The sequence below is a fragment of the Lissotriton helveticus genome, unplaced genomic scaffold, assembly GCF_964261635.1.
Source record: "Lissotriton helveticus unplaced genomic scaffold, aLisHel1.1 SCAFFOLD_586, whole genome shotgun sequence".
Taxonomy (NCBI): Eukaryota; Metazoa; Chordata; class Amphibia; order Caudata; family Salamandridae; genus Lissotriton; species Lissotriton helveticus.
In genome coordinates, this window is record NW_027611895.1 from 268918 (window position 1) to 341006 (window position 72089).

At 46.3% G+C, this 72089-nt stretch overlaps 1 protein-coding gene across 1 annotated transcript; it reads left to right on the forward strand.

The window, feature by feature from the left end:
* Window positions 1-10351: 10351 nt before the first annotated feature.
* On the forward strand, window positions 10352-47210 carry LOC144807227 (uncharacterized). The gene is made up of 3 exons (XM_078673083.1): window positions 10352-12062; window positions 46160-46532; window positions 46593-47210. Exons 1-3 carry the CDS (start codon window positions 10376-10378, stop codon window positions 47197-47199), a joined length of 2667 nt encoding a protein of 888 aa, XP_078529209.1. The 5' UTR covers window positions 10352-10375; the 3' UTR covers window positions 47200-47210.
* The last annotated feature ends 24879 nt before the right edge of the window (window positions 47211-72089 follow it).

Sequence of the window (72089 nt, forward strand, 5' to 3'; positions counted from 1 at the left end):
AACTGATGGCTGATAGAAATCTTTAAAAAAGCGCTTTCACATCCTACTAAATCCACCACCCTCCATTCACATGGGTAGCAAGACTTTACGGCTACGGCGATGCCTCCACCCCTAGAAGCCCGATTGTGTGTAAAAATGGAATAATCAGGGGGAAGTGCAAGATTCACAGCTGCCGTATCAGCTTCTTGGAGCCATGTTTCCGTCATGAAGAAAACATCTGGTGAGTCATCACGTATGAGATCATAAAGTTCTGCGTAGTGCTTCGAAAGGTATCTAATATTAAGATTCCATACAGTAATGTCTCGAGGAGCCAAGGGTCTGCTACGAGGGGGCTTAACCGGGGTAAACTCCGTCAAAGCAGAGATCGGAGAGGGGGCAGCAAGAGACCAAACCCCACAGGCACAGCTATAGGGGCCACAGAGGGGCCTGACAGGCCCGTGTTTACAACATGGGATAAACTGCCTGTAACCGAGCAACTCATCCCGGTAATATGCGAGCACCGCCGACATTACCAGGATAGGACACCGACGTGCAGAGTACCGCCGCGCCTAATGCCGCCTTAGCGCTGACGGGCGCAGACGGGCAGGACTCTGGCTTGACTCAGGCGCGATGAGGGCGCTCCCGCTGCGCGATACCGCTGCGCGCAAGAGAACAGGTTTAAGAAGGTAGAGCGCGAGACTGCCACGCCACTAGACCGCTCCAAATGGCGCCCATAAACGTCACAACCCCTCCCAAGATGGCGGCCGATTCCCCCTGGTATCGGAAACCCCAGAACCGGACCCGCTAAAGCAGCGGTGAATCCACTATTAAAGTGCAGGTATGAGGAGATAGTGCACAAATTTAAAAGCAAGGGAAAATAAAATAAGTTCAACAAAAATACAAAAACGGGTAATTAAAAGCGTGGCGCACCTACAGCACAGCGCAGACAAATGCGAGTCCTCAGTATGCTCTGAGGAGCAAGGGTACCTTGTCCAGGCTGACCCCCTTGAAGAACCGCCTTAAGAAGGGAGAGCGCGAGACTGCCACGCCAGTAGACCGCTCCAAATGGCGCCCATAAACGTCACAACCCCTCCCAAGATGGCGGACGATTCCCCCTTGTATCGGAAACCCCAGAACCGGACCCGCTAAAGCAGCGGTGAATCCACTATTAAAGTGCAGGTATGAGGAGATAGTGCACGAATTTAAAAGCAAGGGAAAATAAAATAAGTTCAACAAAAATACAAAAACGGGTAATTAAATGCGCGGCGCACCTACAGCACAGCGCAGACAAATGCGAGTCCTCAGTACGCTCTGAGGAGCAAGGGTACCTTGTCCAGGCTGACCCCCTTGAAGAACCGCCTTAAGAAGGGAGAGCGCGAGACTGCCACGTCACTAGACCGCTTCGAATGGTGCCCATAAACGTCACAACCCCTCCCAAGATGGCGGCCGATTCCCCCTGGTATCGGAAACCCCACAACCGGACCCGCTAAAGCAGCGGTGAATCCACTATTAAAGTGCAGGTATGAGGAGATAGTGCACGAATTTAAAAGCAAGGGAAAATAAAATAAGTTCAACAAAAGTACAAAAACGGGTAATTAAAAGCGTGGCGCACCTACAGCACAGAGCAGACAAGTGCGGATGGAGGGAGGAGGGCAGAGGGAGGGAGGAGATGGCAGAGGGGGGATGAGGGCCCGGGTCAGTTCTACATGGCCCCTGTTTTATATGACTCCCTTCAGTTAGCCATGGGTCATTAACAGCACATTGCATTATGATATTTTAGAACCCATACTAACAGTGCTTAAACCTAAAATACATGTCCCAGAATGCTATGTTTCCTTGTGAAATGTAGGACTTTACGGTGCACTGTGCAATGGGGTCACTATGTGACCTTGTTATAGTACATCAAAGATTCAATCTGGTCTCAGTGTGTAGGTTTAAACTCCTTTATATTGGGAAAGGGTACAGAATGGGTCCATTTGGGGTTCTTACTCATTTTCACAAATACACCCTTGTTTTTTTTATTTGGTTAGATTAACACTCTAATGGATTAACAGTTGTGCTTGAAGGAAACAAAAGCGTATTTTTACAGAGAAATATTAGTTTAATCTTTTTAATACATTTTAAGCGCTTTTGCTCACAGTTCTATACATTGAACTCTTTGAATCCTAACTTTGTTCCGTAAAGTATTGTGAGGGTTTTATTAACTCCTTGGCTGCAGGGCTGATTCACCCTCTGTGCTGGGGGAGGGGGGGGCGCGCACAGCGCCCCGGTGCCCATGACGAGCTCTCGTCATGAGCCACGTTTCTCGTGTGTGACCACGCCCATTCCTTAGAATGCCCAGCACAGCAGGGGAATTATCCCCGTGTCTGTGCGTTCTAACGGTCATGATGAGCTCAGCTCGTCATGAGCACATGAGAACTGTGGCTCATGACGAGCTCAGCTCGTCATGAGCATGGGAGCGGTTAAAGCAGATTTATAAAGTCCAGCTAATTACCCACTAGGGTATCCAGCGACTGGTAGCCATGCTGCTTCGGTGAATCAGTTCAACAACCAGGTCTGGAGTCCCTCCCTGAATGGAGGGTGAGGCTGGAGGGGGAGTGGGAGGGTGTTCCAGGACTTCGCTGTGAGGTAGGAGAAGGAGCGTCCTCTATTGTTGCTTTGGCGGATGCAGAGCGGTGTGAAACAGGGAGGTGAAGTGCAGATGTTTGAAGGGTTGGTGGAACCTTAGGTGGTGGTTGAGGCATGCTGGTCCTTGGTTTTGCAGGGCTTTGTAGTTAGGGGTCAGCATCCTGAATTGACACCTTTTGTGGACGAGGAGCCAGTGGAGTTTCTTGAGGTGTGGGGTAATGTGTGTATGTCTGGGGAGGTCGACTCTGGCTGCTGAGTTCTGCATGGTCTGGAGTCTCTTCAGGGTCTGTGTGGTAATTCCTGCATAGGGTGTTGCTGTAGTCCAGGCGGCTAGTAACGAGGGCTTGAGTGATGGTGCTTCTGGTGCTGATTGTGAGACATTTGAAGATCTCTCGTAGCGTGCAAAGAGTGAAGTAGCAGGCGTAGGAAACTGCGTTGATGGGGTTTTTTTTCAGTGAGTTTGTCCAGGAGGATGTAGAGGTTCCGGGCATGGTCTGTAGGAGTAGGTGAGGGTCCTAGTTCAGCAAACCACCAAGAGTCGGTGTTCCCGAAGATCAGTTCTTCTGTTTTTTCTGTGTTGAGTTTGAGGCAGTCGTTTTGCATTCAGTTGGTGACGCTTGTTCAAACTAGCTTATAAAACTATAACTTACAGTTCATTGAGATATTAAGGGTTCGTAGAACCCCGAGCAACACATTTGGAGCTCCCTATTTGGAATACATTTGAATGTATTACCACTTTTAGGCTCAATTGAAGTCCCTGTGATGCCAAAAAAAGACTGAATCATGTTAAACCTTCAGAACCCGGGCCGGCAAAAGCATCTAAAGGTCCAAGCTGGCTATAGTTCACCAGCCAAGTACTATCAAAAGAAAATTGCAAAAAACATTGATAAAGATATTTATTTTAGAGTTTGGGTCTAGATCTTTTACTTGCAAAAACATTTTATGTGGATATCCAGCCAGCTTGTTATACCTATTTCCTAGAAACCTGCTACGTTTAGTGGACTAGTGCATAATATTACAAGAAAAAGACCTATACATATAGCACAGGAAATTGTAGCTTTAGTTGCTGAAAATTTGTTACCGTCAATATAGCCCCTTTCACCATTGGCATTCCTGCTATAGCAACGAAAAATCAAAGCACTGCTCTGAAGATTTTCACAGTCCCATCTAATAACTCCCCTTTATTTCTCTTCTCCTGCCTTGTCCGTCTTCACTTCTATATATGTATAAACCTCTCCAGCTAGGCAGTTACCTGTGACCCTGCTGAGTAAGATAATGGGACCGGCCAGGACACAGGAGATGTACAGAGACTTAAAGAGAACAGTAGAGCGAGAGACATTAAGTACAATTGGAGGCGAGAGACCGAAATAATGTAGAAAGATATGAGAGGCGGAGAGAGGAAAAGTATATAGAAAAATGTGAGGTAGCCAGATGGAAAGATGAAGAGTCGTAGATAGAGGAAGATGTGAAAGAGAGGTAGAGAAATAGGTAGAGTTTATGGAGAAGGTAATGTAGAGAGGCAGAAGAGGACAGTTTTCCAAGGGGGGAGGTGAAGAGAGAGAGGCAATGTAGATAAAAGGTGAATTAGAGGGAGGTAAAAGCAGCAAGAAGTGGACGATGCACGATAGAGAGTGCAAAATGGGAAGAGGTAGAGCACAACATTTCAGGTAACGAGAGTACAGAGAGGTGAAGTGTAGAAAGAGGAATCCGATGAAGAGCGAAACAAGGTATTTGAAAACCTATATGAACTAGAGAAAGAGCGGTGATTTTAATATGGAGATATCAAGTTGTGGGAAAATTAAAGAGGGAGAGACAGTTAGGTAGAGCGATCCGTACAGATAAAGTTTGAGAGAGATAGTTGAGATGGAGGGGGTGTGGTGAAGTGGAGAAGGAGTTCCAGAGAATGATGTGTGTTTGAGTGAAAGAGCGAGTGAGACAGAAAGAAAGAGAGAATAGTTAATGGTTGAGGTAGAGCAATAGAGGTAGCCAGAAAGTAGTAATATATTTAGAGAGGTGAAGGAAAGAGAACAGAGGTAGAGGGTGAGAAAGAGAGGTGGAGAGATTAGGCAGTAAACTAATAATGAGTTAAATCTAAAATGTATGTAGTGAGTGAGGGGTTGGTGGGGCAGAGAGAGGTGAGGCAGAGAGGAATTAGCTAGAAAGGAGAGGAGAATGGTGAGGCACAGAAAGGGAGGAGAGAGATGGTGAGAGAGGTTAGGTAGAAGTACGTGAAGAGAGGATGGAGGTGAGGTAAAGCTAGAGATGAGTTTGTGTGAGAAGTGAAATGGAAGGAGAGATACAGGGATGTAATAGAGAAACAAAATAAGTGTGGTACAGAGATAGGGATAGGGTAGAGAGAGTTGAGTACGAGAGCTGGGATTAAGAGTGATAGATAAAGGTGTAGGTACAGACACTGAAAGAGAGGCAAGGGCATGAGAGAGAGGTATAGAAAGGTGGAGCAGAGTAAGGTGTATTGGATGAGAGGTGAGGTAGACAAAGTTGAGGTAAAGATATCAGAGATAAAAGGGGGAACCTTAGCTTGCTGTAGCGACATGTTAAAGATTTGGGTTAGATCATTGGCAATTAGAGGCATGAGCTTTGTACAGGGTCGAGTGGGGAAAGGGTCTCCAGGGGATTTTTGTCAGGCCTTCTGATACTTCGGAAGTGGTTATGGATTCAAATTCCTTAAGCACAGGGACATTTATTGTTTCCGAAGGTATGGCCAACATGGATAAGTCCTTGACTGAATAATGAGAATCTGTATCGTCAAGGCGGAAAGAAGAATAGATGGTTTTAATTTTATTATTGAAGAAAAATGAAATGGAGTCTACCCACTCTTGGGAGGGCGAGAAGGAGGACTGTTCCACAGAAGGAGAGGTGAATTCTTGTAGTATTTTATAAAGTTCCTTGCTTGAGTGAGCAGCATTATTTATTCTTTGGGTTAGGTAGGACTTTTTTGCTAATTTAATATTTTTTATGTAGTTACAGTGAAAATGCCTGTAGGTCTTCCGATTTTCCTCAGTTTTAGTTGTTCTCCACTGGCGTTCAGCTGCTCTACTTAATTGCTTGTCAATTTTCAGTGCAGCCGTGAACCAGGGAGAGGCTTTACTTTTGACTCTTACTTTAGACAGTGGGACAGCTTTATTCAAAGCAGCCACAATGGCTGTTTCCAAAAGGGGGTGGTGATGGACGGAGCATCTGAACCAATCAAACACTCACACCCAGTCAACAGATCTGGGTTTAATCCATCACCGTTCTTTAGCCCACTCTGCCACCCCAGTTCAGACATGGCCATATGCAAATCAGTCTGACCCTGTGCCTCATGGGAACAGTCCAGCCCGAACTGCCAAGCCATGCCTTCCCTATGCTTGTTCGGGTTTAAATGGCAGGAGGGGGAGGGGCCAATGTAGTGATACTCTCTGCCCAGACCGAGTGAAAATTCCGGTCAGATGCTGGCAGATCGCCTTAAGTCCCTCCGCTCAACCGGCACTTGCCGTGGCAGACCGGGGACCAGCTGATCAAGGAAGTGCAGGTACGTGGAGCAAAATACGAAAGTTGACAAATAATGCCCAGAGTTTCAGGAAAAACACTTGGTTTCAAAAAAAAAAAAGACAGAATCACACATTCAAAATACAACACGCAAGGGTGCTAGCGAGAGCTGCAGGCAGTCACTACCGTAAGTGTGAAGCGTTTCGCTGCGTGCGTCCGTGCTAGGCTCGGGTTTAAATGGCAGGAGGGGCGGGGCCAATGTAGTGATACTCTCCGCCCAGACCGAGTGAAAATTCCAGTCAGATGCTGCTGGCAGATCGCCTTAAGTCCCTCCGCTCAACCGGCACTTGCCGTGGCGGACCGGTAAACACTTAAACACTCCACAGGTTGTGTTAGTGCTGTGAAGTGCAGTGCACATGCAATGTGTGGAGTTTGAAGAAGTTACACCGTTTCTCCGTGTTATCAACTACTTCAAAGGCTTTTTTGACATAAAAACAACATACCCTCAGTACTCTCACAATGCGATATTGAAGCCTTGCACATTTTCCCATATTTCCGCCTGTCGCTAATATATGAAGTATCGCGTGTCCGTGGTGGTGATAGAAAGGAGGAGTTTATTTCTTACAGAATGCTCCACCCACAGATCTGCTCCTCCTCAGATACTGACACCTTCCAACTCCCTCAACAGCATTCCACATTGGGCGTTGCCTCAGACTCTGGGATGTCACAGCTCTGTTGAAGAGACGGCAGGAACTTTGTGTGAAGAGTGAGCCGTGATTATTTGGGGAGTTACATGTGATTGTGCAGATCTGTGCCCGCCCTGTGTGTTGGTCTCTTGGAGTAGGTGATGGCTGTGAATGGCTTGGACGAAGCCTAACCATTCAATACAAAATGTATGGAAGTGATTTGTGTGTGCGAGACAGTGTGTATGGGCTAGTTTGTGATTGGGCCTCTCGGGTGTATTAAATCTATATGAGTGTGTAAGCGACTGATCCGTCTGATTACTTATTTCCAGTGTGTAGGTCTTTGTGCCTGGAGATGAATTGTGTTTCACTTGTGTGTGTGTGCACGGCAGAGCACAATGCCTGTGTACATGTGCAGCATTGAAAATGTGGTTAAGAGATATCTGGTTTGTTACATTAATCCATTCATAAATAAGGCTTGAGACTCTACAAGTGAGAGTTGGAGTTTGTGTCACGTCTGTAAGTCTATAAGTAAATTGAGTTTTTAAAGAGCAATGTGGTTTTGTGCGTATGTGCTGCAAACATTTTGCGTGTGTGTTGCAAGCATTTTGCCAAAGACAATATTTCTCATATTCAGCATAAGATCTATTGTCTTTCAGGTACACAGATTTTAGTATTTCCCCCATGCTTATCTCAACTTTAGAAGCAAATGGTGTGTATGCCAGCCACACATATAGAGTAATCTGGTACTCAACAGCCCTCACTTTAGACCAACAAACAATAAGACTCTTCTACATCCTTAGATTGAGCAGTCGTTAAAAGCGGCTTTACTAAACCCACTCACCCTAGGCAAAGATAAGGTGGAAATACTCCAATTATTAGAATCTCCTAAGCCGGATATCCTGTTCTTAACTGAAACCTGGTTGCCTGAGGAATCTACTCCAGATCTCCAGAAGCCATACCCAAAGATAACCAAAAGAGAACAAGCTCAGAGAAAGGAGTGAGATAGCAGCAATTATTCACCAGTGGATTCACACATCTCTGAAACGAATTACTCAAACTGAAGGGGTAGATCGACTTCTCTTTCTCAATTGTCGAATTGATGACTTTAACTCAGACCCTAAAGATAATGAATTTGCTGAGTTAATGGTGTTGAGTTTACACCAACGCATTACATGCTCAGCTCACATAAAACAAAATCCTTTAGATCTGGTCTTGGCGTATAATTCGAATTGACCTAATATAATGATCCATCCTTGCATATGGTCCAATCATTATTTGATCAATGTTTTTATTCCGGTAGATTTTTCTAACTTGATCCACAAGCAGGAAATTAAAACAATATGCACATAGCGACACATTAATACAGAGCCAGTGTTATCAACACTTTCAACCCCCCCTCTTCCCATCAATTGAAGACATTCTCTCAAAAGAAAAGTAATCCACTCTGTGGCTCAGACGTGCTAGTGGCCCACACCCCTCAAATCCAACAGCGTGTTATAAACCGCACCAGACCAGTGCCCTGGTACAAGCCAGAGTTAAAGGAGGCGAAACCTGCATTGCGTCGACATGGGCGGGAAAGGGATGATGAAGAGAGAAAAATCACATTTAAAAGTGAACTTGCAGAATGTGAAGGCAAAACCGCACATGCAAAGCCCTTTTAATAGACAAATATTAAAAATAGTTTTTTGATATCCTGAATGATTAGTCGCCCCCAGATGAAATAAAAACTTCCCTGACTCCTACCGAGACATTCTGTGACAATCTAAATACTTAACAAAAACATTCTTTAAAGATAGTATAAACAAATACAGCAGCAGTAGTTCTGAAGTCGAGTCTCCTTATCCTTGTTTGAGGAAATAAACAGGCTTCATGAATTTATGATCAAGGTCAAATCCGGGTCACCAACTGACCCTTGCCCTCCAGCAGCCATGGAATCTCTGACCTCATCAATCAATCAATCAGCATTTATAAAGTGAACCCCCAAGGATATCTGGGCGCTGAGGGTGCTGCATCTCTGTCGAAAAGTCAGGGCTTGAGCAGTCCCCTGCAGAGCATTTTCATCAATTCAGCAGCTCAAGCTGTTGCTCCAAGCGCGTTTCAAAATGCTGTAGAGCTTACGTTACTGAAAAACCAGGGAGAAGTCCCGGATATAACCAAGAATTATAGGGCAATACCTCTGCTCCCTTAACCTGCAAAAACTATTGGTCAGAGAACTATCTTCAAGAGGTTCCAGGCTTTATAAATACACCAGCTCTCAGATAATTCTTATTAATGGAATGTCCGCTTCACAACTCCAGATTTGAAATATGATGCAATTTAATGATCACTTGATGAGGTTGAATCAGCTAAAACTGAATACTGACAAAATTGAGATTGTAATTTGAAAGAATAAGACCAATCTTTGGAACCAACTTTACTCTCCAACAAAAAAGAGATTGTTACCGGAGCCCAAATCCACAGCTAAAAGCCTCTGAGTGATAATCAATAGCAATCTTAGCAAGAACCAGCTGCTGGAGCAGTAGGATCTAAATACAGATTTGTGCTGAAACGGCTTGAGAAAATAACCCCCCTTCTCCCGCTATAGACAAGAAAAGCAATAGTGGTAGCCGCAGTCCTATCTAGATCTCATCATGCCAACCGAGTATTTGTAAGAATGCCCAATAACACCATTCATAGCCTACAAGTAATTCACAGCGACACAGATTGTTTACTACATCATCTTCAGAGGTGGGCACGGCCCACACCTATATTGAAATAACAAATCAACTCCAAGACCCTCTGCCTCACCTCTAAAGGGTCGAGAGGTCTAGCCCCTCACTTCATTGCAAACCAGGTGGAAATGCATACACCCGTACAAAACCAGATATCGTCTCACTTGAATTTACTTTCTATTCCAAAATTACAGAGGATCAGATCAGGTGGACGCAGCTTTGTGGTACGAGCTCCTTCCATTCGAATCTCTCTCCCAGCGAAATCCATTTTGAATCTAACTTCAAGTGTTGTCCCAGAAATCTGACAGCCCACAAGCCTATTCATGCTAGATTCTTCCCTGGCCTGATTGGTTGTCTCCTCTTGTATGTATTTCTGATTCAGTTCCAAGAAACCCCAGGTTGACCATGCTCTCTTTATATGTAATGACATAAGAAGCATTTTGTAGATCCTGTAGAGGTTTGGTATGTTGGCACGTGCTTCAGTCACTGAACTGAATATTGCAAAAGAGAGGTGTACAGTGCAAGTGAGAATGATAGCGCAGTCTTGTCTGCTAGGGTTTTATAAACCTTTCATTGCTGCAAGGCTGTTACAGTATTCCATTTTTTTCATAAAAGTGTGCAATTTGAGCAGACCAAGGAAAAGGCATAGTGTTGAAAATGCATTTCAAATCAATGCCTTTCATAATATATGAACTATGTTATGGATATTGTTAAATGATTGAATTTTTTTCTGGTTTTAGAAATTCGCAATTTCCTCTGTTCACACTGTGTTGGTGAGACGGGAAGGAGTAATTTGACCTAGTTGTCCTGTGATAACGTGTTGGTCTTTTCTCTTTTCCTCTCCTCTGCAGACACTTGAGACTTGAAAATCAAAATACCGGAATGGGGAGAAGACGGGCTCCAGGAAAGAAAGTGACAGCGCAGTGTTCATGTGAATCCATAAGAGCCACAGTCCCGTCTTTACCTCTCCATGACGTCTCAACTTCAAGATCCCGAAATGATGCTCAAAGGGACCAGGACCTGGAACCGCTTTCGGAGAACCTGCCTCACATTATCCTTTTATCCATGCTGGAGGAGTTGGAAGCCAAACTGGATAACGTGATGAATACTGTAGAGGACGTACCTTCTAGAGTCGCTGGGCTGATAAAGAAAATCTGGATAGAAAAGGATCAAGGTTCCCTCGATAATGCTGGAGCGACTTTGAAAGTGGTCTATCCAGCGAGCATTAGAGATTGTGCTGTTAGCCGTTCTCCTGCGACACCTCAACTGGACAGGCCTGGGGAACCGAGCTTGTGTCTTCAGCCAGTGTTCTCTGACGGGCATGCACCAAAGCAGGACTGTACGCTCTCCACGCCAACTGATGTTCAAGGGCATCCAGAGGAGCCAAACATTTGTCTACAGCCAGTGTTTCCATATCGATGTGACTCACAGCAGGACCAGTGCGTGCAACCTGGGTTTCCAGATGTAAACGAGTCTCAGCAGGATGAGTGCATGCAACCTGTGTTTCCAGACGTACACAAGTGGAAGCGAGACCAGTGCATGCAAACTCGGTTTCCAGATGAAAATGGAGTACAGCAGGATTGTACTTTATCCAGTTGCCCTCAGACAGATCCTCCAGGCAGATCATTGGAGGCAAAGCGGTGTCTTCACTCGGAATGTGTTGATGGGCAGACACCACAGCAAGACCAGAGCGTACAGTCAGCGTTCCCAGAAGAGTGGGAACCAGATGGGCCCCTGAAGCAAGAACCATCCCCATTGTCTGCTAATAGCTGGGACCAGCAACAGAACCTTTGCCCACACCCACTATTTCCTGATGGACACGAACCACAGCAAAACCACCGTATACAACCCACACTACCAGAACGGAATGGACCTGATGATCCCTTGGAGGAAGAATTGATGTGTTTTGATTTCCAAGATCCCCAGGAGAACCGCAGTCTACAACCCCTGTCACCTGATGGGATGTCACCAGACGAACACTTAGAGTCTGTTCTGTTGTCCTTTGATGAGTTGGGGTCACAACAAACCCAGTGCCTCCAGCAACACCTATGCTTGAAGCAGGAACTACCTTATGCGCAGGATTCAAACATGAACTACGAGCTAGAATCAATGCGTCCTGAAGCACAGGAATCAGATAAAAATGACAATCTAGAAACGGCCTGTACTGATGCACACGGTTCAGATCAGAAGTACAAGCTAGAACCACTGCATACTGCGGCACAGGACCGAGAGCTAGAGTCAGTGCTTCCTGAAGCACAGGAACCAGATCAGAACAACACGGTGGAACCACTGCACCCTAAGGAGCAGGATTCAAATCGGAACTACAAGCTAGAAACTCCCTGTACTGATGCACAGGGTTCAGATCAGAGCAACAAGTTACTGCACTCTGAATCACAGGATCAACATCAGAACTGCAAGCCAGAACGGCTCTGTCCTGATGAGCGGGGTCAGTCTGTGACTCCATCATTCCTAGAACTTGATACAAATACTGCAGCTGAAGACGCCCCCTCAGACTCAATGGAGACAGGACCAACACAGTCACATTTATTGCCGTCCAAAGCCACCCCAGGTATGTGTTTCGCTATACATGGACACGCGGAGTGCACTAACACATGTAACCTCTTTAGAATACATATGGGCAGATTTTAGAAAGTCTCCGAGGGGATCATTTTGGCTTGGATGGAACCCCCTGAGCGATACTGACCCCCAGAGTACGAGTACACAGGGTGCAGATGTGTCCCTGCACTCTTCTCTGGTTCCACACAGGATTACATCCTTCCTGTGCCGGAACAGGCCTGGTTATGGGACTCTGCATGAGACAAATAGCCCAGTAGCTCTTCTCGTCCTTTCTTGTTCGTCCCCATTCCATGCTGAGGAACTGGAAATAGCGCTATTCATGGGAGGAATTACTGGCCGGAATCACACCTAATAGTCAGATGCAAGTGATGTGGTGTTCATTGAGAATAGCAGACATGCGCAGTCCAGAGAGGGAACTATGTTTCCAGTTGCACAGTTACATTGGGTAAGATGCAGTCATCTCCAGTTCCTGATAGAAAAATCCTAGTCTGAATTCAGCCTCAACAGTAGGGCCGACCAGGGATGTTGTTGCCACTGCAGGGTTCTCCAGAAGTGCACACCTCCTCATGGTAGACAGATACACAAAGTGATTGGTTATGTGTCACTTGTGAGTTCACCCTTTCAACCTCTAGCTCAGTAAAGAGAGTTAATTGTTTTAGGGGCAGACAAAAGTAGCCATGATCTCCCTACAGCAGCACCCTGCCTTTAGCAAACTCACTAACTGTGTAAAATGTCATCGCATCATCACATGTCACATACTGAGTTGGGGTTTTCACACCCGTAGTGTGACTGACGGATTGTGGTTCTAACCATAACTTGCAAATTTCAGGAGTTTGTTCAGCTTTCAGTCTTAACCATATATACATTTTACCCTTGTTTGTAAGTGAATTTCTGATTTTTTTAAAGACCCATTAAGGTGTTTTAACAAAGCCATCTACAACTTCACTTTAACCATATTCAGTGAAAATATATTAGGGATAAAGTACCCCCTGCCGCACCTTCTAAGATATTGCAAGGCAACAAGTTGTTCCATAACCATATAGAGGAACGAGGAAGGCAGAATTCCTTTATAAAGTTATGGAACTCTGAGGTGACTTGCAATAATCTTATATTATGCACCAGGTGATACTTTATCCTGTATAATACATGGTCACACCGTATAATACATGGTCACACCATCACCTTTCCCACAAAGCTTGGTGCGTAGCTCCTACATATGCACCAGCTAACATGTTTGCAAACATGAAGAATGAACATTAAACCTCTTGTGCAAAAGTAAACATTAAAAAACTGTTCGATATTTGTTGCAAAACGATATTAGAAACAGTTCAATAAAAGTCCATTTAAAAAAAGTTGCACTAGCTCGGAACGTGTAGAAACATGCAGAAAGATTCCACCCTTCCTTCATCTAAGGAAACTGATAAACATATTCCATCTGCTTCTCATAGTAAACTAGTAACATACAGCAGAAGTAATAAAAGCAAAGTTCTGTTTGTTGCTTTAAACAGCTGCTTCAATTATGCTTCGTGACTTGACCTTCTTTTCACATCAGCTGCTGGCGCTGGCAGCAGGCATTGTGCCCTCAGGACTCAACTGTAATAACTTATAAAAGCCAAGTTCTGACGTCTCTTCTTCATAATCACTGACTTGGTGCATCACAAATTTCTGATTATATAAAGAAAATAGAGACTGCCATTTATACAGGGATTACAGAATCCTATGTAATATAATTATATATATACACATATAATAACTGGTGGTCTTCAAATTAAGCCACTAGTCCTTTAAGATAGAGCTAGCTGGACCTTTAGCCCATGAATCGTCCGAGCATCTGGACTCGTGGACCCAAATGTAAAAATATATTGGATCCGATTGGTTGAGGGAGCTTTTTCGCCCATCCATTTTGGATACGTAAACCCAAAGTTAGCTCTGCAGACCTGAAGCTCCCTGATTGGCTGGCTATATCTTGAACCATTACATGATGAAGAGACTTGTTCCCCGCATCCGGTAAGAATACTACAGAAGCCATAAAGAGCTGTGGTGCCGTCCTGTCTCTCCCTGGCACAGGGGCTGCCTAATGTTAAAATGTAGAAAGAAATTTCTGATTCTGAGACAGAGGTTGGATTCCACATCATGACCCTGGAGGTCCGCAAACCTTAGGCAGGTGTCTGCGCAGGCACAGTAATTGGCCTTGTACCCTGGTGGACATTTGTGATGTTCATTTGCAAGGGTCCGAGAACCCCAGGAAAGTGTCTGGAAACCCTTAAAAATAAAAAAAATAAAAACATAAGCCAGGCCCTTTAGGGAATCCCCTGCTGTGCCCAGGCACCGTTGAACACCTGTGCCTGCTTGGAGTTGGCTGAGGGAACTGTTGCGTGTGTGTATGATAAAAAAAAAAGCCAGTGAAAATAAGCATTGTCAAAGCAAATAGGTGTCTCCTATCCGAAAGCTATTGACTTTGGCAATAAGTTTTAGCCATTATGTACACCAGTGTGACTGCTGTTCGGCATGGCAAAAAGTTAGTGGCATGGGGTCAGGTGGGGTAGATAGAAGGGGGATAGATTGGGGTAGAGTGGACTGCGGTAGATTGGAGTCAAGTGGGTTAGATTGAATTGGGATAGATTTGGGTGGAGTGGAGTAGATTGACGTGGAGTAGGATGGAATGGGGTGGATTTGAGTGGGATAGATTAGGAAAGAGTGGGGTGAAATGAGGTAGATTGGAGTATAGTGGGGAAGACTGGAGTGGAGTAGATTAGAGTGCTGAGTATTGGGGTAGTTTGGATTGCGGTACATTGGAATGGAGTAGAATGGAGTGGAGTTATATAGAGTGGTGTAGGTTAGATTTGGTTGGGGTGGGGTAGAGGGTGGTGGAATTGATTGGAGTAGATTTGAGTGGGGTAGATTGGGATACGTACGTTTGGGGTGGAGTGGGGTAGGGTAGATTGGAGTAGGGTGGAGTGGATTAGATTAGAATGGGGTAGGTTTCGGTAGAATGGGGTGCAGTGGAATTAGATAGATTGGAGTAGAGTGTTGTGGGATAGATTAGGGTGTAGTGGAATAGGATAGATTGGGTGGATTGTAGTGGGGTGGATTGGATGGAGTGGGTCGGAATGGATGGAGTGGAGAGGGATATATTGGGTGGAATGGGGTAGATCGGGTGGATTGGATGGAGTGTGATAGATTCTCTCTCTTTCTCACCCTCTCTCTCTCTCTCTCTCTCCGCGCTCTTCCTTCCTTCCCTCCCACGTTGTTTGTGGTTATAAGAGTTTCTATTGAAAAGCAATTATTTCTTTGCTAATAACTTTTGACATATCTGCACAAACTTTTCAAAAATATGTTTTTTCTGGCTTCTCTTTATTATACCAAATGTGTTTATTTTTGTGGTTTTATATAGTACAATCTTGGCTGAAGGTCATTGAAGCACTTTTCTAAAGAAGACACACCAAAATGCAGATTAGATGTTCCATAAAATAACAGATAAGCAATAGACTAATCCCACAGATCACGTCAGGGGAGAAAGTTCAAACAGTTAATATCTGGATACATTGGAAAAGTGGATGCAGAAAAGCGATCACAGATTTATTATTCAAAGCGTCTCTCAAATAGGAGGATTTTGAGTTCCTTTTTAACTGTGGCAAGACTTGTGGTTGTTCAAGGTGGTTGTGGGAGGGAGTTCCAGATCCTTGTAACGCTGGCAGAGAAGGCGAGCTTTATAAAGCGTTCTTGCCTGAATGTCGCTTGTTCCAGCAGGAGGACTTTACAAATTCTCGATCCTTTTTCAGATCCAGGGATTTTGAGTTTTTCAACCACGTAGGAGGGTGTGGAGTTGTGGAGGGCTTTGTGGGTGATGCATTCAGTGTTACATTCGTCTATTGCTTCAATTGGAAGCCGTTGTAGGATGCGAAGTATAGAAGAAATGTGATTTAAACACTTTGTGACCTGTCACAAAGAAGATAACTGTATGAAGCATTTCTCTCAGTGATGCTAATTTTTTCGGGGAAGGCCAGACAGGAAAGAGTTTCAATAATCCAGTCTGAAAAGTACCAGCATATGGACTTCTAAGTTCGTCAGGCACTCTTGTGCTTTGATGAGACATGCTTCTGAAGGTAAATGTGTTGTTTGATGAGGGGGGTGACTTGGCAGAGTTTGAGGGAGGTTGGCATGGGGCTGCTCGAAAAGGATGAGTTGATGATTTTGGTCCATGCAGGCGAGATATGATGTGACTGAGATTCTTGATACTCTCAGGAGGGAGTGGATCGGAAATGTGCGATGTTGGTTTAATGCAAGCGAATCATTTGAGCACTTCTTCTTAAAGGACATCGTCAAATTCAGTCCAACTGGCATAGGGTGAGTTTGCTGAGACGACCATTAGTTGGAGGTAGGGCCTTGGGTAGACCCTCATTGCTAGGGGGGACATCTTTGGTGTAGGACGGAGAGATGGGTGGGTCAAGAGAGAGTTCAATGTTAGATATTTTTTCAGAGAAGAATGTTGCTAACTCTTTGCAGCGCATGGTTGAGTCATTTATTGAGTGTTGAGGGAAAGAGGAGGTTTGCTGTTTGATGATGTTGAGAAGGTCTTTAGGTCTGTTCCTAGAACGGTCAAGTTGTACTCAGAAGAAGGGGGATTTTTCTCTGAAGATATGTTTTTTGTATTTTATGCGTTTAGCTCCCGGTATCGCAAGATGTGTTAACAAGGGTTGTTGTCAGTTTCTTTCAGCCAATCGGAGTTGTTGCCTCTTTGTTAAGGTCGTTGTTAAACCAAGATCTGGAAGGAATACTTATGATTTCTTGAGTTTCAAAGGGGATTCTATGTCAAGTAGTTCTCCCATTTTTTAGGTCGAGGGATGTCTCTTCTCACTGCTAAGCAGTGAGGGGCGGAGTCCTGAAGAATTAATGTTTTGGAGTTTGGGGCTTTGAACCCGCCTCTCTCCTCCATTCTCCTCCATTGGCTGGCTTCCTAAACGGAGGCCATCCATTGGAGGAGAATGGAGTCACTCCTATAAAGCCCCGTCTCTATCGGATTCGGGCGGGTTTTTTCGTTCTTTAGCCCTATGACGTCACCCGTCACTCAGAACCCTTGCTGCTCGAGCAACGTCAGACATGAGGTAACTATCCCTTGTTCTTAATTTGCGCTGTACGTTCACACAAGGCCAAGCTGCCGCTCTAGGAAAATAAAAAGTGTTCTTAAGTGCGAAGTCTATTAAACACGGTTCCCACTGCATCAACAGTCTCAGCGACCATGGTCCACTCTCTGGGGTATTCGCCGCAGCCGGTCCTCGAGTGCATGCACAAAGCTGGGGCTGTGCCTTCCCCGCGTCGTCTGTACGGCTCCGCCTCTCATTCTCACCCCTCCGGCTGGCTGGTGAGTGGACCTCGGGCTTTCACTGGGATGGGGAAGGCGGGCGGGCGGGCTCTCCGGGAGCCGTCTTTGCCATGGTCCAATCTCTGGGGTATTCGCCGGAGCCGGTCCTCGAGTGCATGCACAAAGCTGGGGCTGTGCCTTCCCTTGCGTCGTCTGTGCGACTCCGCTTCTCATTCTCACCCCTCCGGCTGGCTGGTGAGTGGACCTCGGGCTTTCACCGGGATGGGGAAGGCGGGCGGACGTTCTCTCCGGGAGCCGTCTTTGTTTCTGCGGTTGACGCGCCTTCCCCACCTCCATCGGAACGGGCTGAGAGAGCTTCTTCAGGGAATGGGGATTGGGGGAGGGCTGTAGTCTTCGTGTCTGATGCCTTTCGTCAGCTCCCTACATACATACCTGCGAGCTGTGATACCAGAGATCATGCCTACCGGGATACCTATTTAGGATAGAGTTTAAGATTCGCCTTCTTAACGAACACTACAGCACAATGAAGAAAAAGTTCACTTTTCTCCAAGAACCAGCTAACTCTCCGATGACTCGTTGAACGTATTCCTGCCTTTGAACCTGTGCAGCGCTCCGCTGCCTTTTGGCTAAGCTCAATACCATATGCCTACTGTAGTTCTGACCTGTGCCTAACTGCCCCAGCTTGTGATACTGACCGTGAGCTGCACTGATAGGATCTGTGCACCTAACGCGCGTTGTCTGTTTTACTGTCACCTTTCTGGCATCAGCACTTTAGTAATTTGTGCAGATATTTCAAGGACTTTAGAAAACATTTGATTCTTAAAAGGGAGTCATTTTTAAAATGTATCTATTTACACTGGCATTGCTGCCTTGCTTTTACTCGGGATACTAAGTGTCATGCAAGCCATGCAAATGTGTCATTTGGCTCAGTCTCCGAGAACGCCTTACATCATCCTTCGCATGCACACATCGGACTGAAACGTTTATGCTTACTCTCCGATCCCCTGAGTTTATGCTTGCCACTTGATCGCTGTACACTCGCTTCCCTCCGATTCAATTATTCCCGCGAGCAGCGCGCACTGGTGTCGTCACTGCAAAAGCGCCAGCCTGGCAGCTATGGCGGCTTCCTTGAGTGTACTGTGCTGTGGGCTGGGGAGTGGTGGCTACAGCGGTGAGTAGTGAGATTGTATGCACAGGGATAAGGGGGTGCATAAGTGTTGGTAGCGTACGTTGTGTGGATAATGGTCTCCTGTGATCCTTACGTGTGGGGAGGCAGCGCTGCCTGCAGAGGGAAAACAGGAGAGTGACATTCAACTAAGAATAGGATTTTGTGACTGTGATTATGTCATAGAGGCAGCAGGATACGAGGTGATTCTGAAATTTGTAGTATATGGCATTTGTCATGTTTCCCGGTCTGGCATTCTTTTAGATGTCATCCGAAGCACAGTGGAGCATGCTTGCTCTGTAACGCCGTTGCTGCGCCTAGGTTTTGCCCATCAACTTTAGGGAAATGCTAATTTTGTCACATTCAGCAGCTGGGCCTGTGCAGTATTGCCTTCCTTCTCCTAGGGGTTAATTAGCCTTCTTTCATAGCGTGGCCTTCCAACTGCTTAATTAGCCAGAATAAAAAGGTCCTTTGTCAAACAAGCATCTGTTGCTTGTTTTTTCTTCTGCCTCGTGATTTTTAAATAGATTGGTCACCATTGTTTAGCGGAGTAAGGCCAGGATATTGTACAGGTGGCTATCCCTTGCCAGCTTTGTGAGTCGCGCACCCACTTTCCTGCAGACCAGTTCGTGGATTGTGAACACTGTGCACCATCGGAAGCGTTAGTACAAAAACTCAAGAGCAAGAAATATAACGTACACTGATCAGTGGCATGTTGTTTAAGGGTTAGTGTTAGGGAGGGATTCACCATAGAAAAAGGCAACAAAGGGAGGACTCTCAGTGGCCCAGCCCTTAAGTGCACTGTGGGTCCAATATGGCTTCCTTATGGATTCCCGGAAGGCCTCTCCTACCTACTATAGGGAGGAGGGGTATTTACTGTGGCACTGGGATGAAATACTAAGGTGCAGTCCTCATACTGACGCGATAAGCTACTTATTCATCTGTACAAAACCCCAGGCGTGCACTGTCTCCTATAATAATTATTGTAATATGCTCAATCTAAGAATACTGTGTATGAAATTATGTGTTCATGTGCTTCTACTCACTTTTAACACAATCACTCTGACTTTGGAAAGAAAAGCTTAACTGAGAGAGAAAAAATGTGAGAACATTGGAATTGTTGTGCCCGCATACTTCATGTTTTTTTGACTCTCAACAGATTATGGTAAAGGGTGTCCTTACTGCATAAAAAAGCTTGGAATGAGTTTACTTCAACACAGATGTCGAAATCATGGCATGTCTTGCCTATTTCTGCATACACAGGAACAATTATTTTGCAATTGCTAATGTTCTATGGTGAAAGTGCACCCATGCTGAAGAGTGGTGCAACTCCAGTGTGGTGCTGGGCATGAAAGCCACATATGGTTGAGGGTTAAATCTTGTAGATACTTGAGTGTGCGCTTTACCTGTATAAAAGGCCCCCTATTAATGCTTCAGAATTAAGCAATGTCATCTCTCCCCACGAACCTTCAAACTTGAGTATGCTTGAGGCGTATGATAAACTTCGAGACTATTTGATTCTGAAATCCAGTTTTACTAAGAAGGTATGGTCTATTTTGAGATCCGTATGTGCTTTATCCCACAGCCCAAGAAGACATGTTTGGGATTGCGACGATCCTTATTAATGAAAAAGGGCTACTTCGAAGTTAATCACACTGCCTAAAGAACTGTGACAGACAGCTAAACTGTGTTCACCCTACAGTGATTTCCAAATTGGTGGGGCATGATTCTCTCTCGTGTTATGGAACCATTTTGGTGCTTGGTGAGTGTAGAGTGCAGATTCAGAGTATAGAGTGCAGATTGTGAGTGCAGAGTGCAGATTGTGAGTGCAGAGTGCAGATTGTGAGTGCAGAGTGCAGATTGTGAGTGCAGAGTGCAGATTGTGTGGGTGGCTCTGTATGTGTGTGTGTGTGACTTTGTGTGTGTGGCTCTGTGTGGGTGTAAATGCAATAGGTCATGCAATTGCAAGCGATTAAGCTATTGGCATTGTAAATGACAATGCCATTTATTTAACGATTACGCTATTGGCAATGTAAATGACAATGCCATTTATTTAACGATTACGCTATTGGCAATGTAAATGACAATGCCATTTATTTATGATAAAAAAAATAAAAAAATAAAAATGTCATGAGCAATGCCAATAGCTTTACCTTTAATAATGCCGAGACCATTGCATTGTAAATGCTTGTCTGTTGTAGTGGGCGGTGAGATCATCACCTTGGAATTTTGGAACTGACTAACGCTTCTAACTCTGCCTGGGAGATTCAATGTATGTTCCTCGCTCAGTGCTTGTGCCGGGTATTTTGGGGATGGGCCTTTCGTTGGATGGCATTGAGATTAAAAAGAATTAGGTGGTGGTGAGTCCAGTCAGTGGTTAGGATAGAACGGAGGGATAAGGTGTTCTGCTTAGAGATGATTGCATCAAGGGTAGAGCCCTTGGTATGAGTTTGTTTATTGCAGTGTTGGGTGAGATCGTTCACTTTCAGGAGGGTGGATAGGGCTTGTACTGTTGGATCATCGGCATTGTTCAAGTGCAGGTTCAGGTCTCCTAATAGAATGTCTGTGTTGCCTTTAAGGTAGTTTTGCGTTAATAGGTTTGTTTATTCTTCACAGATTTGTCATTTTTCACCAGGAGGGTGATAGATGACATGAATTTTGATAGATTGGGGTCTTTGGACAAGAGTTGAACTCCTACATATTCAAAGGTAGGGTATTTCGTGTCGAAGAATGGAGGTAAGCACAGATAGTTTTTGTGTATAATGGTTAATCCACCACCAATACGATCTTAGCGGTCGTACGGATGATTGAGAAGCCCTGTGGGTTGAGGAAATCGATAAAATAGGATGAGTGGTCGTTCAGCTGGGTTTCAGTTGGAAAGCAGAAGTCAATTTTGTGTCCTAGGATGGTTTCGGCTATTTGAGTGGCATGCTTGACTGCTGACTGACAGTTTAGTAGCATGCAGCAACGCGTAGGTAGTGATCTTGAACCAGGCTGACAGGGTTGGATGGTTGTTATTTGGGTAGGCCGCCTGGGATGGTGAGTGGTGTTCAGGGTTCTAGTCGTGCCAAGGATGTCCGGGATCTGGCGGTGACAAGGCTTGCTCGGGGCATTGTCATACGTGTTGCTCAGCATTTCAGCTTCCCGTAGCGTGATTTCAGTCGTGGTGCATCTATGTTTGAGTTGGTGATGGATATAGGGGATAGTTTGTCTAGGGGTAAATGATAGGGGATCAGAGTGTATGTTTGTGGCAGGATCAGTGTTCGCTATAGATGCGTCAAGCTGGGGCAGGAAGTAGGTAATCTTTGCGTTCTTACGAGATTTCATCCAGAATAGTGTTGATTGTGAGTTCAAGCTGGGCTGTTGTAGGGATCAGTTGAGTGGCGGTTGGGTCAGTGGTAGGAAGTGGAGTGTGATGGAGCTCGTCAGAGTTTGGGGCGGAGGCTAATGCAGGAGCGGCCCGTGCAGGTAAGAGCGGCGGGCTGGGTGGGGGATTCAATAGCTGACAATGAGGGGGAAATGATTTATTTAATTTTCCCTGGTCATTGTCTGTCGCATTCCCCCGGACCCCCACTGCTCTTACCTGCACTGGCCGCTCCTGGGCTAATGTAGTATCCAGCCTGCTGTGGTTAGAGGACTGAGACGATTCCAGAGGGATAGATAAGTCAAGCTGGGCAGTGGAGGTGTGCCATGGAGAGGGGGCAAGTAGTTTTGGTTTCGAAACAGAAGCTTCAATGCGTCTGGGGATCAGAGAGGCTGTAGGGGGGTAGAGGTGGGGGCAGTGCGAGGGGGTTTGGTAGTAGAAGGTTCAGCTAGTAGATGAGGGCATGCATGGAAGAGGGTGGAAGAGTGGTGGTGGGAGCGAATGGCATGGCGGCGCAGAGAGCCGGAAAGTGGAAAATAGATTATTTTTTTCAGTGGCTTGGATTAGGATGTTCCCATTTCTGTATATATTTATGGACCGATCTCCGCTAAAGTTTTGGGATAGGGATATAGTTTGTTTAGATCCATAAGGGATATTGGTAGCATTAGTTACATGAAGGTGTTGAATGACGTTTTCTCTCCTTTTGGTGGGTTTCGTAATGTATAAGATGAAGTCCATTTTAAGACTTCCGTGTGTTGGATTGTAGAAGATGTCTGTTATTAGTGTCGCTGGGTGTTCTTTAAGGATTTTGTGTTTGTACTTTTTAGCAGCATGTTTGGAGAGGTTTTGCAGAAATGAGTTGGGGGCGTATCTTTCCATGCTCCCGAAGTTGAAGTGATACTCAGAAGTTGTTTCTGAGGATAACCAAAGTTAGACTTCAGGAGACGCATTCAGAGCTGTGCATAGTGGTCAAGAGGCAGCCTCCAACAGCTGAGATGACCGCCTGATTGTAACATTGGGGCCTTCAGTGGACGGTTGGTGGGCACTCTTTGGAAGAGTGGGATGCGAGTGTCAGAGGCGTGTGGAAAAAGGTCACCAAGGCGATCTGGTAGGATTCCTTTGAGGAAAAGGGGGCCTTGAATGCCGAAAAGCACCAGAGGGCCTGTTGATGTCACTGGGTTCTTAGCGGCCATGGTATCTTGGAGCTGGAGGTTTTGATGGAGTTTATTGGTCAGTCTGCAGAAACGTCCTTTATATTCGAGGGCATATATACAAGTTATACACCCACATCATAGGTAGTATATCAATATCAGCATAGACTAGTAGACATCACAAAGGATGGGTCACTGCTATAGGCACATGATAGGATACGAAGCAGCATCAACTTGAGATAACAGTATATGCACGAGATAATATTGGAAAAAGATGGGCAAAACAATCCCCATGTACGCTTAGAATAACAGTGTAGATATAAAGACACAGTTTACTCGCAAGAGAACATCTTGCACTTTAGCATTGTGGAACTTCGTTGGGAGTTAATTTTAATGGTGAGATATGTTAGGAGGGTCACTAGGTGTCATTGGTGTAAATTGTCTCTGACACTATAATTTTGTGGGACTTTGTTGAGAGTTGTTTTTATTGGCATGAAGTATCAGAAGGGACAGTAGGTGGCACTGGGACCTCATTTATTCTTTTGCGGTCTGGAGTCCAATATTTATACCTGGCGCAAACTAGTAGGTGTTTCTAGAGGCTTTCACTGCCATAACGTGTCAGGCATCCGCTTCCTCCTTGCCCTGGATCCAGTTTGTCTGGAATCACAAAAGACCAGTGATAACTCCTTTGAGAGAGTGCTCATGCAGACCCTTTGTAATGTGCAACTGTGATAAGTGACAGCTGCTCCTCCTCGTTAAGTCAAAGAGGCCTATCCTGCCGACACCTCGCTTCCAAATGAGCAGAGGAATACTGAAGCCATCAGCAAAGTCCAATGGCCATGCCTTGTGGCCAGTAAAGAAGTACTGCAAGATCAGAGATGTTTGTTGTGATTTATTGTTGTCACAATTATTCACCTTTCTTGCGTCTGAGACGTAAAATCCATTACAGACAGGCAGACGTCACGTGTTTTGTCATAGAGACTTTTTCAAGGCTGCAAGAGGATATAGAAAGTATCTCACACAAATGTAACAATGACATAGGGATAAGAAATGCAGCTGTTAAGTCACCACCACCAGATAGAACAAGCAGAACACCGTTGTGATCCTGAAGGATACCCTGTGAAGAGCCAAGTGCATATGGTGAAATCCTAAAACAGATTGTGCCTGATAATCTGGCCATGCTAAGTTATTGCAACTTGCTGTAAAATCATACTACTCCCCGGATAAAGTCATTGTTAGCCAAAACAACAGTAATCAAATCTGTTAGCATTCCAGAATGCTCAAGTAGAATGGTGTCTCCGATTTCCAAAAAATGCTGTATGGCGGCAATCCCCCTTGATTTGGGGATACTAGTATATAATGCGCAGAAGTCCAAGGTAACCAGTATGTTGCTGTCAGTCTACCCACATTTTTTTCTTATTGCTTCATCAACCCTACCCCCCTTCTGCTGCATACACCAGAAGCAACACTACAAACAACACCCTCTCCTTTCGCCGCTTCAGCCGTGCCGTTTAAGGTTTTTGTGTAACTTTAAAGCTGAGTGCAGCGCTCGCTCTTCCCTAGACTCCGCCCACTTTTCATCTGTGTTGGACTTAGCCCTTTTTGCATGTTCACCCCTGAACTTTTTGCCTTAAGCATGCTGGTAGTGATTTTAGACCTCTGGGCACTTTAGCTCTGTTGCCCAGTGTAGAGTGCGCGCGCTCTCTTAGTGCCTGTGGTGAGATTGGCCTGACCTCCCACAGGAATGCATGGGGGGATATGTGTGTCCATGGTAATTCCTGGTATGAGAGGAGTGCAGGGGCGAGTTTAGTATGGATGGACTTATGAAAATAAATGCTGTGCAATGGTGTGCACAGATTTATGGTGAGTGGTAGAAAAATGCCACTATTAGAAGTTGGCATTGCTGTGTGTCTGCCTGCCTAATGTGAATTGCATGTCTGGCTTGTGAGTGACAGGGGCTGGATGGTGTGTATGGCTCCAGGAGACAGGGTGAGTCAGCCCAGTGATGAATAGAGAGATCTGCATGCAGATGGAAGAGAGGAGTTGCACCTAGGACCTGAATAGGGCTGTGCCTTCCCTCCACAATGCTGGGTCCGCCCCCTGTGGTGCGTTTGATCACTGAGCCCCCACCTAACAATAGGGAAGAGGAGCCTGGTAAACCGAGTGCTCCAAAATCAATTGCATCTGGTTTCCCAAGCCCAATGCTGTAACACAAAGGAAATTGTCCTATAAATGTAGGGGCTGTGACCCCATGAAAGTGTTGTGCTGTTCTTACTTTCGGCTGCACTTTGCTGGGGTCTCCCCAGCACCAAGGTCTCTCTTATTTCTGCCTTTTTGAGGACTTTTGTGGCCTAGCGCCTCGTGAGCGCTGTATTTGGGTCACCTAAGGGGAGAGGAGCAGGCCCTTCTGCAGCGCGAAGCTGCGAGGGAATCCCAGCGTGTGGGATACCCCCCTGAGCTCCTTATTGAAGTGGGAGCCCAACCCGCAATTGTGTGTGCTGCCGGCGGGTGCCCACCCCGCAATCATCTTTATTGAAAGAGCATGTGCCCACCCCGCATTGCCGCTGTTTCCACGTATTAGTACTTAAAAAAAAAACGAAGTGGGAGCCCACCCCGCCGGTTCTAGCCCCCACGGCGGGAGGCCGCCGCTGCCGAGAACACAGAGGTTCTACAAGAGGGGCCCCGCACTGCCCGCGGTGATGCGGAAGCCAGGCAGAGCGGCCTGGTTGTGGGCGGGGCGCTCTGCAAGAAGCCGGAAGCAGACGGTAGCCTACCCCGCGCTCCTGTGGACAAAGGAGAAAGGTAGCAGACGGGAGCCTACCCCGCGTTCCTTGGACCAAAAGAAGAGAAAGACCGCCCGCCCGACTAGGTGAGGAGGGGCCCAGGGTTGGGAGAGAGACGAGTCACGTTGTCGGTGCCTGCTCCCACCCATCGGAACCCAGAGAAATCTGCCAGTGCGGCCACAGTGAGTGAGGGGGGCTGAGTGCACCGCCGTGTTGGTGCCGCTCGAGGCACATTGTTGGTACTTGTGGCATTTTCTCATCTGCGCCGCAGAAGCGGGCAGCTGCAACGCTTTGGGCCCTTCTCCAGTCTAATCTCCAACTAGAGGCCCCTGCTCTTCCCCGTGTTGGCCAGATTTCGTTACAGTTGCCTCGCATGACAGTGGGCAACTGCAACATTTGGGGCAGAGTTTATTTTCAGAGTCCCAGGGCGGGACTCCCATGTGCACTTTGCCCGTCCTAATTGCTTGTGGGGCATTATTTTGGGCGCCAGAGGCACAGTGAGTGCCAGGACAGCCGGTGCATTCCCACAGCTGCCCTGTGAAGCGCAGGCAGCTGCAACGTTTGGGCCCATTTATTTTGTTAGAATCCCAGTGGGGGACAGGGGGTGCCAGTGCCCATCTTTTTGGATTGCACAGCTGCCCAGCAAGTAGTGAGCAGCTGCCATGTTTAGGCCAGCATTCCTTTGGGGGCTTCTCTGAATGAGGTAGGAGTGAGATGCACTCCTTTGCCCAGCACAATTGCGCACTGCGAATTCCGCTGCATTGGCAGCAGCCCTGACATTTGGGACATAGGGCATTAGAGCCCCTGAGAAGGCCAGTTGGCCAGGGGGAGTAATAGGTCGGCCTACCACCAAAGCTACGGCCTAAGGGGCTCAGAACAACTCCTTAGACAGCCATAACATACAGAGCTCCGATGGAGAGCCAGGACGAGATTCAAGCTCCAAAAGCCATTAAGGCTGACCCCGAAGGCAGCACATCACGAGGTGCTAGAAAAGCTCTGTCTGATCAAGTTCAACAGGAAGTGCCTGAGAGAGCACTACTGTCCTCCAATGTATACACGGCTGCTGCATTCTTAAAACCGCCAACTGCGTGTGATATTGCAAAAAAAGAGAATATTGGCGATCGATGGATGGATAGAGACTTTTGAAGAGTTCATAGATGCAATAGATGAAAAAGAGTATAAAGTATCTTGAGAAACATGACCGGTGAAGGAGTGACAGAAGCCATGAACAAGAATTTGCAAGAAGGTGAAAAGACATATGATCAAATGGAAAAGGCCTTTAGTATCAAGTTTAAGCCAGTGACAAATGTGAATTATAAAAGATACATATTCAGCCAAGAATGCCAAGGACCAGGTACGACCATTGATGAGTTTGTTCAAAGACTGGATGTTTGGTAAAGCACTGTAAATTAAATTAATTTATGATGAGGAGGCAACGCTCCTCGGAGTAATCAATGGATGTCTGTCGTATGCATTTCAACGACGAATGCTGATGGAAACTGAGCTTGTATCAAGTCCTCAAGGCTGCTTGCGCTGACAAGAGTGCTTATTGCCAAGTGACTGACATGGAGGCCGTAGGCGCCCAAAGTGCGTCGGTCATGAGCACGAAAAGTAAGCCAAGGTTCAAGGCCGAGGGGCACAATGTCCTGTCTCCACAGAAAAAGAAAACGTGTTACAGACATGGACTGTCATTTCCACACGAAGGTAAATGTCTTGCAATTGGACAGATATGCATAGACTGTGGTAAAGCAAATCATTTCGTGATGACTTGCAACGTGAAGATAAAAGTAAGTGTGTTGCAGCGTGAAGACAAAATGTCCGACCAAATGCTACATCAGTGACATTCGATGTATTCCCACAAGGCTAAGCGGTCACACCAATTGAGGCAAATCGACACAAGATGAAGTTGATAATCGTCTAAATCATCGAGAAAGAATTCCTCTGTGTCTGTTTACAATGAAAGGGACAATGATAATTGTGCAATATTGATGTTTACTTCAAAAAGGCATGTACATATGGGGCTAGTCGAATGTGAGAAAAAATCCAAAGTGAAGACAATTCAACATGAAGACAGCTGTGCGTCGATAAATATTATGCCGCTGGAGATGTATCGCAAATTATCTCCGGTACCACAACTTACGAACTCAAAGACTAAAGTATACTCATGGGCTGCCTCAACGCCCTTCAAAAGTCAAATAAAAATTTTGTAGCCACGATGAAACAGAAGAAAACTGTGGTGAATGTACCTATTCATGTACTTCAAGGAACAGCTTCAAGTGTTTGATAAATTTCCATAGTGCTGCTGATATGGGACTGATATCAGTGAACTACACTATGAATGCTCATCATCAAGTTGTAAGTCGATTTCTTTCATTATTTTATTGGTCGGGAAAAGTCAAACAATGAAAGTAAGATTACACATAAATGAGAATTTTCATCAAAGACAGAGACGAGTTGTGTTTCACTTGCAAGAAGCTGTTGAAAAGGAACTTCATTTTTTACTTATATATGGCATCATTGAACGCTCCATTGGTCCGACACCATGGCTTTCTCCCATTGTAACAGTGCCTAAAAGAGACAGTGAAGGACCTGTACGCATAAGTGTTGACATGCGTCAGGCCAATAAGGTAACTGAGCGAGAAAAAACTCACAATCCGCACATTGCTGATATAATACCTAAATTGAATGGCGCAGAGTTCTGCTCTCGACTCAACCTAAATAAAGGATCTTACCAATTGGACCTTGAAGAAAAATCCAGATACATTGCAACGTTTTCTAGGCATATTGGTTTATTTTGCTAAAAGCGATTGAGTTTTGGTATTTCCTCTGCTGCAGAACTTTTTCAAGACGTCATTTGACATATCATATAGCCTGTAGTCAATGTATTTAACTATAGTGATATATTGTTATTGTGGGGCTGCACAGAAAGAGCATTACACAACTCTCATGCAAGTATGTCGTTTGCTGAATGATGCAGCCTTAACTCTGAATGCTGACAAATGTGAATTCCACAAGAAAAGCTTGACATTCTTCAGCCATGTCTTTTGTGATGGAGGTATGAAACCTGATCCAACTAGAGTACAAGCATTGTCTACTGCCAATCCCCCACAAAGCATTTCTATCTTACGATTATTTCTTGAAACGGTCAATTACTGTTCTAGATCCATGCAAGACTTTGCTATGGTCATTGCACCAGAACTAACCAAAAAGTATGTGTCTTTTCATTGGTCAGATGAGCGTGAGAAGAATGAATGAATGAATTTAAGTTTATATAGCGCGTAGCTCCCCTGAGGCCTCCTAGAGCTTATAGACCGAGCGGCAGAGGAACAGCAATGTTAGAGCGATCCCTTGAAGAGATGGGTTTTCAGGAGCTTGCGGAAGGCCAACACAGCGTCCAAAAAATCAAGCAAGCCTTTGAGAATGCCATTGAAATACCCGACTTTGATCCCAAACTCCATACAGAGGTTGCAGTTGATTCTAGCCCTGTAGGGTTAGGTGCAATCCTTGCACAGCACAAGGGACCGCCAAATTCCCGAGACATATTGTGGTACATGCCAATAAGAGCCTGCAACAAACTGAACGTGCATACGTGTACCCTGAGAAAGAAAGTTTGGCACAGGTTTGGGCTTGTGAATAATTTCCATGTGTTTGTGTATGGAAAGCCCTTCACATTAGTGGCTGATCTGTGGTAAATAAATAAATAATACCTCTATTTTTGAATGAATATATGAATAACAGATAGCTCAATAAATAAGAGTCAAGATTCGAGGTAGTAGGAGTTTGCAGGTTTAATACAGCATAAAGGACAGGAACAGGACAACCTGCACGGACAAGATCTGGGATGGCTAGCTAGCACGGGACAGGATTGGACTGGCGTAACATTTAATAACAGTACACAAGCATATATACTAAAACAATTGCATTACAATACATATGATAGGCGGAGCAGTGGGTGTGGTCAATAGCAGTCGCGAAAGATAAGGGTGAAAGTGGGTGTAACAAGAGGCGTATACATAGACATGTGATGTAAACGTAACAGAGTATGTCATAAATGGGGCGGAAACATGGAGGGGGCTACCTAAGGAGCCGGGACCTCTAACCTAATGGTGCGCGCAAACTGACAATGACGTGTTACTAGGAGAAGCTGGGGGCTATGAACTCTGTGCTAGGAGTAGAGACTGAAGTCTGGAGAGTCAGGGCGACATGTACCTAAACCCTATCTAGTACCTGATGTTTAGAGAACATGTTGATATAAACTAAGAGTCAGGAGGGGAGAGGCTAACAGACTCTAAGACTGGAGCATGCATTATTCTACATGTAGTGCGTGATGAAGAATATTAAATGACCATTAAATGCAGTATTTCTCTTACATGGAGACGTAAAGGCTAGACAATGACGGAAACTATTGATGCGATTCAGTAGCTTAGGAATGCAGAGAAGGAGGGCTGGACTGATAACTAGAATCATAACATACTCTTGGCAGACTCGTAGGCAGAGCCAGGCTGAACCGGGCACTGCGAGGCAGGAAGTAAGTGAAGGGTCGAGGATACAGGTGGGGGCTGTATCGCTCCTCAGCGAGGGTTCAGGAGACAGGAGCTGAATCTGGTGTCCGGGCCCTTTTGAGGCCTAGAAACGGGGACTTGTCAATGAAATAACGTGTACACTGAGAAACGTGGCAACGTAACTTTACATAGGCCTAATACTCGTAGCTTTCACGAGAACTGGAAACTAGCATACTAGAGATGGACACAACTGTAATTGCGTCTTTAATCAAACATGGGGAATACATATGCATATTAATCATGCACACATAACATAAGATGGAGGACACGTAGGGACACAGAACATGGCAAAATTTACTTTTCCACATTCCCTCCTTGTCACTACGTTTCCATCAGGAAACATCAATATTCATGATACCATCTATCATTTCATACAGTATCATTTGCTTGTCTCGAATTGTCTTGGAACTGGATTTGGAACGGGACTTGGGACTAGGAATACAAGAGGTAGCACAAATGCCGCAAATCGCAGGGCCACATTGTAAACAGAGGCAGCAACTGAATATGATCGCTACTGCAATACCCAGAAATGACAATACTTTCCATCCCCAGGCGGAAATTATATTCCAGAACCAACCGGACCATGTCCAGGTGCCTGGATTTTGGTGTAACATATGGGCAATATTATGGAGTCTGGTAATAGCTGAATAAACAGACGGCGCGTTATTAGGAATGAAAATGCAGCAACTAGATCCGATGACTCTACATGCCCCGCCCCTATCGGCCAGTATGACGTCAAGGACGAGACGATTCTGGAGCACGACAATTCTCATAAAGGATTGTTCTTCGGTTAAATTACCTAGAGCAGAAGTAGTCTCAATCACTACTGCTTCAAGTGTTCTCGTTAATCTACGTATCAGTTTACTATTTACAACAGTACCTAAGTAGGGGAAGACACCTTTATTGATATCTATGTATTGTTCTAGAGCAGTTTCAGTATAATCGACAATCGGGAGGTCTCTCTTGTGTCTAGTATGTACTAGGTGGGAATTCCAATGATAATCAGGTGGGGCTAGAAAAACTGGTGGCAGTAGGAAGGCAATGTAACAGGTTCCCTCCCAATCGAGGGGCAGACGAACATATGCGGTCTGACCACAAACAAAATAAGAATGACGTGAAGCTTTGAAAGTAGATTTCCTACTGTCACTATACTTGATAATAGTAGTACAATCACTATGTCCTACATGTACGGAACCATTCTTTCGGACACATAATTCACCTTTAACTGGTAGTACTGATATAGCAGGTAAGTCTGGAGTAGAATCAGATTGAACATTCAGGACCATAAAATTCGAAGAATAATTACCTAAGTTATAAACTTCATTTTCTAGATCTAACCCTGTTCTGTGGGGAAGACCTTGCTTGTCTGGGAAACATGTACTGTTAAGAAAAGACATATCTGTTGAGGATGACGTTAACGTGGACCATGCTCCACACGAACCATTATGTGAAAATGGATAAGGAAAGAGTGGCAGAACTCCCTTCGGTGTCTGGAAAGGGGGAGTCGACCACACACCCAACAATTAGTGGCATTGCTGGTCTGGTGTGAATAATGTAACATGCGGATAAAGGAATTATTACGCATAGCAAGACGATATGAGAGTTCATGAGGAGGTAGATCACTAAACGTGTGCTCTACCGTAACATTAGCAGACTTATTTACATGAGACACTGGAAAACACAAATAAAATGCATAACCTATGCAGGTAATCATAAGGCTGAGATATAGCAGAAAACATAAAATAATAGTGCAACTTTTAGAGTTCTCACTAACTCTCTCTCTGTGGGGGTCTATTTTATACATGTCAGAAACCGGTCTAACCGTTTCACCTAGGGGAGGACTTAGACAATCAAACTGGCTGACTTATTTTACTAGACCTTAATTTCTTCTTATACTCCTGCTGCGGAGTTTTCTCTAACAGGGAGGGATTCGTATCATAGTCTTTTGCGTGACAGTCCTTAAGAATAGTACTTTGGCAATCCTTAAAATCCTCGGAAATGTTCTTGGTAACAGGTTTTAGTCCAAAAAATCTTTTCACATGTGACAGGTGGACCCAGCCCTTCCTGCCTTCCAACTTGACGGCAGTACGGGTGGCCAGGAGGACTTGTTTGGGTTCTTTCCAGCGGGGCTCCAGCGGACTTGAACGATCAAAGTTCCTCACAAGAACCATGCATCCGGGAACGATTTCATGCGGTGTCACCTCGGTATTGTCTGGAAATGCGGCGGCAACCTGTGAACGACAAGAGTGTAGGGCAGACATCAAGGAAGCTAGGTAATCTGTCAGCATATTACTTGAAACATCGGTAATACTTCGAGGTCTAGGTGTACCCCACATATTAGGGGGGCGGCCGAATACGACCTCGTACGGGGACAGACCTGATCTGGAATGTGCGACCATGCGCATATAAAACAGAGCAACTGGCAGAGCTACTAGCCAGTCCACACCTTTCTCTTTACATACTTTGGCGATGCGGATTTTCAGGGTCTGATTATGTCTCTCTACGAGACCGGCTGCTTCAGGATGGCGTACACAATGAAACTTCCACTGGTACCCTAACAGAAGGGAAACATGTTTCATAAGCTCAGATGAGAATGGCTGGCCGTTGTCAGAATATACGACTCTTGGGAGTCCGTAGCGGGGGAAAAATTCACGAACCAACTGCTTGGCAGTGGTCGCGGCTGTGTAATCTGGGACTGGATATGCCTCTGTCCATCTGGACAAAGCGCATACAACTACAAGGACATACTTGAAACCTCGACATCGCTCCATCTGAATATAATCCATTTGGAGGACTTCAAAAGGGTGGTCAGGAGGCTGGAATCCACCTTGTTCCACCGGGACACTTTTACCTGGATTAAACTGGCAACATATCATACAGGTACGGACCTTCTGCTTGGCTGCAGCTCGTAAATGCTTGTTGGACCAAATGTTCTGGATACTATCTAATATAGCTTTTTCTCCTAAATGTGCTGGACTATGTGCGGTATTGATAATGACTTGAACCATTGAGTCGGGGAGAAACCATGTGGCTTTTCCCTTCGTTACCCATCCCTGATCTGTCTGGACCCCTCCTTGTTCGGACCATTTCTTGATTTCATCAGGAGTAGCATGTAACTGGATATCTATGACATCTTGAGTGGGGTCCTTAACTGTCATACAAGTAGTCGGATCTGGAGTATGTGTCTGTGTCGGATTAACTGGAATGTCTGGTGTCTGAGCTGTAAGCTTGGCTGTGCGATCTGCTAGATCATTACCTTGAGAAATAGTGTCAGTAACTTTCGTATGTGCTTTGCACTTCATGATAGCAATAGATGTCGGTAAGTGTATGGCATCTAACAGAGCTTGAATAAGGAGACCATGCTGAATCTTGGTTCCATGAGAAGTCATGAAACCTCTCTCCTGCCAGAGCACTCCAAAGTCGTGTACGACTCCAAATGCATAGCGTGAATCTGTGTAAACATTAACTTTCAGGTTCTTGGCGTGTATGCAGGCTTGTGTCAGAGCAACTAGCTCTGCTGCTTGAGCAGACAGGGTGTCAATACGGTGTGTTTCTATAACTTCAGTGTCAGTAGTCACTGCATACGCGGCTACTAGTTCTCCTGTACTTGTTCTCATACATGAACCATCCACATAAAGTGTCAGGTCGGGATCTGGTAATGGAATATCTGTCAGATCTTGTCTTGGCTTTGTCATAGTGTTAACTACTTCCACACAGTCGTGTGTGGCAGGATTCGAATTAACTGACGGTAACAGTGTAGCAGGATTTAGAACGTTGCAGCGTCTGATTTCTATGTGTGGCTGGAACAGTGTCAATTCATAACCTGTCAAACGTGCAATTGTCAAGTGGTGAGTCTGTGTTCGGTTTAAAAGAACTTCCACGGAGTGTGGAACTTGTACTGTCAAGGAATGTCCTAATACTATGGAATCACTTTGTCTGATAGCTAGTGCTGTGGCTGCAACTGACTTGAGGCACGCAGGCAGAGCCTGGGCTACAGGATCTAGTGTGCTCGAAAAATAAGCACAGGGCTTGTATTGTCCTGCTTGATCTTGTGTGAGAACAGATAATGCTGTACCTTCACGTTCTGTGACGAAAAGTGTAAAAGGCTTACTGTAGTTCGGTGTAGCTAGAACTGGAGCTTGGCATAGAGCTTTCTTTAATTCATTGAAACTAAGTGTATGTTCAGATGTCCAAGGGAGGACAGTCGATACGGCTGCCTCCTGTGTCGTTAACTGTATCAGTGGCTTGGCTAGAAATGCATACTGAGGAATCCATTGTCTGCAGTAAGAAGTAAGGCCGATAAAAGCACGTACCTCCTTCTGGGTCTTGGGCTGAGGAAGACTCGCTATTAACTGGATACGGTCAGGTGTCAACTGCCTACCCCTCTTGGACAGTAAGTGGCCTAAATAGATCACTTGCTGGACACAGAATTGAAGCTTCGAAGGGGACACCTTGTGCCCCATCTCGGCAAGGAAATACAAGACTGTAAGTGATGCTCGCTCGCAAGCACGTTCAGAATGGGCTGTGATCAGTAGATCATCGACATACTGGAGCAGGGCAGTGTCAGTTGGCATGTGAATATTGTCTAGTTGTCTCTTAAGTGCTTGACTGTAAATACTAGGACTTTCTGTGAATCCTTGAGGAGCTCGTGTGAACATATAGCTCCTTCCATTTAAACAAAATCCGAAAAGAAACTGGCTGTCTGGATGAATGGGGACACTGAAAAACGCGTTCTTGAGGTCTATGACTGTAAAAAAATGAGGCTTCGGAATCAATGGCTGTCAATAGGGAAGAGATATCTGGGACAACTGGGTACTGGGGAATAATACATTTATTGAGTTCTCGAAGATCAATCACTAATCGATATACTGGGGGTGCATTTGGATCAGTACGTTTCATGACTGGAATGATCGGAGAATTACATACATTGGAGTCAGTTTCTACAACTACTCCTTGAGCCATGAGCTCGTCAATAATTTTGGATAAGGCTGCTACAGCCTCAGGTGGCAATCTGTACTGTCTGATTCGTGGCAGGACTACACCTGGCTTGAGAGTCACACGATGGGGTGTGATTCGCATATAACCAACATCAGTTGGACCTTGTGCCCATAGATGCTGCGGAACATTGGACAATCTCGGATCAAAATCTCGTAATACATAGTGACCCTTGAAGTCACGTAGGAACAGTCGTATTCCTTCTGGGGAGCAGCAAATAACTGCACCTAATTCTTTCAGTGTTTTAATACCTAACAGATTTTCTGGACATGACTTTGTAAGTAATAGATCAGTAGTGCGGGACAATGGACCTACTTCTAGAGTAACTGGCTTAGATATCTCGTTTACAATAGGCTTTCCTGAAAATCCAAGGGAAACATTTCTAGAGCCTGAGAGCGGAGCCCCTGGAACTTCGGCGTGACTTATAGTGGTCCTACTTGCCCCTGTATCAATCAAAAACTTTCTGTCTTTCCCTAGTACTTGACTATGAACATAGGGACCTTCTTGATCTACAGGTATCTCGATGAGAGGCAAGCCTACCTCCCTCTCTAGGCTGTTTCATGAATATGGCTGATACTCTGGATACTCGGACTGTGCATACTGGTACATCTGCTGTGTAACATGCTGTGTTGCAGCAATAGGCTGCGGTGCTGGAACTATCTGTTGTGCATTCTGTGGCTGAGAAGTCTGTGAAACTTGTTCTTGTCTAGGCGGACGTGGTCTTTCTTTAGTTTTACCGGTAGCTATATTATGTTTCAGAACTGCACACTCGTTTATAAAATGACCTGGCTGTTTACAATAATTGCAGGTCCCTTTAACGGGAACTGCAGGATGACTGGCTTGATTCGTACCCCTCTTCTGACTGTCTTGTGGAATAGATTGTGCAACTAGTACTTTCATTTTCGTGTCTTTCATACGTTTTCTTTCATGAACTTGCTCTTCTCTGATTCTATTCTGGTGATACTGAAGCATCTGTAACATCTGGGACGGGGTACTAGCTTGCCAGGTACTTTCGACTTTCAAAACTCGATTCTTAACTTGTGGACTTGAATTCTCGACTAGTTTAGTAACAAAAAGATGAGGGTATGACTCGCTACTTGTCTTGAGGCCACTGTTAATAATAAAGCATTTCTCAAATCTAGAATAAAAATCACTAGTGTCTTCATCTTGTTTCTGTTTACAGGCTGAGATTGCATCCCAGTCTTCCTTTTTAGTGGCTAATAACCTTGGCAAAACTTGTATTAGCAGTTCAGGTAATTCTTTACATTTCTCTCCAAGACCGGTACCTGGTACTCGTATCTTATCTTCAGCTTCTAGAACTGCCCAATCGATCTTTTTCTCTCCCACCTCCCATTCTTTTTCCTTGAGTTTCTCGTATACCCCTGCGGGCAACAGTACCTTTAACATTTTAATTATATCTGGATACGTATATTCTCCCATACGGAGCATGTCTTTTAATTCTCGGTGGAACCCTGCTGGATCTTTGTCATGACAGGGAATTAATTTCTTCATCTCTAAGAGTTCCATCTTTGTAATCGGGGTGTAAACAAACACTCGTTGCATTTCACCATCCGTTGTCTTAACTGGGTGTACTTCTCGTAACGGATTCTGTCTGTCTATGTAAAAGGGTTTACTTTCTGGAGGTGAGACATGAACAAATTGCGGGTTCAGGAACGTTCTATATTTGTGGCGCTGTTCTAGAATGACACTAATTAAATCGGTACCTAGACCTTTCCATCTATACTGGAGTAACTCGTTCAGGACATCGTGTAACGGACCTGGATCAGAGTGTTGACCCTCATACAGAGTAATGAGGTGCTGGATCATATACATACCCACCAGTCGTTGCTCGGCTGGGGGCAGTTTCAGAAACATTTGTGCCACTATTTCGTCTGGAAAAGTGGTAGAATCAGTAGTCCATCGGACTGCTGATCGGGCTAGTTCTTGTTCATGCATAGTACTTAATTCACTATAACCGATTCGTGATTTCAGAATGTGATCGGTAGCTTGAAATACTTGTTCTAGAGAACCTTGTTCTGGTGCTGGATGAGGAACAGTTTTCTTGTGCTCTAGGCGTAAATGGCGGTCTGGAAATCTAGATTTTCCTACATACGCTATTCTGGCGGGATTCTCGTCCTCTACCTCTTCAGTAGAAGAGTCATTTTCTTTCTCGCTTACTTGTGCTTCTTTGCGTTTCTCGTGTAACCTTATTATTTCCTTACGAATTCTCTTGTACATACTCTCTATACTACTGATAGTTCTGTGTTTACCCTCGGCTATATTATCACTCCACCTTGTCAGGATTCTCATTTCGGCCGGATCTTTAGTCGGGTAATCTTGTTCTCTTATTAAACAATTAATCAGAAACTTTAATAACATGAGCTGGATCTCAGCTTTCCTTTGAGACATGGCTTCGCCAATACTTTCTGGATCATCCCCTGTACGGATGAAACGATATATTCTGTCTAGATCTCCTTTCATATCCGGTAGGGTGTCCAAATACCCGGTCACCCGTCTTACACGGATGGAATATATAACTGTACTATCATCACCTGCAACTGGATCATAACGGCATTCAGTAAGAGCTCGTCGGATATCTGCAACGGACTTATATTTGGGCGTACGCTGTAACGCACATTCATGTAACTCGGCCAACGTTCTACGTTGGTGTGGTGGCGGGGTACCAGGAGGACCTCCTCCTGCGGCCCCTAAACTAGAATCGTCGACTGATACTCTTCGTGCTGGCAGAGTGGGAAATTGTAATGTTGCCTGGACCGGGGGTACCGTAGCAGGTACTGCAAGAGGTGCCCCGGTGTCTGGAAGAGCTGGGTTTACATTATTTACAGGAGCTGGCGGATTTGCATATTCTGGGACTGTGTCGTCCAAATAGGACGAAATAAAAATATCAGCTGCGGTCGGTTTGTGACGTAGCTTGATCGGAACTAATGGTGGCGGAAAATTACTGGATGCCTTCGGGGTTGCCTTTGGCAAGCCCTCGGCAAGAAGAGGGTACATACCCTTAATGAGGGCATGCCTCTGTCTGTCTGACTGTTCGGTTTTTACTCGTTCACCTATCTCGATTAATTCCCTTTCTTGGGCTCGTTCTAAGGATTCTCTACTTAGTTCTGACTTTCTGATTTCTTTTTCGGTTCTTTTATGAGATTCTTTGCGCCATAACTCGATGGCATCTTTCTGTGACTGTCTGGCTTTCTTTTTCCATAATGCTTCTTCTACTCGCATGATGCACTCGGCATCCCATGTGCCTGATACGGGCCATCTATACTTTTCCTCTAACTGTTTGGTATACTCTACCCATAAATCTAGATATAATATGGCACTTATGCCATGCTTCTGATACATAAAATGACCTGGACTGTCCCTAGGCGGGACAGGAACTGCTGCTTCTAGCAGACCTTTTCTGGTTTTTAACTGACGTAATTTCGAGAATAAAGGCATGACTGAACTGTAATCTAGACACAATACAATACACAATGAACACGATAATTACTCCACTCTCATACCACGACATTAAAAATACATGAAGAACATTTAAAATAACAGTTCGAACAGAATACTACCTGGAATACGGAAAACAGAATACATGAATTTCTCGAGAACAGAACTGACTAGAACAGAAACTAGATGTACTGCTAAAACAGTACGAAACTTACCGGTCTCATAAAGAGACACGTCAGGACCCGCATCCACCGAAGTGGACACTTCGTTTTGGGTCTGTGTACCACCAAAACCCACGGACCAGAGTCAATTAGATTGACCCTGTCTAGATACTACCCCAGCAACGGTACTCACCGGGCAGCAAGAACGGAAGGCCTCGGACTGGACAGGACTGCTTCGACGCCGGACGGACGAACTTCGGACTTCTGTTACGGGTGGGCCTCCGGATACCTCGGACCTTGGACTCTCGGCTTGGGCTCTGGTCGGGACTCGCCGCGTTCCTCCACCGCCTCGTCTGGATGCTGGACCGCCACCTCCGTCTCCTCCGTGGGCCTGAGGGATACTTGAAGCAGAAATATCTGCACGTGCACGGTATGGTTCCGTCACGGCTGCAGAGGGTCAGGGGGCCGGCGTGGCTTCACCGGCGCGTGGGGAAAGGGCAAGTCCCTATTCGGGCGCCATTATGTGGTAAATAAATAAATAATACCTCTATTTTTGAATAAATATATGAATAACAGATAGCTCAATAAATAAGAGTCAAGATTCGAGGTAGTAGGAGTTTGCAGGTTTAATACAGCATAAAGGACAGGAACAGGACAACCTGCACGGACAAGATCTGGGATGGCTAGCTAGCACGGGACAGGATTGGACTGGCGTAACATTTAATAACAGTACACAAGCATATATACTAAAACAATTGCATTACAATACATATGATAGGCGGAGCAGTGGGTGTGGTCAATAGCAGTCGCGAAAGATAAGGGTGAAAGTGGGTGTAACAAGAGGCGTATACATAGACATGTGATGTAAACGTAACAGAGTATGTCATAAATGGGGCGGAAACATGGAGGGGGCTACCTAAGGAGCCGGGACCTCTAACCTAATGGTGCGCGCAAACTGACAATGACGTGTTACTAGGAGAAGCTGGGGGCTATGAACTCTGTGCTAGGAGTAGAGACTGAAGTCTGGAGAGTCAGGGCGACATGTACCTAAACCCTATCTAGTACCTCATGTTTAGAGAACATGTTGATATAAACTAAGAGTCAGGAGGGGAGAGGCTAACAGACTCTAAGACTGGAGCATGCATTATTCTACATGTAGTGCGTGATGAAGAATAATAAATGACCATTAAATGCAGTATTTCTCTTACATGGAGACGTAAAGGCTAGACAATGACGGAAACTATTGATGCGATTCAGTAGCTTAGGAATGCAGAGAAGGAGGGCTGGACTGATAACTAGAATCATAACATACTCTTGGCAGACTCGTAGGCAGAGCCAGGCTGAACCGGGCACTGCGAGGCAGGAAGTAAGTGAAGGGTCGAGGATACAGGTGGGGGCTGTATCGCTCCTCAGCGAGGGTTCAGGAGACAGGAGCTGAATCTGGTGTCCGGGCCCTTTTGAGGCCTAGAAACGGGGACTTGTCAATGAAATAACGTGTACACTGAGAAACGTGGCAACGTAACTTTACATAGGCCTAATACTCGTAGCTTTCACGAGAACTGGAAACTAGCATACTAGAGATGGACACAACTGTAATTGCGCCTTTAATCAAACATGGGGAATACATATGCATATTAATCATGCACACATAACATAAGATGGAGGACACGTAGGGACACAGAACATGGCAAAATTTACTTTTCCACAGATCCCCAAGCATTGTTGATGGTATTTGCAATCCCACAGCAAAAATGCCTCCTCGAATTGAGCGTTGGGGTTTGAGGTCACAAGAATACAACTACACGATTCTTCATCGTCCAGTGAAAGATCAGAAACTGGCTGATTATGCCCTGGTACCCCATGTAAGACAGTGGAGGATTACATCCAATTTAATGTGAAATGGAGCACACCAACTGCCTTGGCTTTAGAGCAAATATACACTGCCACGAGCTAAGGTAGTGGCATGTCAAGATTAAAAGTTGTGGAACCAGTATTCTAGACCTCTCACTAATGACAGCGAGTATATGAAGTTCAGAAATGTGAGATGAACTTTCAGTAACGCAGGAAGGCCTCATTCTGCAAGGTACATGAATTGTTATTCATCAAAATCTCTGACAACAAGTAGCCGAATTTACCCAAGAAGGAGATCGAGGAATAGTTGCCAGTAAGAGAGCTCTCCGTGATCGAGTCTGGTTTCTGTATTTTGACCAAAGGGTCAAGAAAGAATTGAAGACTTGTCACATATGCAACTGTCTTTCATCTCAAGTTAGTCAGCAACCTTTGATTGTGTCAGAGTTGCCCCATCATGCTTGGGAGAGAATTGCTATTGATTTTTTCATGGCCCTCTGGATAATGGACATTATCTTCTAGTTATTGATGATCAATACTCCCATTTTCCATTGGTAGAAGACCTTTCATCCATTACACATGAGCAGGGTTATTCAAAACCTAGATGGCATCTTTGCGACATGACTTGTACCTGCAATCTTAAAATCTGACAACGACCCACCTTTTAATAGTCGAGAATTCAAAAACTTTCTAAATCATCTCAATATAAAGCATCAAAAAAAGCACTCCCCTTTGACCCCAGGCCAATGGTCTGGTAGAACGCCTCATGAGTACTCTAAAGAAAGCTGTTCAGCATTCTGCATTGGGGAAGCTCGACCTCAAAGGTGTTTTGAACACTATTCTTTGAGGTTACCGTTTGACCCCCTCACTCAACCACAGAGGAAACCCCTGCAATTATCATGTTTGGAAGAGTCATGACATCCAAGTTTTCCCAATGGACGGGGCTTGATGTTACAGGGGATACATCTGCATTCATCTGCATGCTGATAGTCTTCTTGGGCTGGGAGAGAGGTGATTCACACTTTCATTTGAATAGGGTGTCCTGCCCTCACTCAAAGGGCTGATTTACCCCCTACTGATCGTCAGAGCCAGGAATGGGCTACAAGGGATTTGAGTATATGTATATATATATATAACTCTCCACCCCCACTTTTCATGAAACATTGGGAGGATTTCACTGCAAAACCAATCAGGACATAGATACGACCTATACCTCCTTTACCACCTGGATCACAGATGGGCTTGACACTCTTATCCCAGCTAAACTTACTAAGGGACGACTCACACCCTCTAATCCCTGGTATGACGAAACCCTTAAAACCATGCGTAAGGACTGTAAGAAAGCCGAGCGCCAATGGAGGAAAAACTTTGACGGTCAGGATAGGGCTATCTACTTTGCCAAGCTCAAAACCTATCACAAGGCCATCAGCACTACCCGTGCAGCTTTTTATGCCGAGAAAATCAGCTCCAATCCGAACCCATCTAAAGTGATCTTTAAACTTGTCAAAGAGTTACAAAACCCTAGATCTCCCTCTCCTAAAATCTCATCCAACGAACACTGCGATCAGCTGGCCACATACTTTGTGGAGAAAGTTCAAAAAATGTACGCTACTTTCTTGCAGAACTCGCCTCACTCTGAGGAATACAAGAGCCCAGTCCTCACTAGTACCCCTCTCATCCAAACCCCTGCCATTACGGCTACCGAGCTGATTAGACTCTGCAAGAAGGTGAAATCTGGTTCCCCGGCGGACCCTATGAGCCCCTCTCACTTTCTGGACTCAATTGACTTTTTCTTGCCCCCCATGATGAATATTCTCAACTTTTCCTTCACTTCTGCTTCTGTACCCATAGCTTGGAAGCAAGCGTGGGTATCCCCTATAATCAAAAAACCTACCCTGGATCCATCAAAGCCGGAAAATTTCCGGCCAATATCCCTCCTCCCCTGGATATCTAAAATAGCAGAAGCCCATGTTAATGGCATCCTCTCTAAACATGTGGACCTAAATGGAATTCTAGACCCATCCCAAAATGGCTTTAGAGCGGGTCATAGTACCGAATCCGCCCTATTAGCCACGACCGAACATCTCCGGACGATTTTAGACTCCGGTCAAAGTGCTGCGCTGGTCCTTTTAGATCTCAGCGCAGCCTTTGACACGGTATCTCATGACATCCTTCTGAAACGTCTGGAGATGGCCGGTGTGTCTGGCCTCGCGCTCGCCTGGTTCCACTCCTTTCTTAAGGACAGATCCTTTAAGGTATCAGCTCCCCCATTCCTCTCGAAATCCCACCCTATAGCTCAAGGAGTCCCCCAGGGCTCAGCGTTGAGCCCCTCTCTCTTCAACCTGTATGTCCAGCCGCTTGCGGATGTGGCCAAAAAGTGGGGGCTCACGCTGGTGTCGTACGCCGACGACACCCAGCTGGTCGTCACCCTCACGGAAAACCCGTCCACCGCGGCATCTAAATTCAGAGAGGGAATGGCAGCAGTTGCCCAATGGATGAAGGATAACTACCTCCAACTCAACGCCGGAAAAACCGAGGTGCTCCTCCTTGGCAGAAATACCAACATATGGAGCGAGCACTGGTGGCCGTCATCCCTTGGCACCACCCCACTCCCCAAAAACTGCGTGAAAAACTTGGGAGTTTGGATGGATGCCAACCTCAGCTTCCAATCACACACAAAAAAGGTGGCAGCCACCTGCATAGGTCTCCTAAGAAACCTCAGGCCTATACTCGGATTCTTTGATCCCAAGGTTCGACAGCTAATTGTGCAGACAACCATCTTGTCATGCCTTGACTACGCGAACGTCCTCCTCCTGGGAGCAAATAAATCAGAAACGGCCAGGTTCCAACGAGTCCAGAATGCGGCAGCTAGAATACTAGTTGGCCTCCCACGCAGATGCTCAGCCAGAGCCACCATCTGCAAAGTTCACTGGCTGCCTGTGGAAAACCGAGTCAAATTTAAAGCTCTCATCACGATCTTTAAAATTGCCAAACATGGAACCCCTCCTCTGCTACGAAACCTGGCCCGCCCCTATGTCCCTGGCCGTGAACTACGCTCCTCTAACCAACTGCTTCTGAAAATACCCAGAACAAAGCGCTGCCGTACTGGAGGCCGCTCCTTTGGTGTTCTCGGGCCCAAACTTTGGAACGACCTTCCTCTTAGTATACGCTCCATAGACTCCCTCTCTGTTTTCCGTAAGGCAATCAAGACCCTTCTCTTCCCTGCCCCCTAAGGTATCTCGTCACCCCCCCTCCCCCCTCTCCCCCCTTCACCCCCCAGTAAGGTATGTGCTTGTCTCTCAGCGCCGGGACGCCCCATTGCTGGGGTAGCTGTTGCGCTTTACCAAAACTAGAATAGAATAGAATGTACTGGAGCTCTGATCCCATGTTTTTAGACGCTGCTTGGGACTTGTAGCCAGACACTGTTGGCTCTACAAACTGCTCATTACTATGAGAACAGCTGTGCTGCCAGGAACAACCACCATTTCGACTAACTGCCTTGTTGTGTTGACCTGCTGCTGCTGGGCTGCCGGAGGGACTGCCAATCTGCAACCTAACTGTATGTGCTGTCTGCTACCTGCCACCTCCTTTTATGCCCCGAAGTGCTCTCCAAGGGCTTGTTTGCTTGCCCCCTGTTCTCTTTTGATCTCAGGGCCATCAAAGACCTTGTTGCCTCTTTTCTCCAAGCCTTCTGCTGGGTGAGCCTATTTTACAAGGGCTAGCATGTCGCCGGTGCTCCCTTCTGCATCAAGGTAAAACTTTGTGCATTACAGGAGAGTGCACCATGGGCCTACAGTGCAGCGCTCAGACCAGGGGAGTGCCTTTGTGCATTCTAGGGAAGTGCTCCATGTTTTACAAACCAGCATGTGGTGAGCGTTGTTTCACCTGGAGGCATTACCAGAAAAACGAACACGTCCTTGAGCCAGCGTGCTCACTGCAGCTGAATTGTATTGTGAACCTCGCCCCCGGAGTCTGGCAAGATATCACCACCGTCAGATGCCACCAAGAACAAACTAGTGTGGCCCCCCTGGTTAGTGTGGCCCCTCTGATCGTGAGACTTGAGAAACAGCCCCCTGAAGACTTGCTCCGAGGTGATACAGTGCTGCGTCCAAGGCTGCAGAGCTACAGGACCTGCACACAGCCTTCAAGGCAGGCCTTTCGACGACACGTTGTTCTGTAACATGTGGTGGGCCAGAATTCTGAGGCTCATTCCAGCCAGCCTCGCCCTCTGGTTTTAACGCGTATACTGCACGAAGCTCTCAACATCGGGTCCCACTCCGGAGATATGACCACATTGTTAGCAAGTTACAGATGCCGTGAGGACAGTGACCCTGCACCCACAAAGGTGCTGTGAGGCGGGTTGGGTCCAGAAGAGTGGTAAAGCCGCCCTGCTCTCCTTCACGGGTGCCTTGGTTTCCCTTGGGCAAAGAGACGCGATTCAAGCAGCCCCGGAGGGCTCCGGACTCGCAAGAGCGTGAGGGGCATTTCTTGTTCAGCATTGTCTCTGCTCTGGAGATGACCTCAAGAATGGCGCTGGGCCGTCCATAGAGAACTGCTGGAAGACTCAAGCTCAATTACTGTTTAGCGTTAGTAGGTGCTCCTGCGCTCTACGTTTGGTTTCTAAATGCATTCACTTCAACGACGTTCACTACAGTTACCGTATGAAGTGTAATAGGAGCGCAGGTGCGCTGTGACCTATGTTTTCATAGTAATTTATGTGTTTTTCTCTGTCAAACCTGCATTATTTGCACTAACGGTGTGATTGAAGTCATTTTGGTCTTGTTTGATGTACAATATAGAATTTATTTTTAATGAATCCTGCCTGGATTCCCTTTTGTGGTTTACTCACTGTGTTGCTGCGCGAGTGTGTTGCACAAATGCTCTGCACATTGCCTCTTTAAACTAGCCTGACTGCTCTGCGCCAAGCTACCAGAGGGTGAGCGCAGGTTATCTTGGGTGTGTATCTGGCTTACCCTGACTAGAGTGGTGGATTCTGCCTGGCTTAGGTGCCTACCCTAGCCAACCAGAAACCCTATGTCCAACAGTGGTTCTTGTGAATCACTTGATCCCAGCATGCTCCTGCTGCAGGACTAGGTCAACACACTTTGTGTAGGAGGACTAGCCTCCATTTGTGTCTCAAAGGGAAGTGTGACTCGTTTTCCTAGAACATATACATTTTTTTCCCTGAATTGTAACTGTTCACTTCTCCATATTATAACAATGCAGCTTTTTCAAGAAGTATTTTCCATATGTAATTTTCAATGTTTTTTCTATTTTGCAGCTCAACAATCACATCTAGAAAGTATGAATGGGAAAGAAAGCTATAAAGGTTCCGGAGGCAAGATGAATTTTACTCAACATATCTACTTTAAAAAATGGCGCAGAATGCACATGAGGGAGAAACGTTTTGCCTGTAAGGTGTGTGACAAAGGATTTATCAATGAGACACTTCTTGTGAGGCACAAAAAAGGACACATCAGCCTCAGGCCATATCCCTGCAAAACGTGTAAAAAGTGTTTCACTCAAAAGGCAACTTTATTACAGCATCAAAGAACACACACTGGAGAGCGGTCTTATCACTGCACTGTGTGTTCCAAGCGCTTTGCTTATAAGAAAGGCCTTGTACGGCATCATAGCGCACACACAGGAGAGAGGCCTCATCAAAGCGCACACACAGGAGAGAGGCCTCAACAAAGCGTACACACAAGAGAGAGGCCTTATCGCTGTACTGTTTGTGCAAAGAGCTTCACTCGAAAGAAAATTCTTCTTCAGCATCAACTCATACACACAGGAGAAAAGCCTTATTGCTGCACTATGTGTGAGAAGAGCTTCAATAAAAAGGCAAATCTACTTCGGCACCAAAGAAAACACACAGGGGAGAAACCTTATCATTGCAATGTGTGTTCAAAGTGCTTTTCTCAGAAGGCAAACCTTGTTCGGCATCAAATAACACACACCAGAGAGGCACCTTATCACTGCACTGTGTGTTCAAAGCGCTTTTCTCAGAAGGCGACCCTTGTGCTGCATCAAAGAACACACACAGGAGAGAAGTCGTATCACTGCACTCTGTGTTCCAAGCGCTTTGCTTATAAGGGAAGCCTTGTACAGCATCAAAGAACACACAGTGGAGAGAGGCCTTATCACTGCTCTGTATGTGCAAAGAGCTTCATTCAAAAGAACACTCTTCTTCAGCATCAACGCATACACACAGGAGAAAAGCCTTATCGCTGCACCTTGTGTGAGAAAAGCTTCAATAAAAAGGCAAATCTACTACAGCACCAAAGAAAACACACCAGAGAGAGACCTTATCATTGCACTTAGTGTTCAAAGCGCTTTTCCCAGAACAGAGGCCTTATACTGCATCAAAGAGTACACACATGAGAGAAGCCTCATCGCTACACTGTGTAAGAATACCGTTACTGGTAAGGCCAGTTTTGGACATCATCTAAAAAATGCACACCAGAAAAGCCTTACTATTGCTCTGGGTGTGTAAAGAGATTTAGTAAAAAAAAAACTCCGGTCAGTCCTTCTACAGCATCAAAGAACACACCCGAAAGAGGCCTTCCCACTGGGCCAAGTGTAAGAAGAGCTTTACTCGGAAGTCATCTCTACTGCACCACAAAAGATTACACACAGGAAAGAAGCATCATCAGAGCACTGGGTGTGAGAAGAGCTTTACTCGAAAGGCACATGTTCAACGGCATCAAATAAAACTGAACCCTGTCACTGCACAGTTTATGCCATGAACTTCACTCAAAATGAAAGTTTCTACAACACCAATTAATACAAACAAGATAGATCCATTTTCACTGTAACAATCTTATGTCCTGCTTACCCCAAAGTAAGTTTTACTGGAATGTTGTAACTTAGTGAAAGCTTATAGTAAAAAATGCCTAATCTAGTGTTCCCTGTAGGGTACCTCCATTTAGTGTAATAACCCTGAGTGTGCAAACTGCCTTGCAAAGCACATACACTTCACACATCACTGAGGCACCATTTGGAGCTCTTGCTTTTAAAAAGCAAGCAGCGTGGAAAAAAAGATCTCTTGCGTGAACGAGCACAGAGAACAGATCTTGGGCCGAGCAACATACCACCGTGGAAGAGGGGAGAACATTGCAGCTTACCTCTTAAACTGCAGTGTATTTAGTTGCCGAGGGACACAAGTTGGGCAGCATCCTTCTCCTTCGCATGCCGTTTGCTGCACTGGTTTCAGACAGAGGTTGCAGGGCTTTACAGGCAGCTGTGGCTCTCTGGGTGTGATCCGCACCTTGCAGAATAATTTACTTTAAAAGTCCATGCACTAAGTAGCATTGTTCGGTATTTAAGGACATGATGTATGGCATACTGATGTTTAAGTCCCAGTTAAAAGTGTTCAAAAGGCAAGCACTTAGTACATAATGGTATGACTGTGCTAAACTTATTTAGAGAGGTCATTTCTGACCCTACCACAAGCATGCTAAGTCATATGTGCCCCTAGTGAGGCAGCATCATTCAGAGGAGTCATTTTCCTGGCCTAGACCTGGGCTTTGTCATTACAGCTCTCATCAACTGTGAAGTGTGATTGTGTGCAGCCATACAAGATTGTAAGGAGATACGATTGGTAATGAATCACATCCTCGTGTTATTTCTTTATAAATGTGCTGAGTCTTTCTCACTTCTAGTTGATTATATTGTACCAACCGAATATAGGATTCATTTACCACCTCTCTCACGCTATTACATGAGGGCACAGCCGCAACGCTCTCACAACGTCTTATGAGACACACACTAAACTACTACTTACACGTCACAACAACTTTTAGCTCACAGCTAGGGCTCTCAGCACAGCCCCCTATTCGCAGATGCCAAAGTGCCAACAAATCGAAGCCCGATGTCCCTCTGCAGCGCTACTCGCCTCGCGGAATGGACTTGCTTCCATCTTCATCCCAGGTGCTGATCGCTCTTTATGGTGCATGATTACCATTGGAGCTGCAGAAAGAAACATGGGATCTTTTACCTTCCCATCATACCTTTTACCACATATGTTTAAGAGTTAATAGTTGAACTGTGTTTATTGCAGATGTATGTAGACACTTTTCCTAAATAAATCCTGCTGTATCTTGCATTGCAATGGGTTCGAGTCAGCATTCTGTGCATTTAAGATCCCCTACTATACGGCGCACATTTATTTTTTTGTCACTCTGTAAGCTCTACAGCGCTCAGGCACAGTGCACGTCAGTGGCTTCTTTTGGGGTTCTGACTGCACGCACCTCCACTCTTTGTCCTCTCCACATACCACAGAGAGTGAGGGTCACACGTGTGCAAATTGTACCTGTGGGAACGTGTTTGGAGGAGTTACACAACAGTGCCACAGGGTAACAAAATGCAGTGCTTCTGCAGACGGTGGTGTTTTATTGGGGGAATGTTGCAGTAAATCAGATGAAAGGATGGCGCTGAAGAGGAGGAAAGAGATGATGCTGGCGATATGCATATGGAGGATTTCAAAAAGATGTGGGGAAAAAAGGGGTCAAGGTGTCTCTAACAGAGTGAGAGACTGCAGAGGAACTTGGTGTGAATTGCAGAACTTTTCAGTTATTGTTATCAGAACAAAATCGTTGTTACTCATCTATTTCATACAGGTAACAAGCATTGACAAAGCCAATAAGTCTGGCTTGTTTAGGCATTGGTCTATTGTTGTTATGTCCGTATGTAGTAACAGAAAACTCGGAGGCGCCCAAATACTGGCAGGGTTCTCAGTGAAGAACAGGATTCTTGTTCATATGTTTCCAGCTGCACCTTTTAAAGGATTTTTAGTTACACTTCTTTGGCTATGCACCAATTTCAGTCCATGTAAAGTACTGTCACGGCTGAGAATGGTACCGCATGATGTCTGTAGCCTCGCTGAAGGGCCAAGATCAAAGTGTGTACACATCTTTTCAGCTCCTCCACACATACACGTGCATTCAAACTCTTTGTACATACTGATGTTGGGAAAGTAGAATGAACAGTATCACAATTGAGAATGTTCAGTAAAATCTTATAATGGCACGACCTTCAGAGCCCCGTCTTTTGGTAAACCTAGAGTGTACGTACCTGTGTGAACAATTCACGTCATTGTGTATGTAGCTACACTGCAGCCCTGTCTCAAGACCCTGCTACGTGGAGCTGCATGTGTGGAAATGGGCATTTCTGATAGATACATCTGCCGTGTGGATTCCTCACCTTGTGAATATCCCCCTTGCGTCAGCAACGTTCGGAAATTTTCTTCGTAGCACGCCGACGTGGACGATGTCACAGGAGTACGACCTCGCGCGTGACTCCGCCTGACGTCACCGACTCCTTATTAGGCCCACGCCGGCGTGATGACGTCAGTTCCCTTTTTTCCGCGTCTTCGACGCTAACGGTTTTCGGGATCTTCTGCGATACTTAGTATCTGACTATTATTTAATCATTACTGTTTCTCCTTTGCGACTTATTTCTTCATCAAGGATGTCGTCGAGGAAGACAGGATTTAAACAATGCGGATCTTGTGCCCGCATGATGTCAATCACCGACCCACATAGCGATTGTTTGTGGTGTCTGGGTTCAGACCACGACGTTAAGAACTGTCGATCTTGTTTTAAGATGAACCCAAAGGCGCTTCGAGAACGTGAAGCAAAACTACTTCTCGCGAAGGTAAAGGGAAGAGATGCTGGGAGATCTTCGAGGTCGATGTCGAGACGCTCGAAGTCGAGGCAAATGTCTCGATCGAAGTCGAGGTCGGCGTCGAGGTCCAGAGCGGGGTCGAGATCCAGAGTGAGGTCGAGGTCCAGAGAGAGATCTAGATCTAGATCCAAGTCGGCTTCGGGTCACGCTTCGAGCTCCTCGAGGAAAAAGCACAAGAGGAGGAAGCACAGCTCGAGGCATCATTCAGGGAAGGAATCTTCTGATTCGAAGAAGAAGTCTCGCAAACACCATAAGGACTTCGTTTCTCCTTCTCCTGCTCAGTCAGTCGGAGGTTCACCGACTCCGGAACCGGAACCGGATCCGGTATCTTTACATTCTTCAGAACATGAGGAGGAAGAAGAGGTGATTCCTCAGACTCCGGCTCCGATGGAGACTCCTGTGGACCCGGAAGGTCAGAATGAACCTGTGTCGGAACGACCTCCTTTAGAGCATCCGGTAGGTTCGTACCCTCCCTTTCCTGGTCCTGGTCAAGACCCCTCGCATTTTCTCAATGCGATGTTTGGAGTATATTCGAGGGCGATGTACCCCGCTGGAGCACCTGTTGGTCCCATGGGTCCATTATCGTACAATTTGGGCATTCCTCAGTCGTACGCCCCAGCTCCATTTATGCCTTTTATGCCGGCGCCTCTTACACCTTGGCTCGGTTCGGCACCGCCGAGGTCTTCGACTCCGCATGCGGCTTCGCCGACTCCGGATCGACCTCGTAGTTTGGATCGAGGTTCCACACCTGTCCGTGAGTCTCGTCCTCCTGCTGCCCCGGCTTCTCGCTCGACGTCGAATCCGGCTCCGTCGGAGTCGTTACCGAATCCGTCGACTTCGTTTCGAATAGAGTGGTCGAGACGAAGGGCTCAGCGTCTTCTGGAAGAAAAGGGAGATGAAGATTCAGATGTGGAAAAGGGTGAGCTTCTTGATCATGATGATGACTTTGAAGACCTACGTGATGCTAGTGGTCTGGAGCTCTCTCCTGAGTGGGGTTTACCTTCAGCTTCTGATGCTCCTTCTAGGGACGTGGCGCCATATCACGTCGTTATTAGGAAGGCTGCAGATCTTCTCAACTTGAAACTGCCCACGGTTGAGTACAAGCCCAACATCCTTACTGAAGTTTTGCACTCTCCCTCTTCTATTGTTGAACCTACACTGCCATTCACTGATGCCTTAACGGATCCAATAAAAGAGATTTGGAAGAGACCGTTGTCTGCTCCTGCAGTTTCGAGATCTATTGCAAGACGCTATAGGGTGGCTCCTGATGACCCTGCGTTCCTCTCTTCGCACCCCTCTCCAGAAAGTCTTGTGGTGCAGGCGGCATGTTCTAACAGGGCTGCAGGTTCTTTCCCTCAAGTACCGGCGGACAAAGAATCAAAAAAGTTGGATCAGTCTGCAAAGAAGACTTTCTCTTCAGGGAGCATGGCTCTTAAATCAGCTAATGCTACTTGCCTTTTAGAAAGGTATGTCCATGCATTGATGGATTCTGTGAAGCAGTTATCACCTAAGCTTCCTGAGGAGGATAGAAAAAACTTTAATGAGGTGGTCTCAGACACTCAGGCTGCTGCACGCATGGTTATTCAGAGTGGCATGGACACAGTTGATTCTGTTGCCAGGATTATGGGCTCTTCTATTGCCACCAGGAGGGCCGCGTGGTTAAAATCCTTTGATTTCTCTGCGGATGTGCAATCTACGTTGCTGGACTTACCTTTTGAAGGGACTGGCCTTTTTGGAAAAAAGGCGATGTCGCCTTGGAAAGGTTTAAAGATAGCCGTGCTACTGCAAGATCTTTGGGTCTCCAGATGAGAGGGTCGACAACTAGAAAGTTTAGAGGCTTTGGTAGATCCTCTTTTCGTCCCTTCAGACAAGGTCAACAACAACAGCAGCAACAGCAGAACCCTCTATATAAGTCCTATAGAGGTAGACAGAAGGGTCGTGGATGTGGGCGTCAAGTCTCCTCTTCCTCCACTTCCTCCAATAATACCCAACCCCCACCCGCATCAGCAAAGCAGCCCTAGATCCACCATTCTGGATCATGTGGGGCCAGTAGGGGATCGGCTTACTCATTTTCTACGAGATTGGGAATCGGTTACATCAGATCTTTGGGTTCTCAATCTCGTAGAGAATGGGTATGCACTTCCTTTTCAGGAGTTCCCTCCCAATTACCCTCCTTGCCAAGGTTATTGTTCAGAGGACCACCTGCTGCTCCTGCAGGAAGAAGTCCTGGCTCTGTTCCGAAAGGGTGCAATAGAGGTGGTTCCAGAGCAGGAGAGGGGTCAAGGGTGCTACTCCCGGTATTTCTTGATTCCCAAGAAGGATGGCAGGCTTCGGCCAATCCTGGATCTCAGGATTTTGAACCTCTTTCTCAAACAGGAGAAGTTCAAAATGCTCACCCTTGCTCAGGTTCTTCAAGCGCTGATGGAAGAAGACTGGATGGTGTCGATCGACTTACAGGATGCGTATTTCCACATCCCAATCCTGAAGTCGCACAGGAAGTATCTCCGTTTTACGGTGGGATCGCAGCACTACCAGTTTGCGGTCCTTCCGTTTGGACTTACTACTGCGCCTCGAGTTTTCACCAAGGTGATGGCAGTGGTGGCTGCGCATCTCAGGAGATCGGGGATACCTGTGTTCCCCTATCTGGACGACTGGCTGATCAAAGCAGAGTCGTCAGAGAGAGTGCTCCATCATCTGCAAGAGACAACCCAGTTGTTGTACAGGTTGGGTTTTTCGATAAATGTACCCAAGTCTCACCTGGTGCCCTCCCAGCGCAACCTGTTCATAGGTGCGGTACTGGACACTACTGTATGTCGTGCATTCCCTCCACCTCAAAGGATTCGCGACATACAGGAAATGATTCCTTTATTTTTCAATGGAGCGGTTGTTCCAGTCCTGAGGGTCCTTCGTCTGCTCGGTCTGATGGCTTCTTGCATTTTGTTGGTCAGTCATGCACGCTGGCACATGAGGGCACTCCAGTGGTGCCTCCGCAGGCAGTGGTATCAACACAATGGAGATCTCAGGGAGTCAGTAAGGATCTCCAGGGAAGCTGCAGCGGATCTGTCTTGGTGGGGCATGGAAGGCAATCTGTCTCAAGGAAAGCCTTTTCAACTGCCTCCATCAGTGGCCACAGTGATAACGGATGCATCCACTCTCGGGTGGGGTGCTCATCTGGGGGACCTGGAGGTCAAGGGCTTTGGTCTCCAGAAGAAAGGTTGCTTCACATCAACCTTCTAGAATTGCGGGCGATACGTTTGGCGCTCAAGGCCTTCCTCCCTTCCCTTCGCGGTGGGTCAGTTCAAGTCCTGACGGACAACACGACCGCGATGTGGTACATCAACAAGCAGGGAGGAGTAGGGTCACAGTGTCTCTGCAGAGAGGCTCTGCGTCTCTGGTCCTGGGTTCAGGACCATCAGATTTGTCTGATGGCAAATCACCTGGCCAGGGTTCTGAACGTTCGTGCGGACAGTCTCAGTCGGCAGCTCTCTGCCGACCACGAGTGGAGGCTTCACCCGGAGGTGGTTCACGACATCTTTCAGATGTGGGGGGCTCCTCGGGTGGACCTGTTTGTAGTAACAGAAAACTCGGAGGCCACTCGCGAGAATGCTCACTGCCCGTCATTCTGCAGTCTCCAGTATCCGTTGCAAGGAGCCTTGGGGGACGCGTTTCAGTTGAGTTGAGTTGGGGAAATCAACTCCTTTACGCGTTTCCTCCCATACCCTTGATTCCTCGGGTTCTGAGGAAGATTCGCCAGGACCGGGCCCAAGTCATATTGATCGCCCCGGATTGGCCAAGAAGGGTGTGGTACACAGACCTTCTCCACCTCTCCTCTCACCCGCCGCTCCGTCTCCCTCACAGGGCAGACCTCCTCTCTCAGATGGAGGGGCAGGTTCTACACCCCCACCTCCGGACATTACACCTTCATGCCTGGAGATTGAACGGGGCAACTTGAGTTCTTTTTCTCTCCCTCACGATGTGGTGGATGTCATTCTTTCTGCCAGGCGCGACTCCACTAAGTCCATTTATTCCTATAGGTGGTCTAAATTTGTTTCTTGGTGCAGGGAGAGGGATGTTGATCCTTTGAAGGCTCATTTATCTGATATTTTACAATTTGCTCTTTCTCTGGCACAGCAAGGTTTTGCTGTGGCCACGGTCAAGGGGTATCTTTCGGCCTTATCGGCGTTTCTCTGTTTACCGGATCAGCCCTCTCTTTTTAAATCTCCGGTGGTTTTAAGGTTCTTGAGGGGTCTAACGAATATGTTCCCTCCTACTCCTTTTGTTGTTCCTCATTGGGATTTGAATCTTGTGCTGACCTTCTTAATGGGTTCTCCCTTCGAACCCTTGCACAAGTGTCCATTGAGGCTTCTTTCTTTTAAAACGATCTTCCTCGTTGCAATCACCTCGGCAAGGAGAGTAAGTGAGCTTCAGGCTCTTAGTTCCAAGCCCCCATTCCTGACCATTCATGCTGAAAGGATGGTTCTCAGGACCAGGGCTGCTTTTCTGCCTAAGGTGGTAACTCCCTTCCATCTTGGACAGTCCATTACCCTTCCTACCATCTATCCTCCCCCTCACCCTTCTAAGGAGGAAGAGAGACTGCACCGTCTGGACCCTAAGAGGGCGGTGTCTTTCTATCTCACAAGTGGTACTCCTATCTCTACACACATTTGGTGTTGCTAAAATGGACGCACTTATACTACCGACTCCAGGCGATACAAAGACTTGTAAACCCCACCCGCAGACCGCACACCAATGACATAAATTACAATCCTCAGGAGGCCAGTCTTGGTCCTGTGCCCAGCCTGCACTCCTTCACGGTCGGCCTGAACTTGTGACTTTGCCGAGATCTAGTGCGACCATATACCCTCAGTTGGCGGTTTACCCCTTTTGGCTCAACATTTATCTAACTCTTGAAAATTGCATATATCCAGTTCTACTCATCATTTAAAGCTGCCTCCTGAAAACATACGATACAGTCCCTCGTAATGTGAAGAATTTTCACCCTGTTTTGCTGCTGCCTTTTGAGGCTAAGATTTTGGAAACTAATTGCGTAGACATCTTTAGTCTAATAATTGTCTGGATAACATGCAGACGGATTTTCATCCGTTCCTCAGTTCTCTTTTCTATTCTTGATGACGTCGGCAAGCTAGACGCTGGCCATATTAATACCTTGGTCCTATTCGACCTGCTGCTGCCTTGGACGTGGTCGATCATTCAAGTCAGGAACGTTTGTCCGTGCTGGTTTAAAACTCTCAGTTTTAATAAATACGTCTCAGTGCGGTGGTACAATTTGATGTATGAGGGTGCAACACACTGAATGTTGAAAAAATACTATTTTGAATTGTGTGAAGATACTGTATCATAGTCTAACATGGTCTTTGTGCCATGATGTACAGGTTAAACATGTTCATGGCTCGGCTTCTCCACAACCTTTTAGAGCCGGAGCCCAACTTTGGTTCAGCTCTGGCTCGGCACCCCCTGTTCATTTGTTTGCTTGCACCTCTGTTGTATTGAATGTAAATCGCCGAGTGGGTCTGTCATCTGCGCTGCTGGAGCGTCATGTAAAGTGGCACACCAGCAGAGCACGGGGCTTGTAAATAACATGCTTGAGTCTTTGATTCCTCCATCGCATTGATATGTGGGTGAGGGCTCCAGGTAACACTAAGCCAGGATGAGATTGTAACAAAAGAAAGTCCTTGGACCCAGCTGGAAGTGAAAATAGAAACCCCCTCTTCTCCTAATGGTTGTTGCTCTGTAAGAGAAGCCGGCAGCGTGCAGCTGTTACTGAATAAGTTCCAGTGTCCGCAAGTTTCACTGGGACATATTCAGCATCTTTCACTGATGCTGGACCCATCCCAGATCAGGCGCAACAATAATTGCAGAATTCATCTAGATCTTCCTCATTGACTGTGCTGATGAAAGGAAATACACACAAAAAGAGGGGGTAAAAACTGGTGCTAAAGAGGAAAGATATGATGTGAGATTTGCAGATTGAGGATTTCAGAGAGATTTGAGGAGAAGAATTATCCTACTGCCCTGGTCTCATCTCACCCATAGGGGAATGCGAAACGGACCATAACCCAGCCCGCCAGCACGTGAATAGTAGTGCTTTCATTTACAAATGTCATTTATATGACCATTTCTCCAAGGATCGGATGTGCATTTAGTATGAATGACCCATTGGCAGGCACTGTGAGAAAACCATATAGCCTTCATTCTCCGGACTCTCAATCGTGCCCCTCATAAACACCCAACCACAGTCTGAGCTCACCCAGACCTGAGGGTGACAGCTTCACAATTTATAATACATTAGAGTAATATCTTGTATGACAATAAAGACACAGAAGCACATCATCTGAAAAAACGAAATCCTCTTAGGAAATGAGAGATGCATTAAAGCATGTGAACTGTAAACGGGGACTGCTCTGCTGACCTGGGGTACGTTAGGGTTTTTACGTCATCTCTGAGAAATGAAGTTAAGAGCATGAACATGAAGTTTTAAAGCCCTGGGTGGGTCAAAGGTATAAAGAGGCTGCAGAGACTCATGTGATTGTCCAAGCAATTGAAGACGGAATCTCCACTCATGCACACAACAGCAGAGAACTCTTCAACATCATCAAGGAGTTCGCCCAATCCACCAGCGAGTCCACCGACATCCCTCCCTCACAAGACCTCTGCGACAAACTCAGCACCTTCTTTCACCATAAAATCAAGAGCATGTATGACAACTTTGACGAAGACAACCAACACACTGAACCCTCACCAACATCCCGACACCCTGAAGCCAGCGATCGAAAACTGGACAGCCCTCCCCACCGAAGACACACTGAAGACGATGAAGTAAATCCACTGCCGGGCCCCCACGGACCCCTGGCCCCACCACATTTTAACAGAGCCGCCGACACCATCGTACCCATGCTCTGCCACACCATCAACCGCTCCCTGGCAACCACCTCGTTCCCTGACGACCGGAAACAGGCTGAGATCAACCCCCTCCAAAACAAACCCTCGGCGGACCCACCGACCTAAAAAACTACAGACCCATCTCCGTGCTCCTGTTCTCAGCAAAAGCCATTGAGAAAGCCATCAGCAGCCAACTCGCCACATTCATCGAAGAGTACAACAACTATGTCTCCCATCGAAAAATGGTTGTTTCTTAAGAAAGATGAAAAAAGAATCATCTCAGAGATTTACTCTTACCTCTCATTGCAGCTGCACAAAGGTAAATCTCCAGGAAAGATACGATGAGAGGGAGAACTGGGCCGAACATTGTCCAAGACGGAATGGAACGACATCCGTTATAGAATACATAATACAGCATACAATATAGGACACATAGAGACTTCTTATAAAATCGCTTCCTAATGGTATTACACTCCTGCCCGAATGAAGAAATGGAACCCTCAGTGTGATTGCCTATGTTGGCGAGGTTGTGGTAGCCCAAGCACACTACTTCACCTGCTATGGCACTCCCCGAAACTCACTAGATATTGGGAGCGGATTTTGGACGAGTGCTGGAAAACGAGGCAGCAAATGTGAGGCCTGCACAAATAACATGACTACATTTGTTCTTCACTGAGAACCAAACACCCAATTGTAGTGCCTGACTCTCAGCTGGGTAGCGTTACAGAGTAGTCTGAGGCTTACTCAAGGGAGGTGGTGTGGGCTAGTAATCGCCATTTTCAGGTACGCAAAAATAACACTCAATAATTGATTGTCCAGTCTGTACTTTGCTTTATAAAAGTAAGAGTACATTTATTAAACACACACACTACTCAATACTATGCACCAATTTACAAATATACATAAGCTGTTGGAATTACTTTGTGACATTGTGTAACATCTCCACCACTCCCGCAGGGGGATGGGGTCTAGTACCACTACTCCCATGTATGCACATCATCTTGCACCCCAATGCAATTAGTTGAACATAACCTGGAGCGAGGGCCCTGCGCAGTGGCACCATCCCAGTGGCGTCCCCCTCCCATTACCTCAACAAGCATTAAACAGGGGAACACCTGCCTTGGTGATGCATGACCCTGACTGAGCATCTCCTACTGACCATAAAGTATGCACCTCTACATCTTAAGGGCTAACAGTCTGGGGTCTTCACCTAAGGGCAGCAGCAAGAATACATGTTTACGCACACTTTAGAATGACAGTACTCATAACAATTGGATATCAGCAAAAATGGATTGCAATTACAGCCCCTAAAGGCATCACAGATGATCACAGAATTAGGTAAATACTGCCTGACACCCTAGCAGGAGTTCCTAGCCACTTAAATCCACCTTGTTTATGACTCCACCTTAATCATGTACTTCACAATAGACACATGAACTCCAGTCCCTCTATAAAGAATAACATTAGTAAAAGCATTTGTGGTACAATTACACCTCTTCACCTCCAGGGGATGCCTTCTTCCAGACATCAACCACCTCAGCCCTTCACTTCATGAAGCACTTTTCAATCACCCTCAGCCGAAGAACAAAAGTTCCAGCCCAGAAGGATTAAAATGCATGCTGAGCCCTTGAGGGGCTATTCTCTCCAATCACCAAGACACTTAGGGTGGGACTTTCCTCTTCGTGCAGGGGGGAGACTGCGCTTCTCTAGCAGCTCTTACCAGCACCTTTTCACCATTGAGGGTGACCCCCCCTCTTCTTGGGGGACACCAAGCACAAAAACAGCAGACTTCCAAATGCCTGACAAGGCAATATGGGGCGATTGTGCTCCTCTTTATGAATAATAGAGGAGAACCGCGCTGGCGCTTTGCCACTTGCTTGGGCCTCGGTGGGGGGCCCGGTCCCACCCGGACCCCCAGGTCAGGGGATGCGGCTCGGGGAGCCCACCCCCAGCTGCTCTGCTGGTGTTCGGTGGCCCGGTCCCACATGGGCCCCGTGCAGCTCTCCAGCTTCTCCCGATGGGGATCCCGGTCCCACACAGGACCCCTGCATGCCCATACGTTGGAGGACAGCCCACCCCCGGCTGCCCCCGCCAGCTCCCCGCCCGGCCATCTCCCTCGTGTGCTCCAGCGGGAGCCGGCCACTCAGTTCTGGTCTGCCCACTCTGGCGGGCAGACACGCGAGGCTTCGCCAGACCTCGGGGGAAGTGCGGCGGCACTCCCCCGACCTCCTCCTTTGTTTCGGGCCCGGGGATGGGGTCCTGGGCCCCTGGACATCTTCGGGGAGGGGGTGTGACTGCGCTCCCCCCCATCCTGGTCACTTCGGGGCCCGGAGACCCCTTTTCTCTCCTGGAGTCTATAGTCAAGTTGAACAGTTAGGTTTATTAGTTCCTCGCATGTCTGTGGCAGCTGTATGACCTGAGCGAGTACGTCTTTGAGCTCTCCTCGTAGCACTTGATAAAACAAGGTGATTCTTTTTTCGGAAGGCCAGTCTGTTTCGACCACTAGACGGTTGAAAGTCGTGATATACGTCAAAGTATCTTGTGCCCCTTGACGTAAGGTGAGTAATTCTCTATCTAAGGTCATCATATGTGATTTTCTATCGAATAATTTCCTCATCTCAAGACAAAACTTGGGAAAGCGGTGCAAAATAGGATTGTTCCTTTCCATCAGGGGGATGGTCCAACTTGCTGCATTACCACCCATGTAGGACATCATTAAAGCCGTTTTAGCAGCTTCATCGTGAAACACCGCTGGTTTACATAGAAAATGAAGCGGGCATTGGTTCAGGAATGTCTCAAACTTTTTCGGATCCCCGTAAAATCGTTCAGGGGGGTCCAAGGGAATTACTGTGTTTTGTATGACATGGACTGTGGTAACGGCGTCAGTTGTCGTAGGCGAGGGAGGAGCCGTAGCAAAAAACCCACCCCCTTGAGAGCCAGGGGAAGGTGCATGTGTAGCTGGTGCAGGAGGAGGCAAGGTAGCTGGTCTGATGTAAGAACCCTCCCCATGACCCTGTGGGAGAGGCCTGCTACCTCCCTGCGCAAGGTGCCCATCTCTCTAGATAAATTCTGGTTCTCTAAGCACAAGGTTTGAACCTCCTGCTGCAAAGCAGTCAGGCTTTCCAACAGCGAGGCCAAAACCACGTTAGTATCCATCGTCTCGGCTGAGTGTTAAAATTGGGCTTGACAATCGGTCGCGATCGTCAGTAGCGCAAGAATATATGAAATGCCACTAACCTTTCTCTTCTGGCCAGCAGAGACGATGACAGATGTATATCTCCCAATTCCCTTTAACGTAACCTCCAGCAGAGGAACAAATCCTGCTGCGTGAAATTGTGCCCAGGGGAAAAGGGAAGTGGATAAAATAACAAACTAGCTGTAAGTTCTGTGGTCCCTTCAAGGTCTGCAAAACAACAGTTGATGGACAAAATGCAGAACAATGTCATACATTCACCCCAGTACAGAGATCTGGGCCTAAATCCGTCGTTTTTTTGCACTCCACACCACCCCAGTTCAGACATGGCCATATGCAAATCAGCCTTGACCCTGTGCCTCATGGGAACAGTCCAGCCCGAACTGCCAAGCCATGTCTTCCCCGGACCGGCATTAAGCATCCTAGGAAAGGTTTCTGGCTACCAGCCGTCTTCAGCCAGGATAGCTTGACTCCAGTGGTGTGGAGAGCATGGGACTCACGTCTGAGCATACCCATGCCACTCGGGGTGACAAATGCAAAACAACAGTTAATGGACAGAATGCAGAACAATGTCATACATTCACCCCAGTACAGAGATCTGGGCCTAAATCCATTGTTTTTTTGCACTCCACACCACCCCAGTTCAGGCATGGCCATATGCAAATCAGCCTTGACCCTGTGCCTCATGGGAACAGTCCAGCCCGAACTGCCAAGCCATGTCTTTCCTGGACCGGAATCAAGCATCCTTGGACCGGTTTCTGGCTATCAGCCGTCTTCAGCCAGGATAGCTTGACTCCAGTGGTGTGGACAGCATCGGACTAATGTCTGAGCATACCCATCCCACTCGGGGTGACAAATGCAAAACAACAGTTGACGGACAGAATTCAGAACAATATCATACATTCACCCCAGTACAGATATCTGGGCCTACATCCATCGTTTTTTTGCACTCCACACCACCCCAGTTCAGACATGGCCATATGCAAATCAACCTTGACCCTGTGCCTCATTGGAACAGTCCAGCCCGAACTGCCAAGCCATGTCTTTTCTGGACCGGAATCAAGCATCCTAGGACCGGTTTCTGGCTATCAGCCGTCTTCAGCCAGGATAGCTTGACTCCAGTGGTGTGGAGAGCATGGGACTCACGTCTGAGCATACCCATCCCACTCAGGGTGACAAATGCAAAACAACAGTTAATGGACAGAATGCAGAAAAATGTCATACATTCACCCCAGTACAGAGATCTGGGCCCAAATCCATTGTTTTTTTGCACTCCACACCACCCCAGTTCAGATATGGCCATATGCAAATCAGCCTTGACCCTGTGCCTCATGGGAACAGTCCAGCCCGAACTGCCAAGCCATGTCTTTCCTGGACCGGAATCAAGCATCCTAGGACCGGTTTATGGCTATCAGCCAGTTTCAGCCAGGATAGCTTGACTCCAGTGGTGTGGAGAGCATGGGACTCACGTCTGAGCATACCCATCCCACTCGGGGTGACAAATGCAAAACAACAGTTGATGGACAGAATTCAGAACAATGTCATACATTCACCCCAGTACAGAGATCTGGGCCTAAATCCATCGTTGTTTTGCACTCCACACCACCCCAGTTCAGACATGGCCATATGCAAATCAGCCTTGACCCTGTGCCTCATGGGAACAGTCCAGCCCGAACTGCCAAGCCATGTCTTTCCTGGACCGGAATCAAGCATCCTAGGACCGGTTTCTGGCTATAAGCCGTCTTCAGCCAGGATAGCTTGACTCCAGTGGTGTGGAGAGCATGGGACTCACGTCTGAGCATACCCATCCCACTCGGGGTGACAAATGCAAAACAACAGTTGATGGACTGAATGCAGAACACTGTCATACATTCACCCCAGTACAGAGATCTGGGCCTAAATCCATCGTTTTTTTGCACTCCACACCACCCCAGTTCAGACATGGCCATATGCAAATCAGCCTTGACCTTGTGCCTCATGGGAACAGTCCAGCCCGAACTGCCAAGCCATGTCTTTCCTGGACCGGAATCAAGCATCCTAGGACCGGTTTCTGGCTATCAGCCGTCTTCAGCCAGGATAGCTTGACTCCAGTGGTGTGGAGAGCATGGGGCTCACGTCTGAGCATACCCATCCCACTCGGGGTGACAAATGCAAAACAACAGTTGATGGACAGAATGCAGAAAAATGTCATACATTCACCCCAGTACAGAGATCTGGGCCCAAATCCATTGTTTTTTTGCACTCCACACCACCCCAGTTCAGATATGGCCATATGCAAATCAGCCTTGACCCTGTGCCTCATGGGAACAGTCCATCCCGAACTGCCAAGCCATGTCTTTCCTGGACCGGAATCAAGCATCCTAGGACCGGTTTATGGCTATCAGCCAGTTTCAGCCAGGATAGCTTGACTCCAGTGGTGTGGAGAGCATGGGACTCACGTCTGAGCATACCCATCCCACTCGGGGTGACAAATGCAAAACAACAGTTGACGGACAGAATTCAGAACAATATCATACATTCACCCCAGTACAGAGATCTGGGCCTACATCCATCGTTTTTTTGCACTCCACACCACCCCAGTTCAGACATGGCCATATGCAAATCAACCTTGACCCTGTGCCTCATTGGAACAGTCCAGCCCGAACTGCCAAGCCATGTCTTTTCTGGACCGGAATCAAGCATCCTAGGACCGGTTTCTGGCTATCAGCCGTCTTCAGCCAGGATAGCTTGACTCCAGTGGTGTGGAGAGCATGGGACTCACGTCTGAGCATACCCATCCCACTCAGGGTGACAAATGCAAAACAACAGTTGATGGACAGAATGCAGAAAAATGTCATACATTCACCCCAGTACAGAGATCTGGGCCCAAATCCATTGTTTTTTTGCACTCCACACCACCCCAGTTCAGATATGGCCATATGCAAATCAGCCTTGACCCTGTGCCTCATGGGAACAGTCCAGCCCGAACTGCCAAGCCATGTCTTTCCTGGACCGGAATCAAGCATCCTAGGACCGGTTTATGGCTATCAGCCAGTTTCAGCCAGGATAGCTTGACTCCAGTGGTGTGGAGAGCATGGGACTCACGTCTGAGCATACCCATCCCACTCGGGGTGACAAATGCAAAACAACAGTTAATGGACAGAATTCAGAACAATGTCATACATTCACCCCAGTACAGAGATCTGGGCCTAAATCCATCGTTGTTTTGCACTCCACACCACCCCAGTTCAGACATGGCCATATGCAAATCAGCCTTGACATTGTGCCTCATGGGAACAGTCCAGCCCGAACTGCCAAGCCATGTCTTTCCTGGACCGGAATCAAGCATCCTAGGACCGGTTTCTGGCTATCAGCCGTCTTCAGCCAGGATAGCTTGACTCCAGTGGTGTGGAGAGCATGGGGCTCACGTCTGAGCATACCCATCCCACTCGGGGTGACAAATGCAAAACAACAGTTGATGGACAGAATGCAGAACAATGTCATACATTCACCCCAGTACAGAGATCTGGGCCTAAATCCATCGTTTTTTTGCACTCCACACCACCCCAGTTCAGACATGGCCATATGCAAATCAGCCTTGACCCTGTGCCTCATGGGAACAGTCCAGCCCAAACTGCCAAGCCATGTCTTTCCTGGACCGGAATCAAGCATCCTAGGACCGGTTTCTGGCTTCTGGCCTTCAAGGTCTGGTCTGAGACTGCACGGCAACAGTAGGGATGTATATACTGCAGGACAGGAAGACAAGACAACAAGAATGAGGTATCCACTCTCTTGTTTAAAACATGCACTATCTAGCATATACCTCTCCACACCTACTCACCAGAAATAATACAGCTAAGGTACAAAAATAGAAGGAAAAACCTTTAAATGCAGGAATAGAGAGAAAGTGTAAATAAATAAGTATCAAAACTTGAGTTTAAGGAAAGAAAGAACAAAAATGAACTAGTAAGTCTCAATCACTCCAATGAAGTCAGAGTACCCAAGTAACTGGTGTTGTTAAATCGTCACAACACTACGAATGAGAACTGCTGGAGAATCCCTTCATATGGAACAAAAGTTAGCCAAAAATATAAATTGCTTAATGTGCAAGGCAAGGCATTGCTCAAGGAAGACCACTGGAGACTAGCGTCTGAGCTGGAAAAAATATGAAAAGTCAAACAGAATCCTTCCGCTGTGTCTAGAAAGCGTCTTTTTCAAGTGTGAGGCAAAGAAAAAGAAATGGGTTTTAAGCGCGTAGCAGGTCTACATCAAACAGAGACTTCTGATAGTTTTTCGCTTAGCAATGCACCTCGTAATGTTTGTAGACGCGCAAACACGCTCCTCATCAAAACCGAGTCGCGTAACATGTAAACGCGCCCCAGCGCTTCTAATGTTACCGCGGCTCCCAATTAAAGTACCACAATGACGGATGGCCGGAGGAGGCGAGCCCGCGGTCCTTCCGTGAAATACCTGGAACCAAAGGGGCACACTCCTGGAGGTCGAATTCACAAGAGACGAACAGGAAACACATTACAGGAAATCAAGGCTGCTGTCTTCAAGCTGGAATCCGGCGGGGACACACTATCCGCCATTCCCAATCTGACTGAAGGATTGTCAAGCACCTTCCCATTGCGGAGGAGGTGCTTATATTACGACCACCATTTGCCTCGTTTTGGCTCGCCCCACTGCCTGCTGGTAGTCGTAGTTCAGGAGGCCCTTTCGCACTTTAAACCCAGGAACTAACCTAGGAATGTTATGGCGATAGGTCAGTGTGTTAGTACACGGGCAGGAAATCGCTACAAACGCAAGGAAGAAAGCGTTCTGATCCCTCATAAACAGAAAAACAGGAAGAGACATACAGGAACAGGAATTGACAAAACAGGAAGGAGAGGCATCACCATCTTGAATAGGGAAAAGAGTGAAGTGCAGTATAGGAAGATCACCATGTTAGGAAGGTAAGTAACCCTCCCTCATTGCCTTCTGAGAGCAAGGTTGTGAAGAGGAGAGCAACAATATGGCCCCCAAGGAATGTAGTGCCCCAAGGTGCCTCATGAAAGGAGGGGCCGCGTGACAAGTATGCGGCATGCCTGACAGAGCAAACCGACAAGCTCACAGGTGCTTTCTGTGATGCCACGAAAACACCAAAACGGCAACAGCGGGCCATCGTGCCGCACGGCGGTGCCCCCGAAGAGGAGTGAGGGGCACCACGGGCTGCACCGCTGCCGGTGAGGAGGAAATAGGCAGCATTGCAGGTTGCGATTCGGCCGGCGGCGTAACAATAGCTTGGGTCCAGCGACACAGTAATTACTTGGGCCGCATCCCAGTCCATTAAAAACATTTATTACCGTTCAGGCTGAACTGTTCTCATTGCAGCAGGATCAAGACTGATTTGCATATGACTGGCTCCAAACTGAGGTGGCAAATTCAAATCAAATCAAAGATAGCTTTATTCGGTATTAGTAAAAAGACCATAAAAGCACAGAAAAGACAGTATAAAACATATCATACATAGCATACATTTATCAAGTTAAAAAACGCTGATTTGCATAACAGTAAATTAAGAAATAAAAAGTAAAAACATGTTTAAAAACAATTGATGCAGTGCCGAAAGGAACGGGACCTAGAAAGATTGTAATGTACTATTAAATGTAATAATGCACAAAGTAATACAATTCTACAATCATTAGTCATTAGGCCATCGTCCCTCTGCATCGTACAGCAAATTTCAGAAAATTGACAGCTGCATTCATAGTGGGTTCGTCTTGCAACATATACAGTCTAATCAGAGCTGGTTTGCATTGTCTCAGTCCCCACAGCTTTAGGATGGGTAACAAATACCTCTTCCTGCCTCACTCATAGTATTTGCAAAAAAAGATGCAATGAATATTTGACTGCGTAGATAAATCGTCACAGGGGCAATTTATTAATTTAGCAGACCAGTCATTTGGGGCGGGGAATGATATCAACCTGTAGAAACAATCTGTCCTCATCCGTGTAAGTAGCATTCTATGATAACTGGAAAAAGCCGGGGTCAAATAAGAATGTAGACCAGGACCGTGAAGAATGCGACGGTGTGAGATGATTGTGGACTTGTTTCCATCTAGGTACCACCGCCTATCCTCTAATAACCCAAAGCATACTTCTTTTAAAGCTTTTTTAGTCATTAGTGTACATGAACTGGGGTTTAGGTAAAATTCTGGGTGGCCAATGGAGTACAGATATTTTTTAACATAGGATGTCCATGCAAACTTACTAGCATCTGATTGATTCATGCAATCTTGGATTATTTCCCTGCTGAAAACTGTGTCCTCAGAGCACCATGTCTTGTGCCACAGCATGACAGGAGTTATCTTTATTATGTCAGTGATATGGACTCTGTCTAATTCTTTGTGGCATATGGTCGTAGAGGTTGATCTTGGGACTGATAGCAGGAACCTAAAAAAAGCATTTTCCACTAATTGGATTTGTGTGCAGTCTGCCATCCCCCAAATACCAGCACCATATGTCGCAGTAGAGACACATTTAGCTGCATAGATCTTAAGCAGGGTGCCTACGGGTTTTCCGCCCAATCTCTTAGCAAATTGCTTTACTGCGTCTATGGTGCGGGAAAATGGCAGATTGCGAGTAGTGATGGCTGTTGCCCATGTTCCTCTATTATTAAAAGTAATGCCTAGGTATGAAAACGTTTTAGTCAAGCCTATCTTTGTTTGATCAACAAAGGTTTTGCAGTCTATCTTGGAGTTATTTTTAGAGGTGCAGCACATGGTAAAAGTTTTCCCCACGTTGATCTTCAATCCTCTAGTGCTCATGAAAGTCGAGAATTCAGTTAGGGCCTTCTGGAGGCCCATTTGAGTTTGTGACATAATCACGGCGTCGTCGGCATATAATAGTAATGGTACCAACAAGCAGTTAATTTTGGGATAATCGACTTCCAGATCAGTTAAAAAATCTGCCACTTCGTTAATATATAAGTTAAAAAGAAAAGGGGCGAAGATGCAGCCCTGACGAACACCCTTTTCTATGGGAAATTTTTTGGTGCGTTCTCCGTTTTTGCCATATCGAACCTTTGCTCCTGCATCTCTGTAGAGTTCCTTTATAAAAGTTAAAATGTGTGGATCTATCCCCATTTTGGTCAGAGTGTTCCATAACACTTTGTGATCCAAGCAGTCAAAAGCCGAGCTTAGATCGACAAATGTCAGAAACAGGTTCCCTTTTTTTGCTACCATATATTTATTCATTATTAATGTCAAGTTTAATCCCTGCTCGATCGTGCCCAGACCACTCTTAAATCCGTATTGGAATTTAGAGAGGACCCCGTTACATTTGGCCCAGACTTGCAGTTTTGTTATAATACTCTGCCTGCTACTTTCATCAGGGTATCAAGCAAGGAAATAGGTCGGTAGCATTTTGGGTCCTGCCTATCACCTTTTTTAAATATGGGGATTACAATGGCTTCGTGCCATGTGTCGGGGAAACCTAGTTGGCTGTAAGCATTTATTACATTTGTGAGAAGTGGGGCCCAGAGTTCAATATTTTCTTTGAATAAATCGATGGGGATTCCATCTGGCCCTGGTGCTTTTGAGTTAGCACTCTCACAAATGGCTAGCTCAACCTCTTGTGGGGTAAAAACTATGTTAAGTGGGAAACTATCTCGAGTTAATGAAACTTCCATCAGCAAGGTAGTGTCATCATGTTGTGGGGTCACACCGGGGTTTGACATTGCGAGTACATCATTTTTATATAAGGATGTAAAGTAACTAACCCATACATCTTCTGCTATAGCAATCTCCATAGAATCCGTCTTACTCTCAGAAAAAAAGGGGCATTAATTTCTCTCCAGAATGAGATATTATCCCGGAGGGCGCTGGCCTTTATTAAAGCCTCCCAAGCGCAGTTTTTAAGTTCTTCCTTCCTATCTCGTAGAGCCTGTTTATAATCTCGCCTGGCAACTCTGACTAAGCTGATATCTTTTGGCAAGGTCTTTATAGCCTGTATGAGAGCTTTATGGGCTTTGGTACAAGCTGAATTAAACCAGCCAGTTGATCTTATTTTCTCGCCATCTTTTTGTTTCCGGGTCAATTTTTCATTTATGGTGGCAGCTATCTTACCGTAAGCCACTCTAATCAAATGAGGATTAGGATTTTGTTCCAAGCATGTTATAAAATGTTCACATTCTTTCTTGATTAGGTCCTCCAGGAATTTTTTGGAGTCAATCTTGGCCCACTTGATGGCGTACCCATTTTTTCTGGACAGAGAGATAGAATGGCGGTACAGTCTTTCAGGTATGCTTGTTACATGAGTATCATGTTTACCCGGGACAATGCTGACGCTTATTGGGAAATGGTCGCTCATTGCAAGTTCTTCAGTATCGAACCCTAGTATGGAGCCCTGATTATTATTAGACAATAACATAAAGTCTATTACAGTACCTGCCCCTCGGCCATGGAAAGTTGTTTGAAATGCAACCATGGGCTCACAGAGTTCATTTGCGAATCCTATGTCCCAGTCATGCATTACTTGGTTTAACATGTTGCCAAAAACAGTGTGTTCAAAATGCGTACTGGGTTCCCCTTTTAAATTTGTTATGCCACAGATATTTGAATCACCGTATGGGCATAAATGACAGTTGAAATCTCCAACTATCAAAATGCAATCTGCCTCCCCCGCACCTTTATTTAAAATAGAGATTAGCTCATCTATAAATGCTTTGACGTCTTCTTTCAGCACATTATTATATAAATTAATCAAAAGAAAGCTCCGCCCTTTCCCTTTAACAGAGAATCCCTGCAAGGATTTGCGCACCCTAATTTTAGACCCTTCCACCTCATGTCTAATCATTGTCAGATTAGCCAAATTTGAGGCAAAGGTACATAAACCTCCGGAACCCCTACCTCGATTGCCCTGTATGGAAGGGGTAAAGAAAGTACTGAAACCTCCTGGTCCCAACACTCCTGAAGGCATATTATATCAAAATTTTCCATAAAAGTTAAGAGTGTCTGGTCCTTTGATTTTTTTGAAAGGCCCGCAATATTCCATGATGTTATTTTCAAGTTAGCTCTCCCCTCATTTTGTAAAGAGCCTCTAGCCTGTAGGGGTACGGTAGCAGTAATATCTGTACTGTGTTCTATCGTGTTTGAGGTAGCTGTGGCTATTAACTCGCCAGGGGATATATCAAATTCCTCATTTGTTTCAAAGGCGGCGGGTCCCTCAGATGTTAGTCTCATAGCTAGCTGGTGAGCAGGGCACTGGTCCTGTATCACCAGCTCCCGCCCAAGGGCACGAACAGTATTCATCAAAGCCGGGCTAGTGTAACAGTGATTCTGTATATTGTTATGCGACTGAAGTGCTCTCTCTAGGATTGGGGAAACAGGGAAAGACCCAGGTGACTGTTGGGCCCCGTTGTCCCCATTTGAATGCCCTATTGGTCAATCGACCATATCTAAACAGTCGAACCTGTTCCTTGTGGGGAAACCCCTCCAACCTTCCAGATTGGGCTGTTCCCTTCTTGGAAACCAAGACCGAGGGTCCCACTCTCTGGTCCAATTTCTATTTCTATTCCTATTCCAATGACCCGCCTGATTCCATGACCAGTCCTGACCGTCCTCCCAGCTAGGGGGTTCTCCATAGTTGAAGGTATTAGATGGTGGGTAAAAAAAAGAGAGCCGATGTGCGTCGATCCCACCCCTTTTCGCCAAAGCTGGCCAGGAGCAGATATAGTCAACTGTGGAGGGGTCATCACAGTTGACTATAACACAGTCACCCTGGATGCTTTTTTTTGTTTCGCCAATCCAGAACACTCTTTGTACCGAGGTAATTCTACTAGGGTTTGGTGGTTGAAGAGGTCTGTTTTGGCTCAGCCACTGCAGAACCTTATTGCGGAGGGACCAAGGAGGTTCATTGATATTGTCCGACAACTCGGGGACCCCAGTAAGAATGGCAGTATATGGGGTCGCCTCGGGTGGAAGATGTGTCGGACGCCTGAACTTTGCTCCTTTCCTTCCTTCACCCTGGAATTGCGAAACCGACCCTTTATGTAATATAAATGGGGTCGCCTTCGGCTTAACTGGCTGGGTAGGGCCTTTTGATTGACCCGGAATTACTTGGGGAGTGTCTAAGGTTTGATTAGGTTTTGCCTTCCCGTCTTTTGGTGTGGGCATTTGGGTATCTTGTGAAGCTTTCTGCTCAGATTGTATATTTACGGTTTTTTCAGGAGGTGCAGGCTTTGGTCGGGTGTCAGATTGGAATAGTTGCGCTGATTTACTAGCGACTTTAGGTTTCCCCCCCCCTGTAGTAGGTGGGCCTAATGTTTTCTGAGTAAACTGTGGTGTGTTTAGTTTTGCTAATTGTTTTTCAATGTTCATAAGGCTTTTTTCTACAGGTTGTAGATAACGTTTAAAAAGCTCCCCCATGCTCTTTATGAGGAATTGATTTGTAGATGAACATGAATTGCATGTGTTGCGTGTGCCCCCCACTGCTCCCATACTATTTATGTTCTCAGGGGAGCCTGTACTATTGGTTGAAGAAGTATTACTAACATTTATGGGGGTATGAGTGGACTGATTTAATACAGATGTATAAGTATTTATGGGTGGTATAGGTTTATTTGAAATAGAAATGATCTTATTTTTCTTCCTCTTCACCCCTTTTGCTATCGCGCCCTCCCTCTTACCCTTAACATTTATCTCTGGCGTATCAACGTGGGAGTGGGATAATTGTAAGTCAGGTGTTTTCTCTAAATCATCACTAATGTGTGATTCAAAGGACAATTGGGTTGCGGATAGATCCACTAAGTTTGGAACAGTGTGAATCACTGCGTTAGTAGTTTCAACTGGGAGAAGCAAGGGGGTAATCGTTCCCTGATGGATCGGTGTTTGGGCTGAAGCGAGAAGCTCCATAGAGGATCTTCCCGCTACTTCCAGTTCATGGGATACTCGGCGCTCCAGCATGTTTATGCTCTGCTCTATCACCTCGTTTGTCCTGGTGATGAACAGATCTATTGGGCCTGTTATCTGTGCGGCCTTTAACGCCGTTTTGCTTCTAGTGCCTTTGTCCATGTCTAAGCATGAAGTTTGATAGTAAGCTAATACAAATGGTCGGCAGTATTCAACAGCAAGCGTGAAATGTAATCAGTTATACACAGAATGTCTGGAATGACGAAGACAAATAACGTGGCCCAGTCCAGTCTTACCCGGTCTTGAACAGGCTTAAACGGGCCCGCCCTTTGCCCGGGCTTCGCCCTGCGTCCCGCGAGACGGGGACGATGCCGCTTTTAAGCGCCTCCTGGCGCTGGCAGATGACACGGCAGAGCGCTGGGGCTTCTGGGAGTTGTAGTGCACCCCTCACTCGTCTCCACTCGGCGGCCCCGCTCCAGGTGTTCAGAGAGCGTAGGGCGGTGGGAGACAAGCGGTGCAGGTCCACGAGGCTTTGCAAGAGTCTGCAGATGGTTCCTATGTGG

Coding starts and splice junctions, on each gene's coding strand:
- LOC144807227 (XM_078673083.1), top strand. CDS start 10,376: ATGGGGAGAAGACGGGCTCCAGGAAAGAAAGTGACAGCGCAGTGTTCA. Junction 12,063..46,159: donor GCCGTCCAAAGCCACCCCAG/GTATGTGTTTCG, acceptor TCTATTTTGCAG/CTCAACAATCACATCTAGAA. Junction 46,533..46,592: donor AGCGCACACACAGGAGAGAG/GCCTCATCAAAG, acceptor CACAAGAGAGAG/GCCTTATCGCTGTACTGTTT.